The sequence below is a fragment of the Solanum dulcamara genome, chromosome 3, assembly GCF_947179165.1.
Source record: "Solanum dulcamara chromosome 3, daSolDulc1.2, whole genome shotgun sequence".
NCBI lineage: Eukaryota > Viridiplantae > Streptophyta > Magnoliopsida > Solanales > Solanaceae > Solanum > Solanum dulcamara.
Genome location: NC_077239.1, coordinates 14,694,610 through 14,755,089, shown reverse-complemented (window position 1 = coordinate 14,755,089; position 60,480 = coordinate 14,694,610). Strand labels below are relative to the sequence as shown.

The window sequence follows — 60,480 nt, the reverse complement described above, 5'->3', positions numbered from 1 at the left end:
TGGAGTCGAAAATGGGAACTGTGGGACCCACATATAAAATTCTGGATTTGACCCCCAAAACAAGTTCTAAACGTCACCCCAATCTCACAAATCAGATTTATAACACAATTCGGGGTGAGAAATTATGTAAGATGATCAAACAATCAATTCTCACATTTTCCAACTAAGAAAATAATATAAGGCAGCCTCTTTACACGTCAATTTCTCAAAAACGAAAATCTTTCAATCAAAACAAATTATACCTTGATGTTTCTTGCAAACCCCCCCATAATTTAGCTTCAAGAATCACTCAAAACGGAGTTATATTGAACAAGATACACTTTTCCAAAATTCCACAAAATTTCATTCCAAAAATGACTAAATCAGTAATTAAAAATGCATTTTTACCTCAAACGATGCTTCTCCTCTCATTTCTGAGATCACCATGAGATTACTCACGAAATTCTCTTGAATTTAGACCCTTGAATCACCAAAATCGGGTTTATATAGGTCAAGAAACAATTACTCAAAGTTCTTCAAAAACTCAATCCGAAAATGGACAGCTACAATTAAAATTGCGATTTTTACCTGCATCAAATGCTCCAAATTAGTTTTTAATCTCTCCAATGCATTCTCCACGAAAAACCTCATAATTTTACCTTTTGAATCACCCAATTTGGAGCCATAATGCTCAAGTTATGGGGTTTTAAAGTTGGAGGAAATATCCCCAAAACAAGGGGGGCTGCTGCTGTCTTTTTGCAGATTTTGGAAAATTCCAAAATCTCCGACGGGGTGCTCGGAATTCGTTCAGAATCCGATAAAAATAAACCCAATATGATACCCCACTAAATTCAATATTTCATACTCAATGGAGAATTCAGAATTCTAATACGAGATCTTTTTAATAAAAAGTGGGTCCCACATCCAAGAGCCCTTTTAAGGCGCATTCTACAACGGGCCTCAATATTAGTCCGGAAGCCTTGAAAAGCAAACGAAGGGTCGTTTTAGACCAAAATCAACATTCCAAAACTAACCGCGCTGTCAGAATTTTCATTCGAGCGCGTTTTCCAAGAATGTTGACCAAAGTCAACCATAAACTAACTTTTAAAGTCAAAAGCGCCAAATGGCCCCAAACTCGTATCGATTACCTCGATAGTCATTCCGATAGCGCTACTAGCTTAATTTGGTCATTCTGGAGCTGATGGAACCATCAAAATTTGAATTCGAGATCTCGTTGACCCAAAACTTGAAAGGCGTAACTAAACCAACTTAGGCCTTTAAAATACCAAAACGGACTTGAGACCTCTAAAAATTCAACCAACACTTCTTTTAGACCAAAAACCATCTCCCGAATCCAACGGAGTTGTCAGAATTCCATTCCGAGCATTGGAACTCCAAAAGTTGACCAAAATCAAACCTTGGCTTAAAGTTCTTCAAATTCTCAACTCAAGGCCTCAAATCTTCGTTACAACTCTAAAACCGATTCCGTAAAGTCTTCTAACCCTATTTCGACATTTCAGAGCTGCTGGAATTGACGGAATTCCATTTTGAGACCCGTAGCTCCAATTGACCCCAAATACCACTTTTTAATACTTAAAGCTTATGAAACTCAAAATTTCCAAGGACTTAACTTTTTATGGGATTTTCTAAAAATCAACACCCGGTAACAATTAAAAATGACTTAGAGCATCTAAAGGGAGGGATAAAATGGTCATTTTACAAAATTCCAAAAAAATAACCTTCAGGGTCATTACAGTTATAGGTAAGCCAATAGGAAAGGAATTCGGGCCAAAAAAACTTGGGTTGTGATTTTGGAAAAATAGAGCCTAGGCCAGACTTGGAATGAATTTTGAGTCAGAGGAAGTATAGGGTGATATATATATGTATGGGTGATTGAATATTTAATTTGATTAGATTAGCTGATAGTTAAGAGGATACGGAGCCTGTATGGCTTTACAAAATCACATTTGGACGAGTAAAACTCCCTGAATTAGACTTGGCGTGGAAGGTATATTTTAAGGCATCTTCAGGTGAGGGTATGTTGTGATATGGGAGACTTGGAGACTCTTTACGAGTTCACTATATCTGTATATCCCGCCAGAGCGGAAATAATCTCGCCAGGGCAGGATAATCTCGCTATGGCGGGATAGACATGACTTAAAGTCGATAAAAAGTCTCAGAATGGTTTTTAGTCATCCCACTTCATTCTTAAAAGACCAAAAGCGACCTAGGGTGATTTTCTATTCATTCTTAAAAGACCAGAAGCAACCTAGGATGATTTTTTACTGATTTCAACCACAGTTTGTGCCAATGGTAAGTAAATTACTCCCTAAACTTGTAATTTGATTCCTAAAACCCATAATTATGGGTGGGTGATCATTGGGGGAGGGTTTTGTCCTGAAAAGCATGGTGGGAAGTAACTCTATAATGGGGGTTAGGATCATGGGTTTAGCCTAGGAGGGTAATTATGTTATAATTCATGTTAATTAGCCAATTTTGTTGATCCTTTGTATATATTTACTGCTTTTAGTCCAAGAACAAGCTAAACGAACTCGGAAAGGGAAAGCTCCTGCACTTTAGAGTTGTCAAAGCTTGATTCGAGGTAGGTGATGGTTTGTCTTTCTATATGTGATTCATGTACTTGCTAAATTACTCCACTATATGTATATGTGTATATGAATATGAAAGAATGAAATGATCAATATGAAATGACTACTGTTTGGCCATGATTTGTAATAAACCTATTATTGGTAGCAAGATAGTTGTATTTATTATTGTGGTTGTGGTTGACTTTTATACTAGATTGAGTGTCACATTTCGACACACATTTGGATGGGTGTCACATTTCGACACAAACCTTGGACCGAGTGTCACATTTCGACACATAAATGAGTATTTATAAGTTCCATGAGAGGACTTTTATATGAAGTTAAATGCTATTAAGACTGATGAACCATGATAATGTTGAGTATAGATTATTATATATAACTGGTTAAGTCGATTGGTGTGTCTATATATATATGTGTGTGTGTTTACTGTGCTATATTTGGCCAGCCGCGTGATCCTATCAGTACACTATTATTTTTGTGTACTGATACTACACTTGCTCTGTCTTATTGAGTATAGGACATATTCAACCGACTGTAGAGAGACCTCACATACAAGACCGTTAGCTACTAGAGTCTAAGGGTGAGCCATTCTTCAGGCTGCCGTGGACTCTTTCTACTCTAGTCCTTCTTTCAAGACTTGATTTTTAAATAATGTTCATTTTATGTCTTGTTAGGATTGCATTCTCTTCCCTAAACTTGATAGTTTGCTAAAGTTTTGGTACATTCGACTTTCAGTTCCTAGGAGTTAAATTCCGCATAATCAAGGTTGATAATTGGATATTTCTAACTTTATGGGAACTCAACCATTTCTTTATTATTAAACCTTCTTCCGTATCTCTAAATGTTTTATATCTTATGAGTGTTGTTAGTTTGGGATATAATAATGGTTCTCCCGCGTGGAGGGTTAGTGTGGGTGCCAATCATTATGGGTCAGGGTCGTGACAAAGTTGGTATCAAAGCCTTAAGTTCGTTGATTTTATTGTACCACAATGAGTCTAGTAGAATCTTGCGAAATGGTATGGAGATGTCTGTACTTTTCTTTGAGAGGCTACAGGCCTTTAGGATAAACTTCTCTATCATCTCTCCTTTCATGCTATAACTTGATTCCAATTGGTATCTAGCGATCCAAATTGGTATCTAACTTTTTTCACTCTTTCGTCTACTAATGGGTTTGATAATGACCAGCACTAAGCATGACATGTTGACCAAGTTTTGAAGCTTAAGCCTCCGGTCTTCCATGGTTTTGAGAGTGAGGATGCTTATGAATTCATCTTGGATTTTTATGAGAGGTTGCACAAGTTGGGTACAGTCACCTGCACAGAGTGGAATTTATGACCTTCTAGCTACAGGGTGAGGTCAAGCAGTGGTAGAGGACGTATTTGGAGTGTCAATCATCGATGTTCCCTCCATTTATTTGGATCCAGTTTCATGCCTTTTTCCTAGAAAAATATGTACCACGTACCTTAAGGAATTGTAAGAAGGACAAGTTCATGGCATTGGAGCAGGGTGGTATATCAGTGGCCTCTTATAAGGCCAAATTTCATGTGTTGTCTAGGTATGCTACTCAGTTGGTAACTACAAAGGAGGAGAGAATCTAATTATTTGTGAAGGGGTTGAATCTCGAGTTTTAAGTTTTGTCGGTTTAGATGACTTCATCAAGTAAGAGTTTCAATAAGGTTACCGATTTTGTGAAAAAAGTAGAAGGAGTGAGATAAAATGGGCATGCCAAAGCTTTGGCTAAGAGGACTAAGATTACAAGTAACTTCTAGGGATCCTATTCTAGAGGGTCAGGTAGGTCGACGATTGCAACCCGGCTAATTTAGTCATTATTACCCGCTTCTACAGGTAATTTACCTCTCGACTTCCTGGACCTCCTCATCAGTTGACGGACGTCCTCTTATGTAGTGGCGCAATATTTCAAGGCCAAACATGCAGGCCGTGATCATGTTATCGCGCCTTGCGCGTTCCTGTGTAGTGAGGACTGGGCCATGAGTGTAGTCAGTCCCTTTGATATTTGTGTCATCAAATGAATCTGATGGGAGGGGCGCCATATAATCATATTGTTCCTCGGGGACCCCTACTCGTCGGCATATTTCCATAATAAGTCTGCCAAATGCATATCCCCTGCCTCTATGCACCCTGCACTTTTGGATAGTGGACTTGATCACCATACCAATATTCAAGTCTATTCATGAGGGAATAAACCAAGCATACCCTATCTCATGTGAGATTTGTGTAGTGAAGGCTCGGAATCAGACTGTGCATCATAATCTTGGTCCATAATCACACTTCTTTGTTGAGATGCACATAAGGGAATATGCCGTGGTAGCCACGCAGCCCGTGACGTACCCCCTTAGCCGTAGATAGAGGACCACACAAAGTGTGTATGATATCTTGTATGGTGTCTGAATGTTCAAGTCTGTCAGTACGGTGGTTGGCATCTCAGGAGTGCCCAATAAATCATTTATGGCCATAGAGAAAAGAGGGACATCCACCCCTCAGACTATTATAAAGTGCGTGTGCTGATCTGGTTGATAGTTGGCATAGAATTCACGCACTATATGTAGGTTGCATGGCCTCGGCTCAGCAAATAGGAACTGCATGTTCTGCTCCTCAAGCCTCCGCAAAATGTGAAGGAAGTCCTTTTCTAGTTTCTCCTCGTCTATTAGCATGTTTGAAAGATAGCGCGCTTCAGTGTGGAACTTGTACAAATTCTTACCACTAGGGTGCACTGCTTTGATGCCGTATCGACGAGTCTGACCTTGAGGCATTGATGGAGCTGGTGGTATAAAGGGTACTCCTCTATTTCCCTTCCTGCTACCTGGGGCTACCGGCTCTTTTTCTAGTCTTCTGCTGGTAGACATGTTTACTGCAAAATAACTCAACCAAAAATAACACATAAGACATTGACTGGGCATTAGAAGTTAGTGCCCTTACCCCATACTTATACATTGCATTAGCACACAAATGATATGAACGTACTCAGACTTCCCTTTATTTGACTATTATGAACAAATATGCTACAAAACAGCCCATACTTTACAATTTTTAACATGGTGATTTCCATTTTATATGAGTTCCAGAACAGTCCCCTTAATTTATCATATTTCTGGGGTGGACACAATTAACATGCATAATTGAATACTACAACTATTTCAATCCAAACTTACACAACACTATTTTATCATCCTTATTAAGACTATAATTACTCAAAAAAAAAACCAACATTTTGTTAAAGGTTAAGCGTACATAGGCATATAACTTCATCCCACACTTCTTCACAAATTAAACCCAACTTCAGCTCATGAATATATGCATGTTTACTCAAGAATTCAACACACAATACCCATACCCATTACAAAACCCATAACCCTTTAATCATCAAAAATAGGGTTAGAGTTCAAAAACTAAACCCTTAATCAGTTAATACTCACATGCAATTTCTACACAATTATTTTACTCATACCCATAAGCATTTTATTCTAAAATCAATGAAAATCAATTAAAGGCTTAACAACTCACAATATGTAGATTTGAATGATTTAGGTCATCAAATTAGTTAAAGAACACATGCCTTTGGATGATGAAGTAGAAATTTCATAGAAATTGATTTGAAACTTTGCAAAGGCATCGTGGATTTGAGGGAGTTTTGAGAGTGGAAGATGAAAAAAAATGTTTGGAATGAAGAAAAAGTGGGGTTGAAGGGTTTTTAAAAATATTCAGTAGGTCTACCCATAGAAGACGGGTCAAACCCATCTTTTTTATTTAGTTTTCTAGAAAAATGCTCAAGGTCCGTGATGCGAACTTGTCACGGACCTTACTGTTTCACATCCAAAATTCTTAAATTGTATTCCTCTTGAAAATGCTCAAGGTCCACGATGCGGGCTTGTCACAAACCCTACTGTTTTTGCATTTTAATATTCCAACTTGCATTTTTGTGCTGAATTAAGCCAAGCCCGCGATGCATACTTGGCGCAGACTTTCCTTGTGAATTATTTTTCAACATCAAGTTTTCAAAACATACCTGGGCAACATTTTTTACTAAATTGGAATAGGTATGCGACGCGGACACATCGTGGACCCTTTTGTTTTTGCTATGTCTAAATCTTCTCTTTTATGCTCTTTCACTTTTCAAACTAGCTTATATACTCAACAACATTAAATGTTAGTAAAACCAAAATAAACAACTAAAATTCGAATTAAAACACACAATACCTCACGAGTTGTCTCCTGTGCAGTGCCTAATTTATTATCGCGGCACGACCCATCTATTTCTTCACTTAGTGTCCAATTCTATGACTTCCTCCTCACGATCAACATCCTCTCAAAAGTAATGTTTAACCCTTTGTCCATTAACCAAAAATATGGACGTTTTCATTGCATTCCACAATTCTACAGCTCCATGTGGTGTTATACTGTCACGACCCAAGCCTAGGGCCTAGACGTGACATGGCGAATGAGGAACCCGAAAGTACCTCAAACAAGCCTCTTAGCATTCTTTTAGCCTTTCATAGGTAATGATGATAAATAAACAAGCGGAAATCATAATAAATCTTCAACTTACATATGTCCAACAATACCTCTAACTATTAGATTTAACGGGGCTAAGACAAGTCCCTAGCTCACCCTCAATCATAATAGAAGAAATTCCATAGTAAAATATCTTAACATATCATAAACTAGAAAGATAAAGGAGTATTATTCCCGGAACATGGGAACTCACCAAAAGTAGTCTTCAATGGAATATCAACTAGCCACGTGGAGGAGAATGAGGAGGAGAACTGATCCCTACATGGTGATATCATGTAGGCAAAAGAGTATGCGTTAGTACTTTGAATGTACTAAGTATGTAAGGATGCATGAACATTGAGAAAACATTAAAACATTTATGTAATATGGAACATAATTTAATGTATGCATAATAAATCATATATATATCCTTTAAAACATTCATTTTGTGGAAAATTAACCATAACCGACATTTAAGACCATGCGAGCTATTACATGGAATCCAACATAACCCCCTACGTTGGCCGGGGAGACTACTTGCCAGGTAGAACTCCGTCAACTTCATTCATTTCTTTAACTTTAACTTTAAGGGCTATTTATGGATCCATTAGCCTAAGCCTACAAGGGCTCCTATGTTGGCACATAGTTAATGAGACAAGGGGTTGCTACTAGGATTCCCTTATCGAATCCCACCTCAATGCCTCATTCGGTGCTAAGTCAATCCCACGGAATAGTTTAATACTTCAAAATATTCATAGCATATAACTTGAGAATTCAAACATCATATTCGGTAGAATAGCTCATTAAAACATTTGATAATTCAAATATGCAAGAATTGTCCTTATTGCATAAAGAATCCATCATTCATTTCATCATTCTTTCATTTCATAAGACTCCCTTTTTGATCATAGATATTGCTTTCATAAACATTTATTTGGAGTCAAAGCTTTCAAGTCAAACTTTATTAAAAACATAGTAAAACTAGGTGGGTTCAAATCACTTCAACTTGCAAATATGTATGTAAATAAATATACATAAATACTTTGAAATCCATTAATTAAAAATCATGCTTTTAAACAACCCACCATGAATTTCAAGAACCTTTAAATAGATAAATAGAGGAATTACTTGTAAACCATCAATTCATACATATATAATTATGTTGCATCAAAATAGACCAATAATCATTAGTTTAACCATGATTCATACTATTAAGTAAAAATAAGAATTAACATAAGAAAATATTACTTGAAATCAAGATATTTAATTGAAAGAATTTTTGGACTACATGGGTGGAAGAACCCATGGATAAACACCCACATAACTTAGAGTAAAACTTAAAGAAAATAAACATAATTTATCATATAATCAAAATAATTTAGATATGAGAGTGGAAGGAATACTCTCATTGAAACCTTACATACCTGGAAACCGAAGCTTTAGTTGGTACCGGAAGACTTAATGACCACTCTTGAGTCCTAGCTTCTCTCCTTGCCGGAACGTTTTGTGTACTACCCGGAATATATGAATTACCGGAATAGTATTTCTTCACTACTAAGAACTAAAACTATATTTGAGAATGTGTAAAGAAGTGTATAGAGAGAAGATTTGCTTGAAAAAGCTTGATGAATAAAATGAGGAAATAAGGTGGGTATTTATAGGTGGGAAAGAGGACCTAACAATAAATAAAATAATTATAAATAAAAATCTGAAAATTTAGTGGAATATATTGATGTCATGGATGATGTTAAATGGAGGACAATTTATGTCATGAGTGATGTCAAATGTATCTAGATCTTTCTATGGTAGGTTAAATGAGTTATCTTTGACAGAATACTCTTTTTGGGAGCTACGTTTGAATAAGATAAATTCCTTATTAGGATTTGATGTCTTCATAAGAATTGTATATATGGAAGTCTAGTTTCATATCGTTCAAGAATCAACCAATTTGGATAAACCTACAGTGAGATATGATTTTTCTTCTACAAACACTCATTTCCGTCACAACATCCTACCTTACAAAGATTAATTTATTTGACCTACTTAACCTCCGAATCTTAAAATATGGTCTTCATAAAAGTTGTAGGTAATGATCTTGTGGTTACTCAGAAATTTGAATCACTCAATTTGGATATTCCTATGAAAAGTTATGACCAAAATACAGAGGCTGTATCATGTTTAGGCAAAAATTGAAACATCGTATACAACGTTTTTAGGGGATGTTACATATACGCACGACTTCGAAAGGTCCACCCTATTTGGACTACAACTTTCCTGGAAAAAGCTTAAGTCTAGAGTTAAAGAGGAGTACCTTTTATCCTGGTTCAAAAATACGAGTGATGATATGCTTATCGTGCCATCGCTTGGTTTTTTCCTTGTAAAGCCTAGCGTTTTCATAGGCATGGAGCCTGAATTCTTCTAACTCATGCAATTGATCTAACCTCTTCTGTCCTGCTAGCTCAGAATTAAGGTTGATCTTTTTGATTGCCCAGTAGGCTTGATGCTCTAGCTCCACCGGCAAGTGACATACTTTACCAAATACCATTTGATAAGGGGATGTTCCGATGGGGGTTTTATACGCAGTTCTATATGCCCATAATGCCTCATCTAGCTTTTCTGCCCAATCCTTCTATTGTGCATTGATAGTCTTTTGCAGAATTTGCTTCACTTCCCTATTAGAGATTTCCACCTGTCCATTAGTTTGTGGATGATAAGTTGTGGCCACCTTGTGGCATACCCCGAATATGGCCAAGAGGTTCTTCACTGTTTGATTGATAAAATGTGATCCTCCATCACTTATAATTGACCTGGGATTTCCAAAACGAGTGAAGATATGCTTCTTTAGGAACTTACTCACCACCTTGGAGTCATTCGTGGGAAGGGCTACTGCTTCAACCAATTTGGATACATAATCCACTGCCACCAAGATATATTGACTCCCGTAAGATGGTAGAAATGGACCCATGAAATCCATTCCCCATACATCAAACACTTCAACCTGTAAAATATTATTCAACGGCATTTCATGTCTTATTGAGATCGTGCCCATTCATTGACACTGATTGTAACTCTTTACATACCTTATAGCATCTTTGAATAATGTAGGCCAAAAAAATCTAGACTGAAGTACATTGTGCGCAGTGCACTCTCCTCCATGATGGCCACCGTATGGTGATGAAGGGTAACTATCTAACACTTGGTGCACTTCAGCTTCCGGTATACACCTTCTAACCATTCTTTCAATGCCTTGTTTGAATAGATAAGGTTCATCCCATATGTAGAACCTAGCATCATGCATAAGCTTCTTCTTTTGCTGCGATGTAGCATCAGGAGAAAACACTCCACTAATAATGTAGTTCATAATATCTGCATACCATGGTAGCTCTTGTACTTCTATTGCCAATAGTTGCTCATCTGGAAACTCTTCCTTTATCGATTTTTGCTCACCGACATGGGATGAATCCTCTAATCTTGATAGATGGTCTGCTACTTGATTTTTGCATCCCCTCCTATCTTTGATTTAAATATTGAATTCTTGTAGCAATAGAATCCATCTGATGAGCCTTGGCTTGGCATTTTTCTTGTTGAATAGGTACCTAAGAGCTGCATGGTCAGAATAAATAATCACTTTTGTACCTACCAAGTAAGAGCAGAATTTGTCAAAAGCATAAACCAATGCCAATATTTCCTTCTCTGTGACAGTGTAGCTTGCCTACATTGAGTCAAGAATCTTGCTGGCATAGTAAATGGAGTGAAAAATTATTGTGTCATTTGTGTCACACATCAACACAAAAGGTAACTCCCAGTTAGGAGCTATCAGGATGGGGGCTTTAATCAGCTTTTTCTTCAAGAGTTCAAAGGCGGCCTACAAAAAATTATCATCAAAAATAAATTTTACCTCCTTTTCAAGCAAACTGCACATGGGTCTGGCGATCTTTGAAAAATCTTTGATGAATTGCTGGTAGAATTCGGCATGACCTAGAATACTGTAAAGTCTTTTTACTAAAATTGGTGATGGAAGTTTCTCAATTACTTCAATTTTAGCTTTGTCTACCTCCAAAACACCTTTTGAAACTTTATGTCCCAACACAATACCCTCTTTTACCAAGAAATGACATTTTTCCCAGTTCAAGACGAGATTTGTTTCTTTACACCTTGCTAGTGCTTTCTCTAGATATTTCAGGCATAGATCAAAAGACTCTCCAAAAACTGAAAAGTCATCCATGAAAATCTCTACGAACTCTTCCACCATATCATTAAAATTTCTCAATCATGTACCTCTAAAAAGTGGCAGGAGCATTGCAAAGACCAAATGGCATACACTTGAATGCATACATCATGTAGGGGCATGTGAATGTTGTCTTTTATTGATCCTCTGGTGCAATGGTAATTTGATTGTAACCTGAATACCTATCTAAGAAACAATAATATTTTTGGCCTACTAATCTGTCAAGCATTTGGTCAATAAAAGGTACAAGGTAGTGATCTTTCCTTGTGGCATCATTCAACTTTCTATAGTCCATACATATACGCCACCTAGTTACTATTCTTGTGGGATTAACTCATTTTTTTCATTGGTCACCACAGTCACCCATCCTTTCTTTGGTACATATCCCTCAGATATAGGGTATATTATGCATGCATCTAGCCACTTAATTATATCTTTCTTCATAACCTTCTTCATGATGGGGTTCAAATGGAGTTATGGTTGTGCACTAGCCTTATGTCCTTCTTCCACAAAATTATGTGCATGCACAAAGCGGGGTTAATACTATGAAGATCAGCCATTTGCCATCCAATCGCCTTTTGTGTCTTTTTAGCACCTCAAGTGCTGTTGTGACCTATGCCTCAGACAAAGCAAATAAAAGAATTACAGGTAAGGTATTATTTACTCCAAGAAAAACATACCAGAGATGTGCTGGCAATTGTTTCAACTCCAATTTAGGAGCTTCTTCTAGAGAAGGCTTGGGTGAAGGGCCCAATTATCTATTCAAGGGTTCTACATTCTTCTTCCACATGCTGATATTTGGCATATTAAGCACACTAGATAACTCTTTAGCTTCCATATCCTCTTCAATATCTTGATCCATCATGACTTTTACCAACAAATCATTTGCTATAATGCGTTGAGCTGAGACTTCCTCATCGATGATGGTTACAACATATAGTTCTTTAAAGACTGCAGGAAATTTCAATGCATGATATACATCGAACACTTCCACTTTGTCATGTGCTCTCATGGTTAACCTACCTGCACCCACATCAATAAGTGCCCCGTCTGTTGCTAAGAACGGGCATCCCAAGATAAAAGAAACATCGGGGTCAGGCTCAAAATCTAAAACAACAAAATCAATAAAAAAATGAGGGATCCTACTTGTACCAAAACATCTTCAATGATACCGTTAGGTCTAGCAACAGAATGATCAACTAACTATACCAAAATAGTTGTTGCTTTAAGTTCTCCCAGGCCTAATCTCTTAAGTATTAATCTAGGCATCAAGTTAATACTAGCATCCAGATCACAGAGACCTCTTGGATTACTATATTTACCAATGGTTACCTGTACTATGAAACTACATGGATCATTTTGTTTAGTTGGAAGCTTACTTTTATTCAAGATTCTTGAACTACACCCTTTAGTGAGTGCCACTATTTCAAATTTAGCTAACTTGCTTTTATTGGACACAATATCCATGACAAATTTAGAATATTTTGGGATTCCCTGCAAAATATCAATCAAAGGTAAATTAATCTGTACTTGTTTCAACAAATCTATGACCTTTGCAAAACTCTCCTCTTCTTTTTTCTTTTTAAATTTTTGTGAGAATGGAGGAAAAGGTTTTGTCTTTGGTTCCTTGACTGCTTTTGAACCGTTGGGTTCACCTTCTTCCCTAACTTGCTCTTTGCCTCTTACCTCTGCCGGTTTGGCTTTGGGAGCTAATTCAGTAAGTGGGAGACCACTATGAGTACTCACGATATTCACCTATTTGGGATTTGGGTCAGTTTTACCTGGTAAACCCACATTATTAGTGAGAACTCTGTGGACTTGCCAATTGCCCAAGCTATTTTTTTAAATTTTGGGTAGCTAACTAATTTTATCAAACATCTGTAGCTAGATTAGCTTGGTCTGTCATGATTTATTTTAATATGTCCTCTACACTCATGCTTCCTGATTTTCTTGATCCTTGATCACCTTAAATTTAAGTATTGTATCCTTGGCTAGGATTATTGTATTGTTGTCCACCTTCTTGTGGTCTGTATTGAGTTTGCCCTTGATGTAGATGTTGCTGATTTCCACCCCATGAGAAATTAGGATGGTTTCTCTAATTTAGGTTGTACGTGTTTCCATAGTTACGGTTTCCATCACTCCTAGGTGCATTACCCACAAAATTTACCGACTCCGGATTTGCTCCACAATATTCAGCCACATGTTCACTACTTCCACTTACCTCACACCACATGTGTTGTTGTTGAACCATGCTCACTAAAGCTTGCTGATGTCCTTTTGCTAAAGTATTAAAAAGAGTTGTCATCATATTTTGCATTGCTATAATTTGTGCTGTCAACGCAGTTACTGTATCAACCTATAACATGCCTGCTTGATTTTGCACGACAGGTCGAACATTTACTCCGTTCTACTCCGGGTTTACTTAAGATATGCAATTAAGCAATGTATATAGTTTATCATATATTTTCTCCAAGGCTTGTCCACCTGCAGCAAAATAAAGAAGAACTTTTGTATTGGGTTCCAAACCTTGAATGAAGGTATGGACCAATACCTCATTAGCTTGATAATGGTGAGGGTAACTAATGAGTAATGATTTAAATATGTCACAAGATTGGTATAACGTTTCTCCACATTTTTGCTTGAAGCTCAAAATTCCAGCCCTCAACTTAGCCGTCTTTCCCGAAGGAAAGAACCTAGTAAGAAATTTGAGAGCTAAATCATTTCATAAAGTGATTGAATTTGGTGGTTCCAACTTCAACCACTCTTAGCTTCCCACAACAAGGAAAAGGAAAACAATGTTAACCTCACATAGTTAGTAGATACCCCATTAGGTGTATAAGTGTCGCTAATCTCCAAAAAAAATTGGATGTGAACTTGAGGATCTTCATGAGTCAACCCAGTAAACTGCCCATTAGAGTGCAACAATTGCACCATGTTTTGTTTCACTTCAAACCTTCCTCCAGCTGGAGGTTTTTGTATGCTAGAGGTGACATTTGCTGTGAGTGGGACTGCCACATAATGCACTGTCCTGTCTTCCATCTCCGCAGGGACCTCTTCTGGCAAGACCTCTCTTTCTAAATCGTGATTATCCGCTAGATTGATTTTATGTATTAGATTTTATGAAGCTTCTATTCATATTTTTTGCTGGAAGAATCGTTTAGGCTCAGATAATGGATCTACAAGCTCCTTGTTTTTGTCCAGTGTAATGTCTCGGTTACCTGCAATAAATCTTTCCAACCAAGACCAAGTTGTTAACACAAGAACTAATAATAATGGAACTTTACAAAGATAACTATTGCCAAATTTAACATAAATTCCCCTGCAATGGCATCAAAAACTTGTTGCTCTTCAAATGCACACGCAAGTATACGTGGTCTCAAAAATAATATAGTGGCTCTTTTTGAGAGCCGGATGTCGAACCCACGGGGAATATGCAACTAGGCTTAGTTAACTTTGTAAAGAATTGAATTATTAGTGTGTGTCTCAAAGAGTTGAGTTTGTTTATATCTACGAATGATATTATCAAAACTAGGTGCAAACTACTTAAAAGATGTCAAATAGAATTATCAATTTAAAGAAGAGTCCTTAGGTTGTAGTAATTTAAGATTTTTAGTTAAATCTCCATTACCTTGGTATCCACGAGGTTCCCAATTACTGATTTACAGGGTTGATTTTACAATTATAATTTTTCAATCTCTAATTGTCTATTTTTGTTGATAGCTTAACTACATCGTTGAATGGGGATAAGAATGAATCGACAAAAATGCCTTGATATTTTCATCTTGTTTAGCAATCAAACATGGTGTATAGATATGTGTCACAATCATTCTATACACTAATTGTTCTAGACAACTCCAAAGCAAACATTCTCCTTATATTCTAGTGTTCTATCTTTCTTTCATCTTCTGAGTTAAGGATAGACAACAAATATATTCCAATGGTGATTAAGCATTAAAATAATTAAAACAAGAATATAAGAGTAACTTCATATGAAACCCATTTTCAACCAAAGCAACAAGAATTAAACTTTCATCTTATGCCTACAACCCAAGAACAAGGGAATTTAGCCTCTCATAGTTTGTGAGACAATTACATGAAACATTTCTAACATAAACTTGAATCAAAGAAGGAAAAGAAAGGAGAAAATATCACCAAATTAGGTCTTGGTTCGTCTTTCTTCAGTCTCCTCCCGACAAGAACAAGTGCTCCTTATAAAAAATGTAAAAGTGCTCCTTCAGCACTAGAAAATGCATTGTTAAAGCAATTGCACTGAAGTCCGCAATACGGAATTGTCTTGTTTCAATATAACATTTCATTTTCCCACTTTTAGGATGAATTCAGCTTGCACATGTCCAAGGTCCGCGACGCAGACTTGTCGCGGACCACACTGCTTGGCCAAATAATTTCACATTTCAATTTTTGATCAACATATTACAAGGGTCCATGACGCGGACTTATCGCGGACCATACTGCTTTGCCAAATAATTTCATGCTTTGATTTTGATAAACATAATTCCAAGGTCCACGATATATAGTTATGGCGGATCACACTGTCTCATGAAATAATTCCCTTTCTTCATTTGTTGATTCTTCATGACCAGGTCCGCGACTTGGACCTGGCACGGACTACACTGTCATGGCCAATACATTCTATGTTTTGGAGTAAAAAGTGTAGGCTCTTACTCCGTGATGTCGATTTACATTGTTGCAGTGTATTTTAGTTGCCTTGTGATTTTATTTCTTCCTTGAGTTCCAATTTCCATTAAATCATGCTTCTTATATCTATTTGTACTCACTTAGACCTGAAAGTTTCTAAACATACTATTTAGTTACAATAATACGAAATATGCACTATATGAACTCAACTTTAGGAGTTTTGTTTTCAAATCTAGCAATAATATATAGGTTTTAGTTTCTATTGGGTATGTAAATGTGCCCAAGATCACTGAGTCCCGAGTCGAGTATGTTATTGTACACGTTGTTACTACATTATTCACTGTAACCCATAATAGACAGGGTATGGTATACGTGTACACAACTTTATTCACCGAGTCTCTTACTAGAGGGCCAAGTATGGTATATATATAATGATATATTTGTGGCACCGAGTCCCATAATGGGTCGGGTATAGTATATGATAATAATATACATGATTTTATTTCATAAGACGCAGGTACAATGATTTCTTGATTATCATACTTGTCTCCTGGAATCTCTACTTCAGTATGATCATTCTTATTGTATTTCATGCTTTACATACTTAGTACATATCTCATACTAACCCTCTTTCTTCGAGGGGGCTGCGTTTCATGCCCATAAGTGCATATACTTGCTTTGGTGATCCGCCAATTTAGGACTTCTATTCAGCTGTCTTGGAGTACTCTATTATCTTAGAGCTTAGACTTTTGGTACAGATCCTTTTGATGTGTATATATATGTTTATCCAGGGGTAAGGCGGGCCCTATCCCGTTATATGTTACTGTTGATACTCTTAGATATTTATAGACATACGTGTAGGTTGTGTATAGATATTGTTCGAATGTGTTAGCATGACTTATTTTGGGATGTTCTCATACATAGTGGCAGCCTTGTTGGCTTGCGTATATATATATATATATATATATATATATTGGGATATTGTATGTAGTGGCAGCCTTGTCAGCTCATGTATTATGATATTTTAATTGATTGTGATTCCTCAAGAGATAGGTTACCTTGATACATGTATGTGACATTTTGAGATAACGTTATGTTTTCACAAAGCCTCCATATTGTGTTTAGTTTTAGTTTGATGATGTCTAACAGATATGTATACGAGTGTCCAGCTCGGGCACTAGTCATGGCCTATGGGGTTGGTTCGTGACAAAGCCTCTCCTGCACCCTTGGATATGTTAGATGAGAACTTAGAGGTTGAGGAAAAAAAGATTGTTGAATAGGTGAAGGACGCCCAAGTTGGGGCTTCCAGTCTTCCTCCTTTGGATCTTACACTAGCGCAGCAGATCATGGCTTTTTTGAGTGGGTTGGCTAGTATTATAGCCATCCCCACCATGCCCACAACACTAACTCAGGTTGCATGCACATTCGCTGCTGCAACTCCTCAAGTAGATGAGGTGGTAGGCACTGATTCCTTCTTCAAGCCACTTATGGGCCCAGTTATAACCAGCACTGAATATGATATGCTCATAAAATTTTTGAAACTTAAGCCACCAGTCTTCCAAGATTTTGAAAGTAAGGATGCGTATGAGTATATTCTCGATTACTTTGAGAGGTTGCGCAAACTAAGGATAGTATATCAGCTTGGAGTGGAATTTGTGACCTTACAGCTGCAGGGTGAGGCCAAGCAGTGGTGGAGGGCTTATGTCGATCATCGATGTTTCCCCTACTTACTTGGGTCCAGTTTCATGCCTTGTTTCTAGAGAAATATATTCCATATACCTTGAGGGATCACAAGAAGGATGAGATCTTGGCATTGGAGCAGGGTGGTATATCAGCAGCCGCTTATGAGGCCAAATTTCATGTATTGTCCAGATATGCTACTCAGTTGGTAACTATAGAGAAGGAGAGAATTTGATTATTTATGAAGGGGTTGAACCCTGAGTTGCAGGTTTTGTCAATTCACATGACTTTATCAGGCAAAAGTTTCAATGAGGTCACTGATTTTACAAAGAAAGTAGAGGGAGTGAAACAAGATGGGCAGGCCAAAGATTTGGCTAAAAATCCCAAGAATAAAGGTAACTTTTAGGGATCCTATTCTAGAGGATCAGGTAGGCCGATTATAGACCAACTAATTTGGTCAGCACTTCCCGCTTTTACCAATAATTTTTCAGGTGCTCCACAGTAGCATCCGACCATGAGGTCCAAGGAGCTTCTTTTTCGGGTAGCAGGCCATCCTTTGAGTGTAGTTGTTTTAATTATAGAGAGACGAGGCACATTATAAGGGAGTATCCCCACCCTCGCGGGATAGATTTAGCACCCCAGTAAGTCAGGGGCAGTGGTGCCCAAAAGAGGAGGTGGAAATGGTAGAGGACATCCATAAGGTAGGCGAGGAGAAAACCCGATAGGTCGTGAAGGCTGAGGTAATGGTAATACAAGTCAAGGAATAGCATAGCCAGGTAGGGAGGTGGCCCATCAGGATGACAAGGCTCAGTTTTATACTTTTTTGGGCAAGACCGAGGTTGAGGCGTCTGATGAGGTAATCATAGGTACTATTCTTGTCTGTGACTAGATGACTACTGTTTTGTTGCCAGTGAGATATGCCTTGGGTTTTGATACACTTTGTAATGTATTTTAGGACTCTATCCAAGTTTATACTCCTATTGGAGAGTCTGTCATATTCACCCATATTGATCGTGCTTGTTCTGTTATATTTATGGGATTCCAAACTTGGGATGACTTAATGATTTTAGACATAACTAATTTTGATATGATCTTAGGGATGACTTGGTTGTCCCCCTATTATACTGTGCTTAACTGTAATGCAAAGACTGTGACTCTAGAGATCCCAAAAAGGGAAAGGTTAGAGTGGGAAGGGTTGTACAAGCTTAAGCTAGTTAAGGTCATATCTTTTCTCCAGGCTAGAAAAATGGTGGGGCAGGGTTGTTTGGCCTATTTGGCCCATGTTAGGAATGTTGACGTGGAGTCTTTCTCTATTGAGGCGATTCCAGTAGTGTGTGAATTCCATAAGTGTTTCCTATAGACTTGTCTAGTATGCCTCCTGATAAAAATATAGATTTTTGCATTGACTTGGAGTCACACACTCGCTCAATTTTTATTCCTCCTTACCGCATGACTCCAGTAGAGTTGTGAGAGCTTAAGGCTCAAATCCATAAACTTTTAAATAAGGGATTTATCTGTCCTAGTGCTTCACCCTGGGATGCTTTGATGTTGTTTGTTAAGAAAAAATATGGTAGCAAGATAATGTGCATAGATTACCGACAACTGAATAAGGTCATCATTCGAAATAAGTACTCGTTGCCGTGCATTAATGACCTTTTTGATCAGTTGCAAGGTGCATCAGTCTTTTCAAAAATTGATATCAGGTTAGGGTACCATTAATTGAAGATTAGGCCTGAAGATATGCCTAAAACCACTTTTAGACTAAGATATGGGCAATATGAGGTTTTAGGGATGTCTTTTGGGCTGACCAATTTTGATGACCTTGAGGGTGATTTTCGAATACAAAATACGCGTGAATAGTAACACGCGTGAACAGTAACTTTTTGGGTAGAAAATGCCCCTTTCTTCCCATTTCAATATTTTCATCAATTGTTTGAGTTCTTGAACTCCTTGAGGTGATTTGAGAAGAGATTTTTAAGAAAAAGTGTTGGGTAAGTGATTTTTGACCTAAAGCTTTTCTTTTTTATTAAGTTTTTGATGATTTTAACCCCTAAAGTTTAGTTTCAAACCCCAAAAATCTTTGTTTCTTCCCTAATTTGAATTTAAGGAAAATGGTGATTTCTAACTCGTTTTGAGCTCTATTTTTATGGAGTTTTCAACCTTGAGTTCCTTATTACAAGTAGAATGTGATTGTCTAATAAATTTCTAGATTTGACCTTTTTCAGAAATAATTAATTTTTGGACCATTTTACCCCTGGTTCCGAAACCTATCAATATGGGTGTCATTGGAATCTTTGTGATGTGTATGTTTTATTATTGATAGTGGGTTATCAGTCCAAGCATTGAATTCGAGAGTTACTTATTCGGTGGAGGTGTTCGAGTGCGGTTTTGGTAATTGAGTTAGGTTTGACTATCCTTCTTTAAGATTGAGATGGGGTAATTAGTCATTCATATGTTATAGACTTTGGGATGAGGTCGTAGTATGAGATGAGAATGTTATATATATATTGTGATGCCCGTGGGGGGGCTTATTTATTAATGTATTGTCATGTGGGGGTTTATTTGTATTACATAGCCCGTGTGGAGGCCTTATTTGTTATCTTATTTACTTTGAGAGCATGCGATTCGTGATTTTCCTAAGAGAGAGGCTTGAGTATATTATTTGACTTGTGATACTCGTCTGAGAGGTTGAGTTGGGGGTTTTAATAATGCTTGAGTATTGAAATATTGTTGAGAAAGGGATGAATATTCCTATTACTATTTATTGAGAGTGAATATCATGTGTAGGTTAAGTTTTGAGAACTTTGAACCTTCTACCACATGTGAGTTGAATATTACTTCCATGTCATATGTGTTTTGATGCATTCATCCTCATTCATTATAGAAGTTGAGAAATATGGAAATTCTTTTTGAGAAAGAAAATGAAACACCTTTAAACCTTTGTATCTTGAGTCCCTGTCCGAGGTAGTATTACGGCAAGGTAGTGGATGAGGTATATGCAGTGTGATCCCTTAACTATGAGGAGGTGGCAAGGATAATGAGATATTGTGATTGAGGTATATAGTCTGCGAGATCCTTATGGGTCCTGCTTAGTAGCACAGCTTAGCAGGTGTATATGACAGGCTGTGCGATAGTCTTGATTCTACTGTACCACCATATCATTGCATCATCATATTGCATTGCATTGCATTGATATATGTGCTGCTTGAATTATTTGATTAATTGCGATTATGAGCTGTTATTATGGGTTTACTTTTCTTGCGTCACTATATATATATAAACTGGCGGCACCGATGTCGAAGTTGGACTTTTCTGTATGCAGGTGGAAGCGTTCCTTAGTTTATTTCATAGATTTGATTAATTCCTTATACTCAGTCAGCTAAAACCTACTGAGTACATGCGAATTGTACTCACCCCTACTTTTGTATCCTTTTTTGATGCAGTCACTAATCGGGGTTCCTCATGTGACAGTTGATATTCTAGCGGATTGTGTATTCTCAGATTAGTGGTGAGGTCCCAGAATTCGGATTGTCACTAGTCTATCTTTATTTTTTTTGTCTTTTGTATCATTCAGAGACTTATGTTATATCTTTAGATTTGAACCTTGTATTAGATGCTCTTTATACTTATGACACTAGGTTTTGAGATAATTGTTTTTTATTTTTTTTCTTTTTATTTAAATTATGGCATCACTTTTCCCTTTGGAAGTCTTGTATGAGTTTTATTTTTAGGGTTACACATCAGATTGAGTTTTGAGATATGTGCCATCATGACCTCAATTTTTGGGTCGTGTCAAATTGGTATCAGAGCACTAGGTTCACCAGTCTCATAAGTTAAAGAGCAGAGTGTCAAGTAGAGTCTTGCGGATTGGTACGTAGACATCCGTACTTATCTTTGAGAGGCTACAAGATACTTAATAGGAGGATTTCCTTCTTTTTACTCTATTCGTGCAATTTATTCATATCAAGTATTGTATACCTCTAATTTATTCCTTCTGCGCAGATGGTGAGGACTAAAGCCATAATTACTAAGGGTAAGGCTGCACTTGCTGCCCGAGCCCTAGTACGCGGGCGAGGTAGAGGACGTGGTAAAGTCAGAGGATAAGGCCGAGCGAGGGGAGCGGCACTTGCTCATGGACGAGCTAGAGAGCCATCACTTGAGCCCATGTATGAGCATAAGGATGACTTAGAGCAAAAGACTGAGGAGCAGAGGCCATCCCAGCCTCTTGTGGTTCCCGATAGTGCTCTGATTCTTCAGGAGCTACTGGTTTGATTATTGGCTAGATTGGATGGTGCTCCTACCTCTGGTATTCTTCCAAGTAGAGTAGGTTCTCCTATCATAGTTGGTGCTACACCGCCAGTTCAGGGGCCTAGTGTAGGATTTTATACTCATGGTTCTTCTTTAGTGCGTTTTATTGCATCTTCAAGATTTGCAGCTCTGCTAGTTTCTGCTAGTACTGCCATGTCGATAGCTAAGAAGAAGAGCTTCGAGAGGTTTGTTCGATTGGCGCCTCTAAGGTTTGATGGTACAACCGGACAAAAAGCCTATGACTTTTTGACTGAGTGCCAAGACAGGTTATTCAACCTAGGTATCTTAGAGGCAAATGGAGTAGCTTACACTTTATATCAATTTGCGGGAGTAGCCAAAGAGTGGTGGAGGTCAGTTCTTGCACGTGGACCTATTGGTTCTCCTATGATGAGTTGGGAATAGTTTACTGAGATGTTCCTTGAGAGATTTATGCCTTATAGCCTCCATGATCAGCGTAGGGATGAGTTTGACAAACTAGAGTAGGTATCCCTATCTATATATGAGTACGAGACTCGCTTTCATGAGTTATCTCATTATGCTATGTCGAGTATTCCCATTGAGTTCGAGCAGATTCATAAGCTAGTGAAGGGATTCACTGGTTATCTCTAGGAGGCTACAACCTCTCTTGTACTGTCTGGAGGTACGTTTTAGAGTATTATTGATCATGCTAGGATAATAGAGAGTATCCGACGTGCTGGATAGGGCAGGGCCAAGAGGTTCCGTCAGCAGGGTCAATTCAGTGGTCATTCCTCTAAGGGTAGAGAATATTCAGGTTCAAGAACCCATGGTTATCAGGGCAGATTGGTCCAGGCAGCTATTCAGGGTTTTTCAGGCTCCAGAGGCCATTTTGACACTTTTGGTTATCCTCCACGGGGTTCAGGTCCTCGAGGTTGTTATGTGTGTGATGAGTTTGGGCATAAGTCCCAAGATTGCCCTAAATGTGCTCCTTCTACTGGGTGGCCCGGGGCACCAATTGTTCGTTCTACAGATGCTCTAGCTATTTGGGGTTCTTTGCAAAATACTAAAGGTGGCACCCGTGGTGCTAAAGGTGGAGCACAAAGTGGTGCTCATGGTAGTTCGCAGGCTAAAGGTGACCATCAGTTATGCTATGCTATATCGGGTAGATATGAAGCAGAAGCCTCTGGTGCAGTTATTACAGGTATTGTTCCAGTTTGCCATTGTTCTGCATCAGTATTATTTGACCCAGGGTCTACCTATTCTTATGTGTCGACTTATTTTGATGTGGGTATTAATTATGTGAGTGAGTCCCTTATTGTGCCTATTACTATTTCTACCCCAGTAGGTGAATCTTTAGTGGTGGATCGGGTATACAAGGGATGTTTGGTGATATTTTCGGGTATAGAGACCCGTGCAGACTTGATTGTATTAGACATGCTTGATTTTGATGTGATACTGGGTATAGATTGGTTATCTCCTTATCATGCTATATTAGATTTTTATGCAAAGACCGTGACCTTAGTTTATCCCGGTTTACCTAGCGTGGTATGGAAGGGTAATTCGAGTTCGTATCCTAAGGGGGTGGTATCTTATATTCATGCTCGTCGCTTGATGGATAAGGGTTGTTTGTCTTATTTGGATCATGTACATGATCTCACTACAAAGTCATCTTCTATAGAGACTATGAGGGTGGTGAGAGAGTTTATGGATGTATTTCCTACAGACTTTCCGGGAGTTCCTCCTGACCATGATATTGATTTTGTGATTGATTTGGAGCCTGACACTAAACACATCTCTATTTCTCCTTATCGGATGGCTCCGGTAGAATTGAAAGAGTTGAAAGAACAATTGAAAGATTTATTGAAGAAAGGGTTTATTAGACCTAGTGTATCACCATGGGGTGCACCAGTTTTATTTGTGAAGAAGAAAGATGGTACTATGAGGATGTGTATTGACTATCGACAGTTGAACAAAGTCACTATAAAGAACAAATATCCTCTCCCTCGCATTGATGATTTATTTGACCAGCTTCAGGGTGCATCGGTGTTCTCAAAGATTGATTTGAGGTCGGGTTACCATCAGTTGAGAGTTCAGGAATCTGATATCCCAAAGACTACATTCAGGACTCGTTATGGGCATTATGAGTTTGTGGTTATGTCCTTTGGGTTGACTAATGCCCCGGCTGCTTTTATGGAGTTGATAAACTGGGTATTTCGACCTTATTTGGACTCGTTTATGATCGTTTTATTGATGACATCTTAGTTTATTTCAAGAATGATGTGTATCATGTTAGGAACCTGAGGACAGTCGTTTAGAGATTGAGAGAGGAGAAGTTGTATGCAAAATTCTTCAAATATGAGTTTTAGCTTGAGTCCGTGATATTCTTGGGTCATATAGTGACCAAGGACGGTATTATGGTTGATCCAGCCAAAGTTGCAGCGGTTTGTGATTGGGTTAGGCCTACTTCGGTTACCGAGATTTGGAGTTTTATTGGGTTGGCAGGCTACTATCATCGGTTTGTTCAAGGATTCTCTTCTATTGCAGACCCATTGACTAGGCTAACTCAAAAGACCGTGGCATTTCAGTGGACTGATGAGTGTAAGGCGAGCTTTCAAAAGCTCAAGGAATTATTGACTTCAGCATCTATTCTAGCCTTACCCGAGGAGGACGTGGCATTTATTGTGTTTTGTGATACTTCAGGAGTTGGCTTGGGTGGTGTATTGATGCAAAAAGGTAGAGTTATAGCTTATGCTTCTCGATAGTAGAAGTACATGAGAAGAACTATCCCACCCATGACTTAGAATTAGCAGCGGTGGTGTTTGTTCTGAAGTTGTGGAAGCATCATCTCTATGGAGTGCATTGTGAGGTCTATACTGACCACCATAGCCTTAAGTATATCTTTTCTTAGCCGAATCTGAACATGTGGCAGCGTAGGTGCTTAGAGTTATTGAAAGACTATGATATCACCATACTTTATCATTCAAGCAAAGCTAATATGGTAGTGGATGCCCTGAGTCGCAAAGCAGTTAGCATGGGTAGTTTGGCCCTCCTTAAGGCTGTTGAGAGACCTTTGGCGTTGGAGGTTCAGTCATTGGCTAGACAGTTGGTTCGACTTGATATTTCTACACATCATGGTATTTTGGCCTTTGTGGAGGCTAGGTCTACTTTGATGGACCAGATTCGTACACACCAGTTTGAAGATGACAAGTTGAGGGCCATTCGAGACAAAGTGTTGAGTGGTAAAGCAAAATTAGCCTCTCTTGATCTGGAAGGAGTTATGAGGATTAATGGTTGCATTTGTGTGCCCAAGGTGAGTGAATGGGTACGTATGATATTGGAGGAGGCTCATTGTTCCAAATATTCGATTCACCTGGGAGTGGAAAAGATGTTTCATGACTTGAAACAATACTATTGGTGGTGTGGCATGAAGAGAGACATTATTGATTTTATGGCTAAGTGTCTAAATTGCCAACAAGTGAAGTATGAGCATCAGAAACCGGGTGGTCCTATGCAAAGGATGCCCATTCCTGAGTGGAAATGGGAGCATATAACTATGAAATTCGTGTCTGGATTACCCATGGCATTGGGTAAGTATGACTCTGTCTGGGTGATTGTGAATCGATTGACCAAATCAGCCCATTTCCTTCCGGTGAAGACTAGCTACAATGCGGATCAGTTAGCTAGGATCTATCTTTGTGAGATTGTTAAGCTGCATGGGGTGCCTATCTCTATTATGTCAGATTGGGGTTCAATGTTCACCTCTCATTTTTGGAAGGCATTACAGCGTAGTTTGGGTACGCGGCTAGAGATGAGTTCAGCATTTCATCCCCAAACCGATGGTCAGTCCGAGTGGACTATTCAGGTGTTGGATGATATGCTTAGGGCCTGTGTGATTGATTTTGGTGCCTGATGGGACCAACGCTTGCCCTTAGCAGAGTTTGCCTATAATAACAGTTATTACTCCAGCATTCAGATGGCACCATTTGAGGCATTGTATGGTCGTAGGTGTCGATCACCCATTGGATGGTTTGATTCTATTGCGGTTTATACATTGGATACTGACTTACTTAGGGATGCTGTGGAGCGGGTATGTTTGATTCAGGATCGACTATTGACAGCTCAGAGTCGTCAGAAGAGTTATGCTGACAGGAGGGTTCGTCCCTTAGAGTTCATGGTGGGTGATTATGTGTGGCTTAAAATATCACCCATGAAGGGTGTGATGAGGTTCGAAAAGAAGGGCAAGCTTAGCCCAAGGTTTGTTGGCCCGTTTGAAATCCTAAGGAGAGTAGGTGGAGTGGCATATGAGTTGGCCTTACCCCCTAAATTTTCAGCAGTCCATCCGGTGTTTTATGTTTCCATGCTTCGTAAGTACATACTGGATGAGTCTCGTGTGATTTATTATGATGCGATAGACTTGAGTCCGAATTTGACTTATGAGGAGGAGACGACAGTTATTCTAGATAGGCGGCTTCATAGACTCAGGACCAAGAAGGTCGCTTCAATTAAGGTGCAGTGGCAACATCGGCCTGCTGAGGAGGCGACTTGGGAGTTAAAGTCTGATATGCAGGTTCGGTACCCTCAGCTTTTTAAGACCCCAGGTACTTTATTTTATCTTATGTTCGAGGACGAACATTCTTTTTAGTGATGGATATTTTAATGACCTTGAGGGTGATTTTCAAAAATTTGTACAAAACACGCGTGAACAGTAACATGCGTGAACAATAACTTTTTGGGCAGAAAATGCCCCTTTCTTCCCATTTTAATATTTTTATCAATTGTTTGAGATCTTGAATTTCTTGAGGTGATTTGAGAAGGGATTTTTAAGGCAAAGTGTTGGGTAAGTGATTTTTGACCTAAAACCTTTCCTTTTCATTAAGTTTTTGATGATTTTAACCCCTAAAGTTTAGTTTCAAACCCCAAAAATCTTTGTTTCTTTCCTAATTCGAATTTAAGGAAAATGGTGATTTCTAACTCGTTTTGAGCTCTATTTTTATGAAGTTTTCAACCATTAGTTCCTTATTACAAGTAGAATGTGATTGTCCAATAAATTTCTAGATTTGACCTTTTTTGTAAATAATTAATTTTTAGATCATTTTACCCCCGGTTTCGAAACCTATCAATATGGGTGTCATTGGAATCCTTGTGATGTGTATGTTTTATTATTGATAGTGGGTTGTCAGTCCGAGCATTGAATTTGAGAGTTTCTTATTCGGTGGAGGTGTTCGAGTGTTGTTTCGGCAATTGAGGTAGGTTTGGCTATCCTTCTTTGAGATTGAGATGGGGTAATTCGCCATTCATATGTTATAGACTTTGGGATAAGGTCGTAGTATAATTTAAGAATGTTATATATATATATATATATATATATATATATATATTGTGATGCCCGTGTGGGGGCTTATTTATTAATATATTTCCATGTGGGGGTTTATTTGTATTACATAGCCCGTGTGGAGGCCTTATTTGTTATCTTATTTACTTTGAGAGCATGTGATTCGTGATTTGCCTAAGAGAGAGGCTTGAGTATATTATTTGACTTGTGATGATCGCTTGAGAGGTTGAGTTGGGGGTTTTGAGAAAGCTTGAGTATTGAAATATTATTGAGAAAGGGATGAATATTCCTATTACTATTTATTGAGGGTGAATATCATGTGTATGTTAAGTTTTGAGAACTTTGAACCTTCTACCACATGTGAGTTGAATATTACTTCCATGTTATATGTGTTTTGATGCATTTATCCTCATTCATCATAGAAGTTGAGAAATATGGAAATTCTTTTTGAGAAAGAAAATGAAACACCTTTAAACCTTTGTATCTTGAGTCCCTGTCCGAGGCAGTATTACGGCAGGGTAGTAGATGCATTGTGTTCCCTTGACCACGAGGAGGTGTCAAGGATAATGAGATATTGTGATTGAGGTATATGGTCTGCGAAACCCCCATGGATCCTGCTTAGTAGCACAGCTCAGCAGGTGTATATGACAGGCTGTGCGATAGTCTTGATTCCACCGTACCACCACATTATTGCATCATCAAATTGCATTGCATTGCATTAATAACTGTACTGCTTGAATTATTTGATTAATTGCGATTATGAGCTGTTATTATGGGTTTACTTTACTCGCATCACTATATATATATAAACTGGCGGCACCGATGTCGAAGTGGGACTTTTTTGTATGTAGGTGGAAGCGTTCCTTAGTTTATTTCATAGGTTTGATTAATTCCTTATACTCAGTCAGCTAAAACCTACTGAGTACATGTGAATTGTACTCACTTCTATTTTTGTATCCCTTTTTGATGCAGATACTAGTCGGGGTACCTCACATGGCAGTTGATATTCTAGCGGATTGTGTATTCTCAGATTAGTGGTGAGGTCCCAGAATTCGGATTGTCACTAGTTTATCTTTATTTTTTATTGTCTTTTGTATCATTCAGAAACTTACGTTGTATCTTCAGATTTGAACCTTGTTTTAGATGCTCTTTATACTTATGACACCAGGTTTTGGGATAATATATTTTATTGTTTTTCTTTTTATTTAAATCGTAGCATCACTTTCCCCTTTGGGAGTCTTGTATGAGTTTTATTTTTAGAGTTACACATCAGATTGGGTTTAGAGATGTGTGCCATCATGACCTCAATTTTTAGGTCGTGACACCAATACACCTATATGAGTTTTTAGTGATGTATTTTTGGGTTGACCAATACATCTGCAGCCTTCATGAGCTTGATGAATGGGGTTTTTAATCCATTCCTAGATTCTTTTGTAATTGTATTTATAGATGATATTTTTATATATTCGAGGAGTGAGAAGCCATCAGCTCTCGGCTTGTTGGTAAGGTGAGAGCAAGAACATGCAAACCATCTTCGCATTATTCTAGGTATTTTAGGAAAGCAGAAATTGTATTAAAATTTTCTAAGTGTGAATTCTGGTTGCCTTTTGTTGCTTTCTTGGGTCATGTTGTTTTGAAGGTAGGGGTAATGGTAGACCTACAAAAGATTGAAGTGGTTAAGAACTGGGTCTGACCTAGTTCTGTAACTAAAGTTAGGAGTTTTGTGGGACTTTCCAGTTATTATCACCGATTCATGAGAAACTTTGTTTCTATCGCTACCCATTTAAAAAGGTTGACTCAAAAAGTGGTGTTTACTAACCACCATAGTTTGCAACATGTATTCACCCAGAAAAAATTAAACTTGAGATAGAGAAGATGGATGGAGTTTCTCAAAGACTATGATGTCACCATTCAGTATCATCTAGGTAAGGATAATGTGGTGGTAGACGCATTTAGCCAAACATCGGTTAGCATAGGCAGTCTAGCCTATTTAGGATCTAGGAAGTGGGCCCTCGATAGAGATATTCAGGCCTTAGAGGCTAAATTCATGAGACTAGGCATTTCAGAGAAGGGTGGAGTAATGACCAGTGTTGATCTAAGGCTCACTTATATTGAAGAAATTAAGGTAAAAAAGTTTTAGAATATGAAATTGAATGAGATTAGAGAAAAAGTCTAGATAGGCAAGGCCTAAGATGTAGTCCTTGATAAAGGCGAGGTGCTCAACTTTAGGGGAAGGATTTGTGTTCCCCGGGTAGATGGTATAATTTAGAAAGTTTTGTCTGAAGCCCATAATTCGCAATACTCTATTCATCCTGGAGTGAACAAGATGTATCAAGACTTGAAGCATCTATATTAGTAGTTGGGTATGAAGAAAGACATAGTCGAATATGTAGCTAAGTGCCAGAATTTCCAGCAAGTGAAATATGAGCACCAAAGACTTGCAGGTTTGCTCCAAAAGCTGTCCATTCCTAATTGAAAGTGGGAAGTAATAGCTTTGGACTTCGTGGTGGGACTCCCTATGACCTTGGGGAAGTATGATTCCATTTGGGTGGTGGTTGACAAATTGACAAAGTCAGCTCACTTCATTCCGGTTAGAGTGGACTACAATGCACAACAGTTGGCAAAGATTTATGTGAAAGAGATAGTGAGGCTGCATGGAATGCCCCTTTCTATCATTTCAGACCATTGTACGCAATGCACCTCTAAATTTTGGGGAAAACTACATGAGGAGTTGGGCACTCAACTCATTTTCAGCACAACCTTTCATCCACAGACAAATGGACAGTTAGGGAGGAACATCTAAGTGATGAAAGATATGTTGAGGGCATGTGTGATGAATTTTGGGGGTCATTGGGACAAGTTTTTGCCTTGTGTGAATTCTCCTACAACAATAGTTATCACTCCAGTATTTAGATTGTCACGACCTAAGCAAGGACCTAGGCATGACACGGTGATTGGGATTCCCGAAAAAATCCCAACCTAGCGTCTTAGCATAACATAAGCATACATAAGGTAAGTAAATCAATAATGGGGAGCAAAGTGATAGGTAAGTCTCAAAATAAAGTCTAAAGATAAAGGTGAAGCTTAGGCCTGATTAAATGGACTTATACATTTTCTTTGTCTAGACATGCCTCTACTTTACTAACATAGGTGGGGGCATAGAACAAGCCACTAGCTCACCCAAACAAGAAAAGAAATATTCTCAAAAATAACAACATAGTCTAGAGATAGCAAGAAAATATAAGCTCGATAGGTAGTTCCTGAAGCATGAGGACTTACCAAATCAAGTGAACAAGTCTTCTATCTAGCCATGAGAGTGTGTACGGTGATCTCCAAGCCCTACACTATGAGATGATGTAGGAAAACAAAAGAAGTATGCATTAGTACTTTGAATGTACTAAGTATGTGAGCAATGCAATACATGACATAAAAGCAATGATGTAATGATCAAGGTTAGAACACATGATAAGTAAACCATTTATATGAAATAGTGAATCGTGAGTAAGGATAATGTCATTTAAAACCATAATGCAATTTTAAAAAGAGAACTTGTACAATGCATGGATAGTCATAAGTCATAATGGAAAATCATAAAAGAGCTTGTAAGTTCATAAGTAGTAGTAAGAATCTTAATTCATAGTGAGAGTCGCAAAACCATGAGTGAGAGAGACCATAACTGATATGAAACTATGTGAGCTAAACCATGGAGTCCCAATATTTACCTATACACCGGAGGAACAGGGGAGCTACTTGCCAAGGTAGGCTCTCTAATGCTTAAGTGGATCCACTAAGCTATTGTGTGAACTGGGTACTCACCCTAGTTCTTAGACTCAGGTACTCACCTCCAAGCCTCGATATTTCGGGTACTCACCTCTTAAAGATTTGGATATTCACTTCTAATCCATTCATACCTATGGTGGCATGTAGTTCTGGGACATGGTTATTCACCTCTAGTGTAACTCGGTGCTAGGTAATACTCTCACGAGAATAGAAAATCATATGTCATAAGTCATAGTCATGTCATATGGGAGGGAAATTGTTCAATCCCCAACCCCTGATTGTCATGAAGTCATAATCTTAGGATAGCTCCTTAATCATTAACTAGGTGAGTGATCCTCCACCATCATTCATACTTAACTCGAATTTCATCATAAAAACTCAATTTATAATTTTCATATAACTTGCTTGAAAGCCTTGTAAGTACAGTCTTGTGCTTGGCCAAAGAGATAACATAAAGCTTATCTTTGGAAAATATAGTCTTGTGCATGAATCTATATGGAATCATCTTAAGATCATATAATTGACTTCAAACCACATAATTTGACTTGAATCATGCATAATCATATAGAATTAGGTCAATTAAAATCATAATCGAAAGAACCCATAAGAAATTCATAAATGCATACTTGAAAATTGACATAATCCATGGTTCTAGGTAATATTTTTGGAAATCATGCAATTTAATTGTAATTCATACTTAATTGAGTAATTAAACAACAATTGAATCTTAATTCATGCAATTGAATGATAATGTAACAAGACCCAAAATGAGATCGTGAACCCTAAATAACATGTAAGAGAATTTATTCGACAAATAATTGAAATCATGCAATATTTGATAATTCATGCATATTTGAGTAGAGAATCATGTAATAAAACTTAATTCATGAAATTGGAAGAAAGATCATGGAACCCATAAAATTCCATACTTGAATTTAATAGAAAAACTTGAGAATTGGTTGGGCTTCATGGATGAAAGGATCCATGAATCAATACCCACGTACCTTAGAGTAAAGCTTGAAGAGAGATTGAAGAAGTCTTGAGAAGCTTGAAGAAATCTTGATGCTTGATCTTCAATGAGGAGCCTTGAGACCCTTTAATTGAGAGAAATCTTGTAGGAGGTGATTTGGGAAAGAGGGAGATGAATTTTAGGGTTTTGGGTAGGCAAAAGAGTGAAAACTAACCCAAAAATACATCCAAGTTCGATATATATGTTCGATATAACCCATAGGTCATTTTTTTCGAAGTTTAATTTTTCCCAAATTTGAGCTTGACTTGAGTTCAGGTAAATTTGCACTATCAAGGAATAGAGGCACGACGCGCCTAGGTCGCGGACTTCATTGTTTTGGGGTATTTCTTGAAAAAAATCATCTTGTGAAATACAAATCCGAAAAATTCTTTGAATCCATTTTCCTCCTATTTTACCTTATTATAACACATTCTGACCTTCAAAATGCCTGGGACCTTACAGATATGGAACCATTATAATTCCTTTATGAGAGGGGATACAGGTCTCCCATAGGGTGGTTTGAGGCTGGAGAAGTGGAGCCCTTGGGGTTTGACTTGGTAAGGGATGCCCAGGATAAGGTAAGGAGCATCCAAACTAAGTTTTTAGCAGCTTAAAGTCGACAAAAGGAGTATGCTGACCATAAGATAAGGGATATGACATTTCAGGCTGGTGAGAAAGTGCTTCTAAGAGTATCACCCACTAAAGGGGTAATGAGATTTGGTAAGAAGGGCAAGCTCAGTCCTCTCTATATTGGCCCTTTTGAGATTCTTAACTGTGTAGGGACAGTGACTTACATATTGGACTTGCCATCTAGCTTGTCTGAGGTACATTCGGTGTTCCATGTGTCCATGTTGAAGAAGTAACATAGAGATGGAAATTACATCCTTAAGTGGGACTCAGTTTTGTTAGACAAAGACCTTCACTACGAGGAAGAGCAGTGGCAATCTTAGATTGTGATGTCCGAAAATTGAGGACCAAGGAAATTAAATAAGTAAAGTTCCAATGGAAGCATCATCCGGTAGAGCAAACTACCTAGGAAACTAAGAAGGACACGCGAGATAATTATCACAGTTATTCGTCGATTCAGTACTACTCTATCTCTGTCTTAGCCCTTTTTTTCTTCTAGTTGGTCACTCAAGGATGAGTGATGGGTAAATTGGTATCTATTATAATGACTTATTCCCATATTTACGAATAAGCTAATAGAGAAGGAATTTGGGCTAGAAAAGCTTGGGTAGTGATTTCAAAAAATTTGAGCCTAGGCCAGGTTGGACGAATTCTGAGTCAGGGGAAGTCTAGGGTTATCCAAAATTGTATAGGGGATTGAATCATTAATTTGATTGGGTTATATGATATCTAAGATGATATAGAGCCTAGACAGCCTTATGGAATTATAATCGAATGAGTAAAACTCCCAAAATCGGACTTGGCAAAGATATAAATTAAGACGTCTTGGGATAAGAGTATGTTGTGAAATGGGAGACCTGAGACTCTTTACGAGCTCTCTGTCTCCACTTATCTCTCCAGATCAGTATGGTCTCGTTGTGGCGAGGCAGACTCAACTTTAAATAGGAAAAAAGTCCAAAAATGATTTTAGTCATTCCCACTTCATTCTTAAGAGACCAGAAGCGGCCTAAGGAAAATTCTTATTGGTTTCCTCCATTGTTTGTGCCAAAGGTAAGTAATTTACTTCCTAAACTTGTAAATTTATTTTTAGATCCCATAATTTATGGAGCTGACCATTGGGGGAGGATTTTGGACTGAAACTAATGGTAGAAAATAGCCCTAGAATAGGGGTTAGGATCAGGGGTTGATCTAAGAGGGTGAATTAGACCATTATATTGATCATTTGTATGTATATACTGACTTTAGACCAAGAACAAGCTGAACGAACCCGAAAAAGGAAAGCTCCTGCACTTTAGAGTTGTCAAAGCTTGATTTCGAGGTAGATGATGGTTTGTCTTCTTGTATATGATTCATGTACTTGCTAAATTACTCCACTGTATGCATATGTGTATATGAATAGTGAAGAATGTAATTATCTATTTGAATGATTACTTACTGACCATGACTTGTAATGAACATGTCCTTGACACATATGATAGTTTGACTATTCACTGTGATTGTGGCTGACTTGTATGCTTGGATCGGGTGTACATTCTGACACACATTTGGTTTGAGTATCACGTCCTGATATATATTTGAATCGGGTGTCATGGTTCAACTCAATCTTGGACTGGATGTCATGTTCTGACACATAAATAGGTGGTTGTAGGTCCCATGAGAGGACCCTTATGTGAAATTGCATGATATTGAGGCTAATGAACCATGATAATGTTGAGTACTGGTTAGGAGATGATATTGGTTAAGACTGTTCTGTATATATGTGCTTATAGTGCGGTATTTACTTGTTCATGACTCGCTTATTTGCTAGCCGCGTTATCGTACTAGTACATTGTTGTTTTGTGTACTGATACTACACTTGCTTTGTCTTTGTTGAGTACAGGGCATATTCAGCTGGATGCAGAGAGACCTTGTATAGAAGATCGCTATTTTACAGAATTTGAGGGTGAGCCAGTCTTTCAGGCTACCGTGAGCTCTTCCATATCTTAGTCCTTCATTCAGGACTTAGACTCTTAAATAGTGTTTTATTTTATGACTCTTTGGGATTGCATTCCCTTTTTTCCCTAGACTTGATGTTTTGCAAGAGTTTTGGTACCTTCGACTTTCAGTTCCTACGAGTTAAATTTCGTATATATTGGGGTTACTAATTGGACATTTCTGAGTTTATGGGGACTAAGTATATTTATTGATTAAACCTGCTTCCACATCTTTAAAATGTTTATTTCTCGTGAATGCTGTGAGTTTGGACTGTACTAGTGGTTCACCCACCAGAGGGTTACTGTGGGTGTCAGTCACAACGTATTAGGATTGTGACATATAATCTAGCAAAACACTTTAGAGTGCAGGGGTGAAGATTCGGGGGTAGGGGGTGGTCGTGGATGAGAGGAGACAAACAACTTGTTTTCTCTAATGTCTCTGGCAAGACTCGAACCCGCAACAATGAGCTATATATTAAGTCCTTATATTTACAGTGTAATTTTCAACAAATGAGGTTCAACATGCTTTGGCCATTGAGCTGTAGTTTGTGTTAAGAATATTCAAAACTTAGTATTTATACATAAAGAAATAAATTGACCTAATTAATATAGTGTAATTTTTCGAGAAAAGGATAGTATCAAGTATATACGCAAATTTGATCCCTATCTTGAAAATGAAGGCAGAGAGGTTGTTTACGATTGACTCTTAGTCCAAGAAAAAATAGAGAAAAACAGTTCAAAAAAAGAAATACGAAAGTGAAGAAGCCACGACAAAATACTAAAGATAGCACGATAAAATATGTTGAGAGAAAAGAACAATAACTACAATAATTATAATATAATCGAACTACAAGAAACAACAAATAGTAACAGAAATTAAAGACCAAGAAACTACTACGATTACTAGTATGAAAGTATGGGTGACACATCTCTCAACTATCTACTAACCTTCTACCCTAATTCGTGTCCTCCACAACCTCTTATATGAGGTCATGTCCTCGGTAAGCTGAAGGTACACATACATACACGTGTTATTAAAATTTTGGATCCGCATCTGATGCATGTTTGTCTCTGTTGCTCCATTGAAGTCTCATTCTTGGAGAAGCTGCCACTACACTATTCTTCACACAACATGGCTTGGGTTTTATCCTCCATGGAATAAACATGTCAAGCCCACATGATGCTGCTGCTGCTGCCTTGTGAGGAAAATTACATGGTCTTCTTCCATTTTGCTCATCCTCTAGTAATTTCTTCCTATTGTTTTCCAAGGCAGATGAAATAGCTAGTTCCTTTGCATCTTTAAGAAATCTCTGAATAATGAAATTTGGTACTGCTGGCTTATTAGTACTCCAATCGTAAGATTCCTCATCAACAACCTCCTTATTCGATTTTCTATGTTCTGTTTCATTAATCATGTCGTCTATCGACTCATCCCCTAACGAAAAAACATCAAGAGCATCTGAGAAAACATCATGGTTGTCAATATTCCTATCATCTTGATCTTCATAATTGCCATGATCATCATTGTCGATATCGCCATCGTATGATTTAGTAGTAGTACTACTAGTAGCTAATAATTCTTTTCTTGTATGATGCCACATACATGGTGGCAATTTTGGAGGTGGCACAATTTCAATGTTTGTAGTCAACCCCATTGTTTCCTTTGGTTTTCCAGGACTTTGCTCCCAAGAAAATGGCACTCTATTAAAAATATCTATTGAAAGTTGAGGTGGTATAATATTGGAGCAAGAAAATGATTTTTCACTAGAACGTCTAGTTGACAAGAGAGGAGCACTAAAATCTAATTTTCTTGAGCATTTTTCTTTTTTCTCTTCTTCTCCTTCTAGGTTTTTTTCCATGGATTTCAAGATATTGGGATGTAAAACAATCGAGATAAAGCTTGAGAAAATAAGAAAAGTTGAACACATATGTGGCTATTTGTGTGAACAAGTTTAAAAAGTTGAGTCATAATTAATTATCAATAGTTGGAAGTATGGGCTTCTCGTGGAGTTCAGCTAAAAAAAGGTGCAACTTTTATTTGGTCACGTCACAGGTAACTCAAGGGGGCAAACATTTGGCTTCTAAATATACTTTTCTGCTAATGCGAATGATTTGCCAATTTTTTTAATTTTTTTTTTTTTTTCATGAAGGCCTATTTTGAAAAGTGTAATTAGATGTAACTATATTATCTGGTATGTTTGATTGGTCATATAATTACTAAGTCAACAGATAATTTAGAGTAATTGACAGAATATAATTACACTTTTCAATTTTTAGGAGAGCTGTGAATTGCTGATAATTACGGGCTAGTTACTATTAATTTCTTTTTTTTATTTATTATTTTAATTTTTTTTTATTTATTATTTTAATATTTTCTAAAAATATATTTTTTATTTTTTATTTTTTATTTTTTATATTTTATTTCCTTCTCATTCTCAACCTTTACTTCATGTGATTGAGTGATTCCATGCAATTTTTCGTGTTATCTATTTTTTATTTATTCTATATATATTTTTTCGTTAGCATAATTTTGTTAGTATTCTAAGTTGTAAATTCAGTGTTGAATAAGATTATAAACTTACATTTTTCAAAATCATATTTATGTACGTTATGTTGAAATTTGACATAAGAGTATTACGTTATATTTTTCCTTGTTTTATTTGTGTTAGTAGTATTGACTTGATATTTCACATTACAAGCCATTTATTTTTTAGTTAGACTTGATAAATTATCTTTTTATCAAATATTTTAATAATTTTATGACATTATATTTATAATATTAATCTTTTTGTCAAACATGCATTTCATGCTCATAGAAATCTTGTACTTTTAGTTTTTATGATTAATTTAATTAAAATGTACTAATTTGGAAAATATAAATCATTTTTTATAATATTAGTTAAGAACATATGTTTATAAATTAATTTTCAAAAGACAATATATATCTTAAATATTTAATTTAATTTTAATATAATCTTATGATTGCACTTGTGCAACTAAACAATATATTTGTAATTACACTGTAATTATATTATTGCAAACTATTGGTGTAATATACCACAAATACAATAAATTACAGTTGAAAATAAAATAATAAAAATGAATAAAAATATATTCAGGCTGAGGCGCAGATATCTCGCTCTCTTTGAGGATATTCAAGACACTGCAACATAATCTACACCGATCCAGCAGTATATCTCTTGATGTGTTCCCTCCAGGATACAACAGTCCAACAACGTATACAACTCAAACAACTCCAAATTAGTTGAAGAGTCCAAACATCAAAACCCCACAAAAAGAACACACCTTCCTTCAACATATAATTACTCTCTTTTGTAAAGTGAATATATTTGAAGATTTAGAATATTTTCTTGTCTCAACTTTCTCTTTCACTACTACACACTATAATATTATCCACACGTCTCATCTTTCTTCCATCCTCACTATTTATAGGTGAGGAATTATTTCTTGTCTTGCATAGGAATAAAGTGGATAATAATGTAGGTAGGAATCATGCCTCGGAGGTAGAGTTATAAGACATAATGAGATAGAATAATGGGCAAATAAAAAGTTAGAGGTTATAGGAGTTACATAGGAACTTATTGCCACATTCTACCACTAACTCATACAAATTAATATTATTATCTTAATACTTAAATGTATTTTGTTCCAATACAAATAAACATGTCATCGTAATTAAGAGGTTGAGTAATTAGAATTGGTGTAATTACTAGGGAGTTGTATATAGAGTCCGATGTAGCATTTTTGTTATAAGTTAAATTGAACCCAACATTTTTTTCCAAAAAAATATATTTTTATGTAAACATTACTAGAATTTCAAGAAATATTAAATTTTGAACGAATAACTCCAAAAATTTAATAGTTTACTGGTCAGATTTTAGAGGTACTGTGAGCTGCGACTATGTATGATGTATCTAACCCTAATCACGTAGCAATATTTCTATGGAAAATATAGGACTTCTTTTTTTATTTTTTAGATGCAGTAATTTCTCTCACATTGTCACCTGGTAAATGACTGTAACCCTTTTTGCACTAGTTATTGCTCCTTTATTTTGTATCTAATCAAGTAGCTAGGTGGCTAGTTATAGCATTTTTCTGCTTCATTAATCAAGGTAATTATTTATTTTTTAGGTGACTTGATTGTGTAAATTTATAGACACTGATCCTGGAAAAATGAAAAGAAAAAAGAGAAACAAGACCAAAAGACAATTATATTTTCACTTGAATCATTTTCATATGGTACAAATGAAAATCAGAATTTTGATCCTCTCATGTGAGAATCCAAAAGAAGAACATTCACATTCAGTGCATACTTTCAAAAAGTGTAGCAGATATTAGAAAACAGTCTCTCACGGCATAAATGAAGTATCTCAACAAAGTTTGCAATGGGACAAAAACAATTATCTGGAGAACTCTGCTCTATGAAATTCACAAATATTTCACTATGGTTGGACCAAAAAAGTTATGTACATTTGATATCTAATTTCTTGCTCTTTGTTGCTATTGAGCATGCATAATGGCCAATGTGCACATAAAAAATTTCGAGCGAGCTCCATACATGATTATGTATTGGCCCTGTGTGCGCCATAAAAAACTTAGGCACACACTTCCAAACAACAATCACCAAGAAGAAGCTCAATACACATCTTTTGCTCCTTCACGTTGGTAGTTGTTCTTTAGCTCGTTGCTGTACTTTCTGATACAGGTCAAGTGTATCTGCATGGCTGGAGTCAAGACACAGGGCTGCTTCACAATCTAGAATCGCAGATGTGAGGTCACCCATCGAGTCATGAAATGCTGCTCGAAGATGGAGCAGTTGTAAGTCCGGCTTGAAAGAAATGACTTTTGCTAGCTCTGCTATAGCCTCGGCTTCCTTGTGGTCATCCATCAGAACTGAACATACATTTTCCAGTATTAATTTCTCATTCAAAAACTTGTAGCATAGTAAATTAATACACATTAAGACGGTGAAGTCTCTGTAAGTAGGGAGATATAAAGTGGGGGTGGGGGAGCCAGGCACAATGCATTCCCAGAGCAAAATATTTCATGTCATGTACTAATACACTTTCAGTTAACACTACTCTAGCACTTCTAGGTCAGTTCACTCAACTGAATGGCCTAGAGTTTAGGTGTTAGGAGGCATTGTACAATCTAGGGGAAGAATAATGTAGAGAAGAAAAAAGAGGAACTGATTCCAAACTTCGTAACCTTGGACAAGTTAACCTAGGAAATGTGAAACTTATTTTTCCATTCTTCTGTGAAGCTTGACCAGATGATGTTATAGTCTTAAGGCAATTGAATACCAAAATCTTAAAGATATATACATACATAAAGGTCCAACTTGCTAAGAATGACACTCACCAATCACCCAAATTATTCCATCAACCAAACAGATAGGCTTGTTCGAGAAATCAAATTCCCATATAGTGATGCCCAAAGAAGAAAACGAACTTAAAAGGGACCATTTTAAGACATTAGTCAGATATTCAAGCAAAAGAGTCTAGTGACTGTAAACTCCAATAGTTCCTCCAATGAGAAACTGACAGGTGAAATATGCTAGGTGTCCTTACGAAAGTACCTACTCAATTGAATTACAAGTTTAGGACTTCACAAGCAAAAGTACAATTTACCCAGTTTTTGAATTTAAGGGGCACAAATGAAGAGAGATTCAGCTAATTTTCTTTGCACCACTGTACCATTCTAGATCAGCTAATTGCAGAGCCACTATAACCCCGACTGCCATTATGCAGTTTTACACTTTACATTCACATGAAAGTAGTTTACAAACAAAATGAAGTTATGAATGCTTGGATGAAACTTTGAGTCCTCCAATTGGAAGACATTCTTTCCAAGAAAATGTCTTCTTTCATACTGGTCTCCAGTTAGAACTGTAAAATATAAGTAGAAACGCAACAATCTTTCCCGATTTCTTCTTTAGAGATGAGTTACACCAGCTAATAAGGAGCTATTTTGGGCTTATCGGATGCACTTCACCAGCAAGAATTCACTAATTTACTGGATAATTTTTCAACTGTCACCACTTATGTCCACTCTGTGGGCATTGAGACTTGGTTGGACAAGAAAAGCTAATGTGAATCCAAAAGAACAATCAGACAATACCCATATAATCATACAATCAGATAATGCCCATATAATCATCCAGAACCTGTTGCTACTATATCCCATTTAAAGGTCAGTGTTCTAAATTTTTAAGTCTTTGGAAACTGCAGTTGTTCGACAACAGTTGTGTAATATTGGGATTGAAGCGAAAACACGTTTAGTTAACCATTGGATGATCTTTCCATCATTATAAATATGTTGAAGTACAAGGCTTATGTGGGCTTAAGTGAAACCTCATTTTCACAGATGCACTACCAACCTATAGCTTAAAGAAAGAGAATCTTACAATCAGCAGCAAAAACAATTTCCCACTGCTACATGTACGAAAGCAATCAGAAAACTGATAGAACACAACAATTACTTGATACTCAAATAAGATGGTACGAAAATAAGCCAAGGGTAACTTACCAGCTGCCTTGTATCTGTATGGGTATGTCCGTAGGGGATCTAATTTTGTCGCCATACTAAGATCACTTTTTGCCATTTCACGATCACAGTATTCAGACCGCTTCTCATAAGCAGATGCATTATATTTTGCTTTCTCAATCAACTTTGTCATCTCATCATAAGCTAATTTTCTCTGATCTTTTAGATGGTAAACACGCGCCAAACCCTGATGGGCTCGTGTATGCTTAATATTCAGTGCATTTGTGTAGCAATCAATTGCATTATCTAGATTATCAACATCTACATAGACACTTGCCAGATTACTGAGAGCCTGCAGTGCAATGTAGTTTTCAAGTAAATCTTTTGGTTCCTAGAATTAGTGAATTAGTATCTGACTGAAAGGAACACTCACCTGGCCTTTCCGAAGACCATCTGAAGGGCACCTAAGAGCTTCTTCAAGCAGTTGTATGACATACAACGAAGATTCAGAGTCAGGACTTGTTTCTGATAACACATATGCTTTCAGGAAAAAGGCTTCAAATGATCTCTGGATTAAGATAGATTCTTCAGCTTTAGCAATTGCTTCTTCACGATAACCTGTGTCATATAATATCCATCCTTCATAGACTAGCCTTTCATGCTCAGAGGTAGCTTGGTTTCTGGCTTCTCTCAAACTACGCATTGCTGCCTTGTGGCTATTTAATCTATAAACAAGTGCACATCAGTCCCAAGGAGTGAAAAAAGAAAATAACTCCATACACCTCCCAGATATTCACATTCAGCTTCTCAAGCATGAGAAAGCAAGTAGTGTATGTAAGTTTTTGTTGTGCGCTAAGTGCACAGTGAACCAAAATATTTGTAGTTTCAGTCAACTTTATATGAAACAATCATCTAACTTATACAATCATTCATAGATTTCCATATTTCCAGTCAAAAATTATCTCACGAAAAAAAATAGATAGTATAGAATTATATGGTTAATCTATGGTTATAAACCAGTAGAGCTTAAAATTCTTAATAGCGGCTGAAAGGAAACAGACAGCACATAAAGATGAAATATACCAAACAGGATTATTATAGTGAAACTAAAATGTCTGCATACCGTAAAAGCAGTAGAGATTGCCTAAACCTTAAGAGACTTTTCCCTGGATCATTAGCTAACATATGGTGGACAACAGCAAGAGAACCAATATCATCTACGGAGGACCATCGGTCATATAGTTGCATCCAGCAGTCAGCCTGACTGCACGGTTGGACATTATGACTTAGAAGCTCCACCAAGTGTTCACCTTGCAACTTCCCATGGAACATCATGTAATGGGGATCTAAAGTCAAGAGTGCCCTAACATCCCTTAAAGCTCCTTCATATTCCTCCAGGACAATTAAAAACCAAGCACGGAGCTCAAGGCAGTCAGGAGAAATCTTGAAGCCAAGTATTTTGTTGATCTCAGAAATAGCTGGTCCAAGTCTATTTTCCTCTGCCTTTGAAACAGCTCTGTACTTGTATGGATAAGAAAGAGTTGGATCCAGTTCACTAGCTGTACTCAAATCCATCGTCTTTTCTTTTCCTTGACAATACATCGATCGCTCCTGATACATCCACCCAGAAGGTGTATAATCAGAAATGAGGGAGTCCATCAACTTATATGCCTTGTACATGTGACCACGCTTGTATTTGGATCTGGCAATGCCTACTAAGGAATAGACATGACCAGCTTCAACAGCTGACTCAAACCATTTCTGAGCATCCTTGTACTCTTTTCTTTCAAGCATCACACAACCTAATTGGTGGAATGCTAGTTGCTTCTGCCAGCCTTCACTTGCACATTCTCCCATCCTTTCCAACAGCATTACTGTTGTGTTTGACTTCAGGTCATCCTCCATAGCTGCTTGGCTCAGAAAATAGTAGAGAAAAAAGGAAGCATGTCCTACGTAAGATAATCGGTCCTTACCTTCTGAACTACAGAAGAGCCTTGACACGTTTGGATTGTGCACTGAATTTGGAAGTTCCCTTAAAAATACCTGCAAACACGCTGCCACTAGAAGATATGCATTCTCCTCCAGTCCATATTCAAAAAGCAACATAGCACTATCCATGTCAAAGACCAAAGATGCTAAATACGCATCACAAACAGACTTCATCTCATTACAACAGAACTTGTTGGCTAATGACAGGAGCTCTAGGACAATGTCTGGATTGAAAGAGTCCACACTTTTTGTTCTGCTAAACATCTCAGCAGCTTTCATCCCCTTTGCAGAAATCCCATTTTTTGAAAAATTTATTTTCTCCCTTCGCGAGTCCATGAAGCTACCATAGAGCAGGACTTCAAATGGCCTAGAAAGTGATGCTATGTTAAATCTCCTACACCTGATTTCATCATCCCCAATGCAAAATGACATATCAAAATCCTCCTCCTCATTGCCATGACTCGATGAAGTGGAGCATTCTTCATCCATGTTAATTTCAGTATCCTCACCTCGGTGGCACATACAAGGATCAGTAGCTGATTCAGGATTATACCCCGCTATCAAAGCACTGCCAGGGCATTCCATACTTCGCCCACAACAATCCATTGCCGATACACCAATCAACTCATCCTCCCTTCGTTCAAACCTCAACCAGGCAGAAAGAACAACTTTGGTATGCACATCAACCGCGTGTAGCCTAGCTGACAAAAGGCACTTCCTAAACAATTTAGGATCCGGTAAGCCCCTAAATATAGCACATTGCTCAAGATACATCTTTGACTTGTCAAACTGAGCACAACCCTCCATCCTACAATAAACATCAGCTAATGTCTCCACAAAATTCATAGGTTTCAGAACAAACTCAATCTGGGGCTCAAGTTGATCAGTTTTTGGCAGGCCATAATTAGCCAGGGCTTCAGCTAAAACAGCCAAATTAACCTCATCCTTGGATTGAATAGCGTGAAAATTACGATCAGATCTAGACCTAACAGAATTGGACAACAAGTTCTGTAAAAACTTCTCACCTACACCACCGCCGCCCCCGCCACCACCACCACCACCACCACCAAACCCGTTGGTGGTTGTTGTTCCAGACGGATTAAGGGCATACACTTGTGTTCCCTTACATCCTTCCATCATATTCAAACTACGCATCGTTGAAAAAAGGTTATGTTGCATATTCCCTCAAATTCAAGATTACCCACCAAGATAAACATAAAAATAATCTTTACAAACAAAAAATAAAGGATTTTTATAAGAAATCTGACCTGCAAACACCACCCTTTTCAGGTAAACAAGAAATAAATACAAAACAATTGTGCTGCAGGCTATTTTGGACGATTAACAATAATGGGTCTTTATTATTATATTCTATTTCCTTCAAAAACCTCACCTTTCTGGGGAAAAAAAGAAAGAAAAAAAAAATTGGAAAAGTTGAATCTTTGGTGGGTTTTATATGAATTTCTTTACATGGAGAAGAGATAAAGACGAATGGTCAGAAAAACCTCTGTTTGTGTAGAGATTTCCTTGTTGTACAGAGAAATTGTAAAAAAAATTGTATGTAAAAATCCGTTAAAATTGGGGAGCCGCTGAAAGAGGAAAATATTATATATTTCAGCGCGCCATCTTTTCCGACAATACCCGTTTTTGTCGACCCGTACCGTTTGCCTTGTCGGATGACTTCATTTATTGGACAAGAAGAAATAATTTTAATAAGGGCGGAATGACCTCGGAGGTCCTTGTACTTGGCTTCATTTGTCACATAGACCCTTTTACTCATATTTTTGCCAAGTGAACCCTCAAATTCACTTAAACATAATATTTTAAACACTTTTTTTGACTTGTCATCCTATGTGGCAAAAGTAATTCAAGTGCATGTAATACACTCACTTTAGGAGCGTGAAGGGCTTTTAAAAAGCCACTAACGGTCATTTTTGGGAGGCTATAACAATCATCTTCTTCTCCAAATTACCTAAAATCATCGTTGAGCTTGTCAAATTTCTCTAATTTTCTTCTCGTTTATCTCTCTCCAAATTTTTTCTCTTCAAATTTCTTCTCGTTCTCCATAGTAATTCAGGCCTCGTTGATTTTTTACTATATTTTTTTACTAGTTAAAATTTATTATTCTTTACAATGACGATTTGTTTTTGCTATTGTGGACTTCCTGCTGAACTAAAGATGTCAAAAACGTCAACTAATCTTGGAAGAATGTTTTGGGGCTATCAAAAATATGCAAATGGTAATGAATGTGAATTTTTTCGATGGGCCGACATAGTTGATCCTACATATCAAGAACAATACTACATGAATAACCCCTCAACAAATGTTGATCATGGAAGATATGAAAGGCACGAAAGGCAAAGAAGACATGAAAGGCATGAAAGACAAGGTAGATCGAGCATTAATATTGATATCACTGTTATTGTGATTGTTGTCATTTGATTTTTATGTTTTGTATTTAAAATGGCGTGATGATTTGTTCAAGTGAATACAATGACGATGAAATATAATGTAATGAAAATATTCAGTTTAAGGCTTATAATTACTACTATGATCTTTCCCACAAATTGATAAACAAAAATAACTTGTTTGTCATAGCAAGTTAACACAACAGATGAAATCAAGCTAAACCACAAATTAGCAATTGAAAAGTATTCTAGACCACAAAACTATTGAGAATTAAGCTAGACAAAACATAAGTCTCTACTGTGAAAAACTATGTGTCTTGAGTGCTCGGTGTGGACTGAGTTGCTGGTGTGGCATGAGTTGTTTTGGACTGAGTGCTTGTAGTGGCATTTTTCTGCATACGCAATATTCCAAGCTGAGTACAGAAGCATTAACAACATAAATTTCATTAATAATGTTGAAGAATTGAAAGAAAAACTTACACCAATTGGGCAACCTTTCTTGTTATGTCCAAAATTCTTGCACAAAGAATATTTCATTTTTCTCTCTTTTTTGTAGCCTTTTCAAACTTCTTTTTACTAGGCTCATCCTTGTCTTTTCTCCTATTTCTTCTTGGTCTTCCTAGCATAGCAGTCATTTCAGGTGGCTCAATGGTTGGCTTTGTGTTCTTTGGTCACATCTTCATGTTTGTCAAAGGTTGAATGAATTTATTATAGGCTTTTAGATATGTCTCCTTCTTGTATCAGTGCTTAGCAAAAGACTCAACATTCAAATTCTTGAAATGCATTGCAATAATGGCATGTTCACACGGAATTCTTTTCAATTGCCATGACCTACAATTGCACACTTCATTTTTTAAATTAACAACATGTTTATTAGGTGGATCCTGAATCTCATAGCCAGTATCTTCATTAAATTTTACTTCACAAATGACTTCATGTTCAGCATTTTTTCTAAGAACTTCCATAGCCATAGGTGACACATCAGTTACCCATTTTTCAGAAAACTCTCTCATTTGAGTCATTCTTTTCATGACTTTGACTCTAATTTCTTCTAACATAGTAATGATTGATTTGAATCTAGATGCCAAGATCCAACTATTAAATGTCTCACACATATTATTCTCAACTATGTCACACTTGCTATGTTTCTTAAATAATGCCCTACATCATGCCTTTTTGTTGTACTTTAACAAAGCTTTCACAATGCCTTCTCCCAATAGACTCATTTCATCAAGTTTTGCTTGTAAATAAACTTCAAATGGATCCATGGCAATCTGCCAAAAAAAATTTCTCCTTTCTTCACCTCTTCATTCCTTCTTCCAGTTGGTCCAAATATGTCTAGCACATCATCTATGTTCAGCATTTAGCAATAAATTAGTAAGTTCTATGTGAAGACCCTATAAAAAATAGTTGAAAAATTAGTGCAACATAACAACTACAGCAAATAAAAAAGAAGCAGAAATTAATGTAACATACCTTCTACATATCAGACATAACAGTGAGTCCTTCACCTCTAGTTTGTATCAACTCCAGATCATGCTTGATGCATTTCATAAACAAAGACCATGTATCCTTGGATTCTTTATCAACTACTGCCTATGCTACAGGATAAATTTGATTATTTTCATCCTTGAAAATACAAGACAATATTTCACCTATACATACACCCTTTAGAAATGCACCATCAAAATCAATTATCCTTCTATACCCACCCCTCCTTGCATTCATTTTTTAGTGCTCCAAGACAAATATAAATGCCCATAAATATCTTTTTTTTAGGAATTGTATTCTTGGATGTCCTAACAGCTACCATAGTTTCAAGATTAGTAGACTTCAACTCCTCAGGGTAATCATACAATCTATCAAATTCCTCTTTAAAATCACCCATATGATCATTTAGAACTTTTATTTTTGCTCTTCTACAACATGTTTTGCTAACATATAATCTGTAGTCCTTTTTATCAAACCTTGAATTTGATGGAGTTTGATGCTAGACTCACTTATGATTCTGTCTTTGTAAGTTTTACTAATCCACTTTGGTGTACATAGATTGTTTCTTGTTCTTTTGCAACACTTAGGGACAGGAAAATATGTCTTCACAATAAAAATTTTAATGTTGCCCTCAACACTTTCAAGAATATGCCAAGGACAACCTTTGTTACACTTTGCCCTGATTCTTTTCTTTTTGTTAGGCTTCAATTTAAGGTTTACATCTTTTTGAATAGAGTAAGTTTGTAGTGCTTCCCTAAACTGAATACTGTTCACAAAAATCATATACAACTGAAATAATTTTTTTTTGACAGTTGGATCAAAATAGACCTCGGTACTTACATTCCTAACTGGTGGATCTACAACCTCATCAGATTGAACAGGCTCCCCTTCATCTTCACTAATTTTACTATCAGGATTTGAGCTATTAAAATATAGGTCATTCCCACCCAATTTTTCTTCATATCTTCCCCTCTTATTCTTAATATCTTCAAAATCAACATCTATATCTACAGGACTAGAGGGTATTTCTTCTACATTTACTCTAGTAGCCTTTTTTTACTATGTTTTTTTTGAATGTTTGACTTTCTAGCTTCAACAAACTCGGCATCCAAGTTACTTATATCATCTATGTTCTCAACAACATCAAACAGTGACTCAGAATCAGATTGTTCACCATCTACATGTACATCAGATTCATCAGAAGTTTGAAAATGATAGGAAGAAAAGTCATTACCTTCACCTTCACCTTCGTTTTAGTCCTCAGCAGTCTCTTTTTTTTTCTTTGTCTACCCTATACTGCTGCTCTTCATTTATATTCTATTAACATTTTCATCAGATGATTGAGGGGAAGACGCATCAGCCCTATCATTTAATTTTCATCAGGTGGTTGAGGGAAAGACACATCAGCCCTACCATTTATAATAGTAGGTGGGGGTGGCCTTTTTTGGGAGTTAACAATTGGCTAGTTGCACTTCATTTACATCATCAACAATTAAAAGGGTACTAATTTGATGTACCACATAAACATCAACAAAGTTCCCACCCTTTAAGTTGTTAATAAATCTCAAAATATCCTTATCATTATTTACCTTGTAATAACCACCTCTTTTGTTAACTTTGCACCCAAATGTTTCAACTTTTTCAACTCCCAATTCACTAGCTAATTTTTGAAAAAATACGATATGAAGCTTATCCATATCTATTTCTATTTTTTCAAGATCACAAATTCCATTAGCATACCTGAGTTCAGGATCTGATAAAAAATAGCCTGCATAATGCATTTGAAGTCTTACAATTGTTGAAGTCATATTGTTACTATGCCTGCAAAGTCACAAAAATACTTTCACATAATTGATTTTGACTAATTTTTTATGAAATACAATAAAAAGCCCTAATTTTTAAGTTTAAACAAAAAATTCTAATTTTTAAGTAATTATTTATAGAAGGCAACAAAAAGCCCTATAATAATTTTGATATAATCCAATTGGACCACTAACAAAAATAAAATCCAACGAAAATTACAAAAAAAACAGAATTTATTCACTAGAATGTTAAGATGATTTATGAAAAAAAACCTACAATTACAATATATTCACAACAAACGTCATTGAAGCATAACATCTCTACAAATTGATATTACGCTGATATTAGGCCCGTTACAAAGCAAACTCCTTCAAAAAATCACATAATAACCTCTGTTAAGTATCTAAACCCTAAAATATAACAAAATCCAAAATCAAACACCAAGAACAATTTCAAAACAAAGAAACAAAGAATATAAGTTGACAAACTTACAACTATAGAGTGAAATGCGAACTCAAAACCTCTTAAAATCAAAAAAAATAGTGATGCTCAATATGAAAAATCAAAACTATAGAGGAGTAAGAGGGTCTGATATAAAGAAAGGAAAGGAAAATGAAAGGGTTTGAAGAGAAAGTGTAATGACCTTGAGGGTGATTTTCGAAAATTTGTACAAAATACGCGTGAACAGTAACACGCATGAACAGTAACACGCATGAACAGTAACACGCGTGAATAGTAACTTTTTGGGCAGAAAATGCCCCTTTCTTCCCATTTCAATATTTTTCACCATTTGTTTGAGTTCTTGAACTCCTTGAGGTGATTTGAGAAGAGATTTTTGAGGCAAAGTGTTGGGTAAGTGATTTTTGACCTAAAACCTTCCTTTTTCATTAAGTTTTTGATGATTTTAACTCTTAAATTTTAGTTTCAAACCCCAAAAATCTTTGTTTCTTCCCTAATCCGAATTTAAGGAAAATTGTGATTTCTAACTCATTTTGAGCTCTATTTTTATGGGGTTTTCAACCATGAGTTCCTTATTACCAATAGAATGGGATTGTTCAATAAATTTTCAGATTTGACCCTTTTCGAAAATAGTTAATTTTTGGACCATTTTACCCTCGGTTCCGAAACCTATCAATATGGGTGTCATTGGACTCCTTGTGACGTGTATGTTTCATTGTTGATAGTGGGTTGTCATTCCGAGCACTGAATTCGAGAGTTGCTTGTCCGGTGGAGGTATTCGAGTGCGATTTCGACAATTGAGGTAGGTTTGACTATCTTTCTTTGAGATTGAGATGGGGTAATTAGTCATTCATATGTTATAGACTTTGGAATGGGGTTGTAGTATGAGCTGAGAATGTTATATATATTGTGATGCCCGTGTGGGGGCTTATTTATTAATGTGTTGCCGTGTGGGAGTTTATTCGTATTACATAGCCCGTGTGGGGGCCTTATTTGTTATCTTATTTGCTTTGAGAGCATGTGATTTGTGATTTGCCTAAGAGAGAGGCTTGAGTATATTATTTGACTTGTGATGCCGCCTGAGAGATTGAGTTGGTTTTTTTTTAGCATACTTGAGTATTGAAATATTGTTGAGAAAGGGGTGAATATTTAAAAAAAAAGTGTTTCCTTCCTGTTACTATTTATTGAGGGTGAATATCATGTGTAGGTTAAGTTTTGTGAACTTTGAACCTTATACCACATGTGAGTTTAATATTACTTTCATGCCATATGTGTTTTGATGCATTCATCCTCATTCATCATATCATGAAACATGGGAAGTTGAGAAATATGGAAATTCTTTTTGAGAAAGAAAATGAAACACCTTTAAACCTTTGTATCTTGAGTTCCTGACCGAGGCAGTTTTCTGGCAGGGTAGTGGATGCATTGTGATCTCAACCTTTGTATTTTGAGTCCCTGACCGAGGCGGTTTTCTGGCAGGGTAGTGCATGCATTGTGATCCCTTGACCACGAGGAGGTGGCAAGGATAATGAGATATTGTGATTGAGGTATATGGTCTGCGAGACCCCCATGGGCCCTGCTTGGTAGCACAGCTCAGCAGGTGTATACGACAGTATGTGCGACAGTCTTGATTCCACCGTACCACCACATCATTGCATCATCATATTGCATTGCATTGCATTGATATTTATGCTGGTTGAATTATCTGGTTAATTGTGATTATGAGCTATTATTATGGGTTTACTTTACTCGCGTCAATATATATATAAACTAGCGGCATCGATGCCGAAGTGGAACTTTTCTGTATGTAGGTGAATGCGTTCCTTAGTTTATTTCATAGGTTTGATTAATTCCTTATACTCAGTCAGCTAAAACCTACTGAGTACATGTGAATTGTACTCACCCCTACTTTTGTATTCCTTTTTGATGCAGATACTAGTCGGGGTACCCCACGTGGCAGTTAATATTCTAGCGGATTGTGTATTCTCAGATTAGTGGTGAGGTCCGAGAATTCGGATCGTCACTAGTCTATCTTTATTTTTCAGTCTTTTGTATCATTCAGAGACTTATGTTGTATCTTCAGATTCGAACCTTGTATTAGATGCTCTTTATACTTATTACATCAGGTTTTGGGATAATTTCTTCATTGTTTTTTTTCTTTTTATTTAAATCGTAGCATCACTTTCCCCTTTGGGAGTCTTGTATGAGTTTTATTTTTAGAGTTACACATCAGATTGGGTTTTGAGATGTGTACCATCATGACCTCAGTTTTTGGGTCGTGACAGAAAGGAAATTAAAAAGTTTTAACACATCATTTTCTATGTGAAATTTTTAAATGACGTGGAAATTTACGTGTGCTCGTTTGTAAGTCACACATCACAGAGTAGTTCAAAAAAGTATTTTAAATGCTGTGTTTCAGTGGGTTTGAGGATTTACTTAGCAAAGACGTGAGTAAAAAGGTCTATATGATAAATGGAGCAAAACACAATGTAATTGAAATTAATTACGCTCTTTAACATGTTTGGTAGATCAAGTAATTACTTGGTAAGAGAGAAATTTGGTGTAATTGAAGGAGAGTAATTGCACTCTTCAATTTCCAAGAGAGGGTAAGGAATTGGTGTAATTACATCATCTAATTACATAAAGCTTTTTAAAATTCTTCTTTTACTTATATTTATATTTATATTTATATTATTAACATTTTTTGTCAACCATACATTCCATGATGTTCATAAAAATCTTGTACTTTTAGTTCATTTGATTAAATTATTTAAAATATACTAATTTAAAAAATATAAATAAATTGTTTTTTATAATATTAGTTAAGAATATATGTTTATTAATTAATATTTAATTTAATATCATTTATAAAGATCCTTATTTATCTAATATAAATTTTAAATTTAAAAAATTAACTTTTATTTTTAAAATTTAATATAATCTATTAATTACACTTGTGCAACCAAACAGAATAATTGTAATTACACTGAAATTATACTGTGACCAATAAACAGGTCATCATAATTACTAGATTGTATAATTACTAAGCTAATAATTATGATGACTTGTTTATTTGTCACAGTATAATTCCAGTGTAATTATAATTGTTCTGTTTGGTTGCACAAGTGTAATTAATAGATTATATTAAATTTTAAAAATAAAAGTTAATTTTTTAAATTTAAAATAGCTAGTAACTACTACCCTAGTAATTACACCAATTCCAATTTCCAAGTGGCTTTCCAAACAGACCCTAAGGTATGTTGTTATTATTGTCGTAAAGAATTTTAATACTTTCTCCATTTTAGTGGATCCTTTGACTTGACACAGTGTTAAAAAATAAAAGAAGACTTTTGAAACTTGTGGTCTAAAAACTCCTTACATATTTGTGTGACTAAGAAGCACTTCATTAAGGCTAAAAAGGATTTTTTTTCAAGTTAAATTGTTTTTAATTATAATAAAGTAACATCATTTTAGGAAATGACTAACAACAAAAGGGTGTCACATAAAATAAAATAGAGGGAGTAGTAGATTTTGATCATGTTTCAGTATAAAATTTGGACAAAATAATTTTTATTTTTAAAGTAATTTTTTTTAAAAAAAAACAATTAGAATTGTATTTGATCATAAATACAAATTGAGTTGTTTTTAACTTTCTCCGAGTAATATTGAGTGAAAAATATGAAAAGAACTTTTTGTAGTTTTTAAAAATTTTAAAATTCAACTTCAAATTAAATTTCAAAATTTTATAGTCAAGTGTGTTTTCTTTAAGTTAAGATCCAAAAAAAAATAATCATGACCAAACATCTCCATAGAAATGTTCATCGTCAATTCCTTCTAAAAAGATTACTTACAAAGACTATCATATTGTAGCATTTGATTTTTGTTAATTAGTGACATAAATATTAGAAAATTATACACTAAAGTTTCATGAAACTTTTTTAAAGAGAAATTCAATAGAACATTTTCATCTCTAATCTCTATATTCTAAAGGCGTAGGATAGACATTTTCAACTGCTTTTATGTTGAAATTTCAAAGAAAAGGCCATTTTTCTAGTTTTTTCTTAATTCACTCATCAAAGTTACGCACTAATAATTGAATTTAGGACAATTAGCAATTTAAATAACTTTCTGTTATATGGAGTTGAATATGGGGTTGTTTGGACGGCCTTATAAGTATTTTTTTTGCCTAGTTTATTTTATGCGGAATAAAATATGAAACAAGTATATGTGTATTTAATTGTAGCTACATATATACAAGAGTAGTTAGGGATATGCAACTACTGCATAACAACATATAAATTATTACGCATAATTATATTATAACAATCTTTACATTATTATACCATTGGATAATGAATTGATGTTCACATTATTATCATCTTCTGTTAGCATAACTTGTCAGATGAGGCAAAAGAAGAAAAAACAGCTTATTGTTACTTTATTTTATTTAAAACATCTACATTACTAATTTCGAAATATTAATTATTACTTAATTAGTTTGTGAAATAAAGGATCGCCAAGTGAAGAAGTGAAATGGAAAGAGAAAATTTTATAAATAACTATAATTTATAGCTTAGTAATTTATAGGTTTATTTACTTAAAGAATATAGTATATAACATTAATTAAGAATTTTAATAATGTTTTAACTTTAATAAAAATGACAGTATTTTTTTTAGCTGAAATAGTAAAAAAAAAAACATTTTTTTCTCTTTCTTCCCCCTCTCTCTCCCCTTTTTTTTCTTTTGTCCGTTTCCCCTTTTTCTCTCTCTCTTTCCCTTTCCTCCCCCCCTCCCCCAGCCCTCTCTCTCCTTCCTTCTTCTCATTTTCCCCCTTTTTTCTCTTTTTCTTTCTCTTTTAAAAATAACAATTAATTATTTTAATTTAAATTTAATTTTGAATTGAATATTATGAAAATGATGAATTTTCTATTTTTTAAATTAGATGATTTTTTTATTATATATATATAATGCATTTCTAACAAAATAAAGAAAATAAATATAAAAAATAATTATAATATATTTGTAATTTAATATATTATATATATTATAGACATGTTTCAATACATGCAGTGAATATATAACTAAAATATTTTTAATACAATAATATGTTTCATTAATAAGAGAAAAAATAAAAAATAATTATAATAGATTTTGAATTCAATATATTATATTATAGGCATGTTTCAATGCACGTAGTGAATATATAACTAAAATATTCATAATACAATAATATATTTTAGCACCATTAATAAGAGAAAAAATAAATAATAATTATAATACATTTTGAAATCAATTTATGATACATATTATATGCTTCTTTCAATAAATGTGGTGAATATATAATTAAAATATTTTTAATACAAATATATTATAAGTATTATATGTGAATTTCAAACATTTCAGTACTATTTAAAATTAGTTTTAAATTAGAATAATTAATTAATATTTTAAAAAAAGGGAGAAAGAAAAAAAGAAAGAGAAAAAAATAGATAGGAAAAAGAGGAAGAAGAAGCACGCAGAAAGGGGAGAGAGAGAGAGAGAGGTAATGTAGTGATTTTAGTTATTAATTAAGATAAATATGCTATAGACCGTAATAAAAAAAAAGGTATCCTAAAAGGATAATTATTAATCTAAAAGAGTTCATTTATATAAAAAAAATTAAATTTATATATTTAGGAATAGAGCTGTCAAAATGGGCTGGCCCAACCCAACCCTAAAGGGCTAGCGAGTTAATTGAGTTAGGACGGGCTGATCCTTTTAATTAAAGGACCTATAAAATAGCAGCTCAACCCAACCCTAAGTGGGTTGCGGGTTGGGATGGGTTGACCCTTTAATTAAAAGATGGACAATAATGGCCTCTTAGCAAGACTATCGAACATTGATCAACACAACAATAATATGTCAAAAATTCACATGTCTATTAGTTTCTAACACTTCAGTGGAATACTTACAAAATAATAGAACATGCAAGATACAAGAGTTTGGGGTTGTCTAGCATTTGTAAGGCTAATGGATCTCAAGGTTACAAAATTGGATAAGAACACAGATGCTAGACAACCCCAAACTCTTAGATATCCCAAACTTTGATTGTGACTTTTCCACAACTCAAAATGTGTTAGTTTAGTCTTTTTATGAGGCACTCAATTTAACACATAACACCCAGTCAAAATAGCTTCCTCCCAAAAATTTAAAGGTACATTTGACTCAATAAGCATGACATTAGTCAATTCAACCAAAATTCTATTTTTTCTTTTCGCTACACCATTAGATGAAGCAGAATAAGGAGGAATAGTTTCATAAATTATTTCCAATGGTCTAACAAAAGAATTAAACTCATTTGACTCATATTCACGGCCTCTATCGCTTTTAATTCCTTTTATTTTCTTTCCAAACTAATTTTCAACCTCATTGAGAAAAATTTAAAATTTTCAAAAGCATCACTTTTATTTTTCATAAAGTAAACATATGTAAACTTAGAAAAATCATCAATGAAAGTGATAAAATATCTATTTTCTCCACGGGTTAAAATTTCTCCAAGTTCACAAATATCAGTGTAAACTAATTTTAATAAATCAGCTTTCCTTTCAACTTAAAAATGAAGCCTTTTAGTGATTTTGACTTTACTACAAGCTTCACACTTTTCAAAATTCTTTTTAATCACTGGGATTAATCCTAAACTATTCATGATTCTAACATAACGATCATTAATATGACTCAAACGAGCATGCCAAAAATTAATAGAAGAAATCATGTAAACAAAAGTAGAAATTTTATTAATTTTAACATTCAGTTTAAACATCCCATCACAAGCATACCCCTTTCCCACAAAAATACTCTTTTTCACAATTACATATTGATCAAATTCAATAATTTGTTTAAAGCCTGCTTTATTAAGAAGAAAACTAGACATCAAGTTTTTTCTCATGGAAGGAGTATAAAGCACATCTTTCAAAGTTAACACCTTTCCAGAGGTAAAACACAATTTGACATCTCCCGTTTCAAGCACTTGAGTAGTATGAGAATCACCAAGCATGATGGTTTTGGGCTCTCTAAAATGAGTATATTTTTTAAATCAATCTTTGTCATAACAGACATGGCGGTTTGCACCAGAATCAGCTCACCGTCCATCAATATTCTCAACCATATTTATGTCTGTAATCATTGCACAAAAGGCTCTTCAGTAACGTTTGCCTGAGGTGTAGGACCACATTTTCGATATCTGCAAAATCGAGCAATATGCCCACTCTTGCCAAAGACAAAGCACGGTCCCTTATCATAAACTTGTTGATTTTGTGCTTGACTATTTTCACTATTATTTTTCTTAGGAGGTCTACCATTATTTTTCTTGAACTTTTTCTTCTTATGTTTCAAAGAGGTAATTTTGTTAGATTCAGGAGTAGCATTATTTGAAGTAACCAAATTTACATTCGTTGTGATGTTGCTCTCTTCTTTTTGTAAAAGTGCACTTGGCCCCTTGCCTCCTCTTCCATGTGGATTTTCATTATCAAAGTCTCAAGAGAGGTTTCCTTTTGTTTGTGGCGCATAGTTTTTTGAAACTCCTTCCATGAAGGTAGAAGTTTATCTATTATGCCACAAACAATAAGGTTATCTCTAATTTCGACTTCCTCGTACCTGAGCTCTCCAACAATCATTATAAAGTCTTGAGCTTGCTCTATCACCAATTTGTCATCCACCATTTGGAAACTCGGCTAGGAGTATATTTTTTCGCTCCAGCTTCTTCAATATCATACTTATTCTGCAATGGTTTCCAAATTTTATTTGCACTAGAGTAAGTTCTATCATAATAATCATAAAAATTATCAGATAGACAATTAAGAATATAATACCGACATTTGTAGGAATCATTATTGTACTTTTCCACTTTCTCTTGATGAGAAATAAGTTCATCATTATTCATAGAGAGGATGTCAACTTTATTAGGATTCTTCTTAGTTAAGACATATGAAACATTGAGAAGACTTAAGTAGAAAAGTACTTTACCCTACCATCTCTTAAAATAATTACCATTGAACCAAAATGGCTTGTTAAGATTTCCCATCTTGATATCCGCGGATCTTTTCAATTGTAGTCATATTGAATCTCCCTAAAATTATTGGTGAAATTATAATATTACAAATTACAATTAAAAATAAAATGAAGAAAATAAATTTACTTCTTGATTGAGGCACGAATATCTCGCTCTCTTTAAGGAGATTCAAGCTCACTGCAATAAATCTTTTCATCGTTCCAGCAGTAGTCCTCTTGACTTGTCCCCTCCAGGATACAACAGTCTTATCACAAAATGTAACTCAACAAACTCTGGACAAGAGTTGAGTTTAAAACTCCACACAAAAGAACACCTCCTTTCAACTAATAAGAACTCTCTTTTTTGACAAACTTAATGCACTCAATATTTTTTTCCATTTCAAAACAAAGAAGACCTCTCTATTTATAGGAGAGAAAAGCATTCAAAAGATGAAAAAATAATGAAATGACATCATTATCATTTAAATGTATTAGTCCATGTTTATTAATGCAAAATATCACACAAAGAACTAAACATATAAAAGTTTTTTTATTTGAAGACAAACTAATCCATGGGTGAAGAAAGACTAAATGGATAAAAATTGGCTCATTTTAATTTTAGGATTGATGTGTGAGAAAGGTTGACTTGTATTGAATCACGAATTTCTTGCGCTTCAACTTTTGTACCCTAATTCTTTTTAGATGTAGAAGAAGTTCTCAATTTCTTTGAAAGAATGAGAAAAAACTAAAAACTTCAAAGACAGGACCGAGCCTTGAAGGGCTGCCTACGTATCTCACTTGAAATTAGGGTAAGACATGAATGCATGATCAATTGACTTGAAAATTATGAAATTGACTTAAAAACATGCATGATCATATACCTCCTACCATCCCATACATAATTAATAAAGATAATATCATGTGAAAGTATAATTGAAAATACTCATAATTCATAACATGAACCTTAAAGATCAATATGGTTTCCTCGACTATCAGTCAACTGTACAAAACAGTTGACTTCCTTGGATGTCATAATATCACTTTGAGAGTTTAGTACTTCATCATCACCTGTACTTATATTTTTTTCAAATATTCGGTTAGAGTCATCAAAAATAACATGAATATATTCTTCAATAATAGAAGTTCTATTATTAAATACTCCATAGGATCTACTAGAGTTAGAGTACCCAGAAAGATACCTTCATCACTTCGTAGATCAAACTTACTAAGGTTGTATTTCCCATTGTTGTGAGAAAAGCACTTACATCCCAAAGGATGAAAGTAACTTATATTGGGTCTCTTACCATTCCAGAGTTCATATGGAGTCTTTTTCAGAATAGGTTTGATTAGACAATAATTTAGAATGTGACATGTTGTACTTATTGCCTCTGCCCAAAATTGATGAGGAAGTGAGTGTTCACAGATCATAGTTCTTTCCATATCTTGAAGAGTTCTATTTTTATGTTCGAATACTCTATTTTGTTGTGGGAAATTGGAGATGAGAAGTTATGTGAATAACCTTGTTCATTGCATTACTTTTCAAATGCTTTGTTTTCAAATTCTTCTCCATGATCATTTCTGATAGATGTGGTATAGTAATATTTGTCTCTTTGAACCTTCTCACAAAAGATCTCAAAATTTCTCAAAGTATCATCTTTGTTAGATAAAAACATAACCCAAGAAAAACGAGAATAATCATCAACAATTACATATGCGTACCTTTTACCTCCTATGATGCAGTTATGGTTGGTCCAAAAAGGTCCATGTGAAGTAGTTGAAGAGGTTTTGTTGTGGATACAACATCTTTAGCAACAAAAGAATTTTGAATTTTCTTACCCATTTGGCATGCATCACAAATGTGATCCTTTGAGTAATCCAGTTTAGGAAGTCCCCAAACAAGTTTATCTTTAGCAAGTTTTTCAATTAGTCGCATGCTAGCATGACCAAGTTTTTTGTGCCATATCAATGGATCTTCAAAAATAGATGCCAAACAAATGTGTTCTGAATTTTCTTTTACAAAATCAAGGATGTATACATTCTTGTCTCTGCTTCTAGGGAGAATAGCTTTGCAGAATTATCTTCAATAATGCAACCTGTTTCTTGAATCATACTTCCAAGTCTGAGTCGCATAGTTGAGTTTAGAACACCAATTCAAAGCTTGATTATGATGAATTGATAGGTGATCAACCTATTGGGGGAACTAGGTCACTCTTTGATATTTATTAGAGATGATGAAAAGGATTGGCTTTGTGGTAAACCATAGCTTCTGTTGGTATCTTTCCTTTGTACTTTTGTGATGCTTGAAAATTCTCTTGCAGGCATTCAAGGTAATAATAAAACCAACCTCATGGCTTTATATGCATTGTGTGGTGAGCTTTAGATTAAAATTCAACTGCATCGCATTGTTGATCTAGAACTTGGCCTGAATGTTTGTTGAAGTAAAATCTTGAGTTATGTTTGGTTTGAGAAAGGATTGTAGGCCTTTTTTGACCCGATTATGCCTTTCAAAGCCTATCAAATAATATTAATCCCTAGTTTTCTCCACTTTGAGCCTAAATCCTTTTCTTTGGACAACTACATCTTAGCCCTTTTCCTTCTGAGTGCTTACATGCACTATCCCTCTCTTGGACCAACCTTCTTGAGCGCACCAAAGACGTGCAAATCACTGAAGAAGATTCAACTTTAAAATTCTCAAGGGAAAAAGAGCAAAGTCTGTAAAGTCAAGAAAACGAAGATGACTTCTCAAAAAAGGGAGAAGTTGAAAGAAATATGAAAAAATAAAAATACCCTTACAAGATCAATGAAAGATAAGAAAGAAAATACTCCAACAAAAGAGGTAAAACTTTAAAAAGAAGGGGTGAAAAGAGAAAAGATATAACAAATAAGGACTCAAAGTAGTCAATACAAAAGAAAGAGGTGAAAAGAGGAAAAACTCTATCCAATAAGGACTCGAAGAAGTCGAGACAAAAGAAAGAGGATCAGATGTCAAATGCGTATCAATCTTCAAAAGCACATATTCAGTGTGACACTCAAGGAGGAATTAAGTCACTTTTATCCTAAATAAATATCCTACCTGTCCCTAAACCCACATTACAAGCCAATGACAAGCCCTACATGATCTCATTCTAAATATTTTCACATTAGTAGAGA

The 60,480-nt window shown here is 35.8% G+C and overlaps 3 protein-coding genes across 3 annotated transcripts; all 3 read right to left on the bottom strand.

Annotated features, from left to right (window-relative positions):
* Positions 1-9,726: 9,726 nt before the first annotated feature.
* Positions 9,727-11,349, bottom strand: LOC129883475 (uncharacterized). Its single transcript, XM_055958134.1, has 4 exons — positions 10,996-11,349; positions 10,694-10,809; positions 10,228-10,606; positions 9,727-10,095 (listed from the first exon to the last, which is right to left on the bottom strand). The coding sequence occupies exons 1-4, from the start codon at positions 11,347-11,349 to the stop codon at positions 9,727-9,729; spliced, it is 1,218 nt and encodes a 405-aa protein (XP_055814109.1).
* Positions 11,350-35,418: 24,069 nt separating this feature from the next.
* Positions 35,419-36,560, bottom strand: LOC129881566 (uncharacterized). Its single transcript, XM_055955739.1, has one exon. The coding sequence runs from the start codon at positions 36,505-36,507 to the stop codon at positions 35,683-35,685; it is 825 nt and encodes a 274-aa protein (XP_055811714.1). The 5' UTR covers positions 36,508-36,560; the 3' UTR covers positions 35,419-35,682.
* Positions 36,561-39,096: 2,536 nt separating this feature from the next.
* LOC129882433 (ethylene-overproduction protein 1-like) lies at positions 39,097-44,707 on the bottom strand. The gene is made up of 4 exons (XM_055956725.1): positions 42,279-44,707; positions 41,589-41,880; positions 41,198-41,507; positions 39,097-39,562 (listed from the first exon to the last, which is right to left on the bottom strand). The coding sequence occupies exons 1-4, from the start codon at positions 44,321-44,323 to the stop codon at positions 39,327-39,329; spliced, it is 2,883 nt and encodes a 960-aa protein (XP_055812700.1). The 5' UTR covers positions 44,324-44,707; the 3' UTR covers positions 39,097-39,326.
* Positions 44,708-60,480: the final 15,773 nt, after the last annotated feature.

Coding starts and splice junctions, on each gene's coding strand:
- LOC129882433 (XM_055956725.1), bottom strand. CDS start 44,323: ATGCAACATAACCTTTTTTCAACGATGCGTAGTTTGAATATGATGGAA. Junction 41,881..42,278: donor CAATCTCTACTGCTTTTACG/GTATGCAGACAT, acceptor ACTTGTTTATAG/ATTAAATAGCCACAAGGCAG. Junction 39,563..41,197: donor ATACAGATACAAGGCAGCTG/GTAAGTTACCCT, acceptor ATGTATGTTCAG/TTCTGATGGATGACCACAAG.
- LOC129883475 (XM_055958134.1), bottom strand. CDS start 11,349: ATGGTGGAAGAGTTCGTAGAGATTTTCATGGATGACTTTTCAGTTTTT. Junction 10,607..10,693: donor TCTGACCATGCAGCTCTTAG/GTACCTATTCAA, acceptor AATCAAAGATAG/GAGGGGATGCAAAAATCAAG. Junction 10,096..10,227: donor GAGAGTGCACTGCGCACAAT/GTACTTCAGTCT, acceptor AATATTTTACAG/GTTGAAGTGTTTGATGTATG.
- LOC129881566 (XM_055955739.1), bottom strand. CDS start 36,507: ATGGAAAAAAACCTAGAAGGAGAAGAAGAGAAAAAAGAAAAATGCTCA.